This window comes from Protopterus annectens, chromosome 3.part1 (assembly GCF_019279795.1).
Source record: "Protopterus annectens isolate FY-2018-M chromosome 3.part1, PAN1.0, whole genome shotgun sequence".
NCBI lineage: Eukaryota > Metazoa > Chordata > Ceratodontiformes > Protopteridae > Protopterus > Protopterus annectens.
Window position 1 is genome coordinate 645,970,139 of NC_056732.1, and position 72,089 is coordinate 646,042,227.

A 72,089-nucleotide genomic window follows, 5' to 3' on the forward strand; every position below is an offset into this window, starting at 1 on the left:
AGATTGAAATGAGAACATGGATCATTGTAATGAAATTCAGAGACGGACATTAGGGGTCTACAAATGCGTAAAGCTTTGTATTCATCTTTTAGCAGTAATATGACACTAAAAATATACCCTCTACCAAAACAGATGTATAACATCACAAGGTGACCAGCTAGAGTTTGTTTTTGTCTGCTGCTTGGGTCTTCTCGCTTTTTACATAATATTGAATGGAGGTGCCAGAGTCATATGACATAAAAGAGTTAGCCAGTAAGAGAAAGACAGGGATGAAGGTGTGTAGCAGAGAGAGAGAGAGAGTACATGTTTCAGCAGCTGATTACCTGTGTGGCACAAGATAACTTGAACTATGCAGAATCATAAAACCTTTTATTATATTATATCACAACAGCTGCTGAAGATTAACTTAAGAGTGATGATTTAAAATAATGGTGAAAGGGCATGTAAGATAAAAAAAGGTTCTATACACTTAGGATATTTAAAGTTTTTCCTGCAGCTGTGTTTATTCAGAGAACACATATTTAATTCCTGTATATATTTTCCAAATTGTGAACATGGTTGTCTTCCTATAACCCTAGTTCCTTTCCTATATGCAGACTAAAGGAGAATAAATTATTTTCAGACATGAGTCTTCAAGTCTTGGATAGAGTACTACAGGTAAAATGTCACAAGTAACCAGTCATTAAATATAATGATATCTTGTAATAGAAGGTGCCACTGGAAATGAGCCATGAGGCTAAGCTTAATTTATAGGAACATAGCAACATACTAGGCTAGTGATCACAGGGATCAAAGGATACCTAGTCATATACATCCTTAAGCAGACAAAACATAGATGTTCTTGACAACCGTATCAAGCACTTAATAGTACTCACCTTCCAAATGGAGCAGGGCCATACAAGGTAACCCTGGTGCAGATTTGTATCTACCCATCCAGTCATCAAAACTAGTTTTAAAGGTAGCCAAAGAGGCCCTTTGACTGACCTATACTGGTAACTTATTCCATAGGTAAGCAGTATACTGAGTTAGGAGGCTATCCCGTCAGTGAGTCTTCTTTATTTGTTGGTTTTCTAAAGAAACAGGAGGTCAAATAGGACTGAGGCTCTCATGGCTCAAAAGCAAGACGTAGGCCAACTCTCAGAAACCTGGACTACCGAGTATGAAATGAGCTGTGCCTAAGAGGGCATTGTATTCAGTGAGTGGTAGGGTGACTTCTTTTTATCTTGAACTTATTCCCTTGGAAATTAACTGGGCCAAATAGACAAATTCTCAGACTGTGGTAGAAACATGATGATGGAATGAAAGAGAGCTATCGATATAAGCACTTAGGACTTTTCTGACCATATTTGATTGAAGAGTACCATCTATAACATATGCTGTGTGAACAACTTTTCTACCAAATGCAACTATGCTGCACTTTTTTCCCATTTAGTTTGAGACCATTTTTGATGTATCATATTCTGTATGGTCCTGCCCTTGCTGGTGGTGTTTCTTTTTATCAGTGGATGAGCAGGTAACATTGCCCAGTATTCAGTCATCAGTAAATTTGGCCATACACACCTCTGGTATATTAGTTTGAATGTTTGCAAAATAAATGCCAAAAGAAGAGGGCCCAGAACACATCCCTGTGGTATCTCAATAGTTAAATTTTTACTATCAGAGAGAACCAGCAACTTTCACACATTGGGATCTTTTAGAGAGCCAATTTGAAATCTAGCAGATAATGTATCGGTTTACATTAAGCTTGTCTAATTTTTCATTAATAGCAGGGGGAGTAGTGTCAAAAGCCTTTGCCAGATCATTCCAAGAAGTTTGAGCAAAATGGCCACTGTCCATAGCCCCTGTAATCTCTTCAAAAAAACTTACTAGGTTCAGGAGACTGGACCTGCCCTTCTCAAAACCAAACTGACTGAGATCTAGACTGGTTAATTTGCCTACGTCTACAAAAGTTAGTTATGCTATGATACATTTCATGGCTTTGCATATAAGGCTGTTGAGGCTGATGGGTCTAGAATTACTCAAGTCTGTACAATGGCCATCCTTTGGTAGGGTGGTCAAAGTAACTGTTTTACATGCATCATAACTGAACCCTTATAGATAGGCTGAGCCTGAACAGTTTAATGCTTAGATAGGGCATATTTAGCACTGATGAAAATCCAGCCTGGTATGTTGTCCACTTCCACTATTACCTTAGGCTTTTGACAAGGCTTCTAAGATTTTTTCCAAGGTGACTTCAGGGGAAACTAAATTCTCTGGGATAGTTTGCATAACAATGTGGGTATGGGGATAAAGTCAGCACTAACTGGTCTCCCAACAAATCATTCAGTCTGACCCTAATGATATAGCTGTTATTATTATGGATAAACCCAGTGCATTTTGGACATTATTCCTTAATTTTCCTTTGGAATTGTAGCAATCTTACATTCATATTCTGCTTTACATTTTCTAATAGTGCTTTTAAATTCCTTGCTGGCATATCTCAGTGGAGATTTGAGGTAAAGGGAGGATGAATTCTTGCAGCTTTACACAATTTTCTTTAGTTTGTTGTACTGTTTGTTAATACAGGAGTTCCACCAGAGAGATATAGTATTGAATTTACCATTAGAATTACAGAATATGGGTACTAACTTTTCAATGCAGCTGTTGCGGTGCTGTTAAAAGCCAGAGGTGAATGCATCAGCCCTCTCAGTTAGGTCTATTTGCAAGGGATTGTTAGGAATTTTACATAGGTTTTCTGAAAGATGAATTTCCTAAAGATGGTTTCATTTGGTAGTGGGGTTGTACCACTAGGACTTTGAGAGAAGATGACGGATTTCTGGTCAGATTTAATGAAGGATGAGGAGATAATGATGTAGGCTACAGATTAGGGGTAAGTTGGTAAGGATCAGGTCAAAGATATAAGAAACTCTCATGGGTACTTTTTCAGTTTGCTACAGTGCGTTGGTATCAATAAAGTCTATGAAATATTCAGCATAACTATTTTTAGAGGTGTAAGTGTGCCGATCACTGCTTGGGTAACTGAAGTCCCCTAGTAAGAAGGTATGTGGTTTGATGTGTAATATGCCTTAATAGTGCTGAGGTAACATCTGTGATCTTTGGCCAACAATAATGGGATCAAGAACTAGCAATGAAGAAATACTTGTAGTTGGAAATGGTGATTCGGATGTCTAGGAGCTCCAGTTTAGGGTTGTGGGCAATTTATTGTGAAGTAATAATGTTTCTAACAAATAAATATGATCCTCCACAATTACACTATGGTCTGAAGAAGAATTGGTGCTAAACCCTAGTATAAAGAGAGTGCTGTCATTGCGCTGACAGCATGTCTGAGTACCTACACAAATATGAATGTTTTTAAGTTGCAAGAGGGCCTCAAGCTCTGATGTCTTTGCATTTAGACTCCTAGTGTTGAGCAGTGCCACTTTGATGATGTCCAAATTTAAGTCTGAGTTTTCTACATAGGAATACCCAGCAGATTGACTCTGCCTAAAAAAGGCATAATGGAGCAAGAAAGCACTATGTGTGAGTTATGGATCAGTGGCTGTTACCTTGTGTGCTGTTGCCTGGGACATTTTACAGTGAGTTGTAAGAGGCTTTGGCATATTTTTCTTTATTCCTCTGCATATGATATGGGTCATGTAGTGTGCTGTGACTGATGTAGTGTAGAGGTATGATGCTTATGGATATTGGGCTCATGAGAGGGGATTGCTACTGTGTTTCTTAAATATTCAAATTCATTTCAGGTCTCTCTATCAACTGGTAGAAGAAGTGAACAGTCAGTAAGCAAAGACATTTGCTACACTGTCTTAGAACACCTAACACAATCAGACTGACCACAGATGAGAGTCAAAGAATGATGATGAACCACGTTATGTTGCCAGACAGTGAATGACTGTGGCTTGCATGGAACTTGGATGGGGGGTTGGATGGAAACTACTATAGTAGACCATGAGAATTGATGGACAAATTATTCAGAGAGATATTCTAATATTAGTTCAGGTGGAAGCTAATCTAGCAGAATTTATTGAAAAAACAATGATGGATGGTGGTGATTCACCTGTTGGGTAATACTTAGTGGTTGTCATACCACAGCTTCACACAGCTAGGAACTGATATCCCTTTGTTTCTTCTGTCACCAGAATTAAAACAGTAGCACTAATCTCATGATGAGGAGCAGACCATAGGCTCTTTGGTGATCAGTAGTTTCACCCCAGATGTTGAAGAAGACTGTGGACTTGTTGTAGCCTTCTCCTAGTAGATGCCTTCATTAGCAACCAGACTAATCAGGAAAGTCCCACACTCACACACTGCCCAATCATTGATAGCCAGGAATCAATGATCTTCTACTCCTCTCACCAGGATCAAAAAGAGTTGGACTAATCCCAAGCTGGCCTGTAAGAAGTGGTTATCAGGCTTTCCAGGGATCAGTAGTCTCTAGGAAGTCTAGAGAAATCATGTCCATCTGCTCCTTCACTCACCAGGAGCAAAACAGAAGCACTAATCCCAAGACGATTTCTGAGGAGCAGAATGTATGCTCTCACCAGATTGTAGCCTTGCCTGAGATGCTGTCAATTTAAAAAGTAAGTTGGGGAAAAAAGGTCTGAATTCTACAAATTGCAGTGTGCACTAAGTAGTTAGAATAATATGATAGAGGGGGTAACTCAAGCTAGCTTTTTAAGGGGGAGAGAGACAAATTTTAAAAGAACCACATGGACTGGATGGAGGAGGTGTGTACTTGGTAGTTTGGCTCTATAGAATACAGTGGGATGGCAAATAAATCTAAAGTGAATGACTTCATAAAATACACTACTGTGTAATTTATTTTATTTGGTTCATGTACTTAAGTAAAATCCCACAACAAGACCACCTTTTCAGGGGGTCACCTTGGACATTATATACCTAAGTGAAGTGTTAGTAGCCACAGAGCTTACAAGTAATACTTCAGTGAATCACAGCCAGTACTACAGGATAAAGCCAATAAGCATCTCATAGCCTTAACCCTGTACTCTAAACTGCTGGAGTCTGTACATATTTTATTCCAGAATCGGATTATATGCTATTCATTGCGGCTTTACTACATGGCCTAAAATGAAATTGAGTCATACTCAGTCAGAATATCACATCAACAAGCTTAACTATTTAATAAATGAGTCACTGTACTGCATAATGCCTATTTTGCAAAATTAATTGCATAACTGATTTTATTACTCCATTTAAAATCATATGATTAGACAGCCACTTGAATCTATCATGCAAGATGTATCACATTTTTAAAAAGTAAACAACTGCAAGAGAAACCCAGCAAAGTGAGTGTCTTCACTGAGTAATATCTTAAATTTCCTGTAGTACAGACCCATGAAATATATGCAAATGACCCCTAAGAACATACAAGTGTTTCAGATATGTGAGTTGTGAATACTTATGACTATTTACTTTGGCTTTATTGGCCTGAATGGATCAGCAAATATTTAAAAAATAGAAATCCACTAGCTGTGGGTACGCCATATTTTATCCTTTTTTGAGCTTGTCAGTGCACCACAAATCATTTGTTTGGCCATACTTCAGAAGCACAGAGTTTAAAAACAAACATGATGTGCAAAAACATAACGATCTCTGCAAAATACCACAAATAACATCCAAACCCAAAGGTAAAAAGCTCATAACAGACAAGCCACTTATTAAAAATCACAAGAAACACCCATCAAAGCTAGACTAATCAATGCGCAATCTTTAAGACTCCTGTAGGAGTGCCCATGGGATATATGCAAATGACCCTTTTAAGAACATATCATTGTTCCAGTTACATGGATCCTGAAAACCAATGACATTTTATTTTTTAAGTCTTTATGGATACATTCAGGCCAACAAAGCCAAACCCCACCAGCTGCAGACATATCATGTTTTGTGCCTTTCTTCTGAGCTTGTCAGTACAGCATAACTGTATGGCCAAACAAGTTGCATTTATACAAACAGTAATGTGAGTGAAAGACTGAGCAGTGTCAAATGTACCACAGGATTGCCAGTGCAGTAGTAAATAACATGTCTTGCAGGCCATACTTATAGTATCCCAAGGCCCTGTAGGAGAGATTTTCTACACTTCCCTTCACAAGTGTTTCAGAGTATATGGTAATGGAATAGATAGCATACTGGCTTAAGAAACAAGAGTGATAAAAGTGCATAAAAAGACATGTGGTCTGCAGAACCATTGGATAAAACCATGGACAGTACCTATGCACACAAACAGGATCAAGAAATAATGTGGGTGAAGCTAAACTGATAAGATAATCATAGGAAAGAAGTGGTAACAAAAATATAGCAAAATCAAACTGGATGAGTGCAGCTTATGGCATTATCAACAATGGCAGGTAAAACACCAAGTAAGCAAGATGACCACTCAGAGTAGAAATTGTAAAGGGAATGAGTTTCCACAGATGAATGGCAGAAGCATTTTAATGACATATTCTTCTTCTTTCGGCTGCTGCTGTTAGGGGTCGCCACAGCGGATCATCTGCTTTCATTTCTTCCTGTCCTCTGCATCTTGCTCTGTCACACCAACCACCTGCATGTCCTCTCTCACCATATCCATAAACTTTATCTTAGGCCTTCCTCTTTTCCTGTTACCTGGCAGCTTCATCCTTAGCATCTTTTTCCCAATATACTCAGCATCCCTCCTCAGCACATGTCCAAACCAATGTAATCTTGCCTCTCTGGCTTTGTCTCCAAACCTTCAAACCTGGGCTGACCCTCTAATATACTTATTCCTAATCCTGTTAATCCTCATCACACCCAGTGCAAATCTTAACATCTTCAACTATGCCATGTCAAACTCTGACTCCTGCCTTTTTGTCAGTGCCACTGTCTCCAACCCATATAACATAGCTGGTCTCACTACCCTCTTGTAGACCTTCCCTTTCACTCTTACTGGTACTCATCTATCACAAATCACTCCTGACACTCTTCTCCACCCACTCCATCCTGCCAGTACTCCCTTCTTTACCTCTCTTCCACACTCACCATTACTCTGAACTATTGACCCAAGTATTTAAACTCATCCACCTTCACTACCTCTACTCCCTGCATCCTCTCCATTCCTCTAGCCTCCCTCTCATTCACACACACATATTCTGTGTTAGTCCTGCTGACCTTCATTCTTCTTCTCTCTAGAGCAAATCTCCACCTCTCCAGTGTCTCCTCCACCTGTTCCCTACTCTCACTACAGATCACAATTTCATCTGCAACCATCATAGCCCACGGGGACTCCTGTCTGATCTCGTCTGTCAACCTGTCCATCACCATTGCAAATAAGAAAGGGCTCAGAGCTGATCCTTGATGTAATCTCACCTCCACATTAAACGCATCCATCACTCCCAACACAGACCTCACCACTGTCACACTACCCTTGTATACATCCTATACCACATATCCTGTACCACTCTTACATACTTCTCTGCCACTCCCGACTTCCTCATACAACACCACAACTCCTCTCTAGGCACCCTGTCATATGCTTTCTCCAAGTCCACAAAGACACGATGCAACTCCTGACCTTCTCTATATTTCTCAATCAACACTCTCAGAGCAAACATTGCATCTGTAGTGCTCTTTCCTGGTATGAAACCATACTGCTGATCACTAATCATCACGTCCCTTCTTAACCTAGCTTCCACTTCTCTTTCCCATAACTTCATATTGTGACTGATCAGTTTAATCCCTCTGTAGTTACTACAGCTCTGCACATCACCCTTATTCTTAAAAATCGGTACCAAAACACTTTTTCTCCATTCCTCAGGCATCCTCTCACTTTCCAAGATTTCATTAAACAATCTAGTTAAAAACTCCACTGCCATTTCACCTAAACACCTCCATGCTTCCACAGGTATGTCATCTGGACCAACAGCCTTTCCATTCTTCATCCTCTTCATAGCTATCCTTACTTCCTCCTTGCTAATCCACTGCACTTCATGATTCACTATCCGCACATCATCCAACCTTCTCTCCCTCTCATTCTCTTCATTCATCAATCCCTCAATGTACTCTTTCCATCTGCTCAACACACTCTCCTCATTTGTGAGTACATTTCCCTCATTATCTTTTATCAGCCTTACCTGCTGCACATCTTTACTAGCTCGGTCCCTCTGTGTAGCCAATCGGTACAGGTCCTTTTCTCCTTCCTTAGTGTCCAGCCTTTCATACAACTCTTCATATGCCTTATCCTTAGCCTTCACCACCTCTCTCTTTGCCATGCACCTCATCTCCTTATACTCCTGTCGACTTTCTTCATCTCTCTGACTATCCCACTTCTTCTTCGCCAACCTCTTTCTCTGTATACTCTCCTGTACTTCCTCATTCCACCTCCAGGTCTCCTTGTCCTCCTTCCTCTTTCCAGATGTCACACGAAGCACTTTTCTAGCCATCTTTCTTACTAGCTCTGCTGTAGTTAGCCATCTATTTGGTAACTCTTCACTGCCACCCAGTGCCTGTCTTAATTCTTCCTTGAACGCCACCTCACAATTACCTTTTTTCTATTTTCACCATTTAATCCTTGGTGCTGCCCTCATATCTTCCTCCTCTTCTTGATCACCAATGTCATCCTACAAACCACCATCCTATTCTGCAAATACACTTTCCCCAGCCACCACTTTACAGTCTCCAATCTCCTTCAGACTGGCCCTTCTACATAAGATATAATCCACCTGTGTGCATCTTCCTCCACTCTTGTATGTCACCCTGTGCTCTTCCATCTTGTTAAAATACGTATTCACCACAGTCATGTCCATTCTTTTCACAAAATCCACTACCATCTGACCTTCTGCATTCCTTTGTTTACCACCATACCTACCCATCACTTCCTCATCCCATCTGTTCCCTTCACCAACATGCCCATTGAAATATGCTCCGATCATCACTCTCTCACCCTTGGGTACAGTCATCACCACTTCATCCAACTCACTCCAAAATCTTTCTTTCTCATCCATCGCACACCCAACTTGTGGAGCATATGCACTAACAACATTCATCATTACACCAATGACATACTGGATTCTTACAAACTCCCCCCTACAAAACTACCAAACTGGCATCCTTCCTGATGACCTTAGCAATCACTCCCTTACCTATGTCATTAGAGCTAAAACTAATCTAAACTTACCTACCTCTCATAAAACACTATATTCAAAAAAACAATTTAATCCTGAACGGTTTCAAACAGAACTTTCACAATACAACTGGACCCCTCTAAAACATCTCTCACTCAACAATGCCATTGAACATTTCAACTCAGCATTCCTTGCTATCTTAAATCAACATGCCCCAAGTCGTATCATTAGAACAAAGACCAAAACAGAACCCTGGCTAACCTCTAATACTAAACAAAAAATTATATTTCTCTCACTCAACAATGCCATTGAACATTTCAACTCAGCATTCCTTGCTATCTTAAATCAACATGCCCCAAGTCGTATCATTAGAACAAAGACCAAAACAGAACCCTGGCTAACCTCTAATACTAAACAAAAAATTATACTCAGAAATAAATCTTGGAAAAAATGGCATTCCTCCAGAAACCCAACAGATCATCAAACCTTTAAAGAACTCAGAAACAATACCAAAAAAGCTATCCTCTCAGATAAAAAGAATTATTACTTTGAACTTCAGCAATCAACCAAAAAAGAACCAAAAAAGTTCTGGTCTACTATCAATAATCTACTTACCCCAGGCAAAGTAGTTACACCCAACCCACAAAACTTAGACCCTGATAACCCCTCTTTAATAGCCAATAACTTCAATACCTTCTTTACTACTTCCATACAAAGTCTAGCTAACCACTTATCGCCTGATTCTTCCCAACTGCTCTTAAATAACATCAACAACTCCCTTCCTCCCCTTCAACTTCAACCCATACCCACCTCCTACATACAATCTCTTTTACAAAAACTTAAACCCACTACCCCCTCAGCAGATAACCTTCCTGCTGAATTCCTTCAAGTAGCAGCTAAAGTTATTGCCTACCCTGTTTCTATCCTCATAAACAGATCCATAAAAGAAAGTACTTTTCCAGCAATCTGGAAGATATCACACATCATACCCCTACACAAAGGAGGCAAATCCACTGACCTTTCTAACTTTCGTCCTATAGCGCTATTATCTCCACTAGCTAAAATCATGGAAAAATGTATACACAAACAACTACTTAACCATCTTCTTCATAACAACCTACTAGCAAACACTCAACATGGATTTAGACCTTCAAATAGTACTACCACTGCACTACTTTCTTTTACCAACACCATCAACTGTAACCGTAACAACAACAAACTAACCTCTTCTCTTTTCCTAGACCTGTCAAAAGCCTTCGACATGGTCAACCATACACTTCTTCTACACATATTAAAATCCCTTGCCTTGGATTCCTCTTCCTTAACCTGGTTCTCATCTTATCTTGAAAACCGACAACAAGCAGTACTCTGGAAAAATTCTCTATCTGCTTTACTACCTATCTCTTTAGGAGTACCTCAAGGATCTATACTAGGCCCACTCTTATTCTCTATCTTTATTAATGATCTCCAATCATCTATACAAAACACTACGTGTATACAATATGCAGATGATTCTACCATTATTTGCACAGCTTCCACTCAATCTGAACTCCAGTCACTCACACAATCTACCTTTTCTACCGTCGAACAGTGGTTCTCAAAAAGATGTCTTCTCCTCAATCCCAAGAAAACAAAACTACTACTATTCTCACCTACCCACAAATCTTCTCAACTAAACTTCTCTATTACTGCAAGTGATAATTCCCTCATCTCCCCAGACTCTACTACTAAACTGCTTGGTGTTACTATTGATAATAATCTCAACTATGACTATCACATCAATAACACTATAAAAGCAGTTAATAAAAAGATTGGTTCACTGTACAGAATTAAACCCTACCTTACAACAGAAGCACTGACCACCTTAGCACAATCACATCTTATCTCTACCCTACTGTATGCGTCCTCTATTTACACTAATCTCTCTAAAAGCAACCTGAAGAAACTTACTACATCCTACCACAATATAGCTCGTTTTGCCACAGCATCCCAGTATAGAACTCACCACTGTCTAAACTTAAAACACTTACACTGGTTGGAACTTCCTAACAAGCTTATCTATCAACAACTCTTAATAACACATAACAGTCTATATCAACCATCAAAGACACCTGCTCTTAGTAACCTCTTGATACCCTATAATAACTTGAAACAGCTGTGCTCCGCCGAAAAGCTACAAGTCAACACAACTAGAATTACAAATTCTACAGGTAACTGCCTTTTCTCCAACTCAGTAGGCAAAATATGGAATAACCTCCCCTCACACATTACCTCTCTAGGCTCCTTTGATCTTTTTAAAAAACAACTTCTTGTACATCTTAACAACTTCTGGCTCTGCTCTTGTACCAATCCAGACTAATCTACCTTCTACTTTCTACTATCATACTTCCTTATTTCAAAACTGCAATCTTTCTCTGTGATCACAAATGACTTAATGATTGTACTGTTACTACTGTTCTCAAAAAAAAATACAAACAATGTCTTTTACAAGTATGTATATACATATACATATACTAATATGGTTGCAATGACCTGGAGGGAGTGTAGTTTTAAAAAGAATTAATGCCTTTCTCAATACGTAGATAGCACTATGTGTTTTTTATTACTTGATCTAGACTAATATGTAAGCATGGTTGCTCACAGTCTGTGTCACAGGCATTTATTGTAAATGTTTAATTTCTATAACCTTGTTTTAATCTGTGGAGCTTTTCTCCCCGGGCCTCCACTGAAAATGGAAATTATCCAGCTGGACTAGCCCGGTCAACAAATGTAAAATAAATAAATAATAAATAAAAATAATTTCCAGCTTCATAAACATCACTCTATCTGACACTCTTTTCACCTCCAAAACACTCTTAACATACTGTTCATTCAGGATAACCCCTACGCCATTTCTGCTCCCATCCATACCATGATAAAACAATTTGAACCCACCTCCGATACACCTAGCCTTGCTCCCCTTCCATCTGGCCTCTTGCACACACAATATACCAACCTTCCTTCTGTCCAGCATATCACCTAGCTCTCTCACTATACCAGTCATAGTGCCAACATTCAAAGTTCCGACCCTCACTAACACAGTCCTAGCCTTTACCTGCCTTCGGGCATGCCTTCCCTCTCTTCTCCTCCTTCGACCGACAGTAGCCCAATTTCCGCCAGCACCCTGTTGGCCAACAGTACTGGTGGTGGTTGTTGTTAACCCGGGCCTCTACCGATCCGGTATGTATATCCGTTCTGTTGTCCGCATATAGGATTTGGCAAAATTTTACACCGGATGCCCTTCCTGAAGCAACCCTCCCCATTTATCCTGGCTTGGGACCAGTACAAAGAAATGCACTGGCTTGTGCATCCCCAGTGGCTAGGTTATTTTAATGACATATTATATTTATATTAATTATAGATGCAACAGATATATCAAGGAAAACAAAAGAACAAATATTTATCATTGTTAAATGATGTTTTGCATGAGAGCTGAACTGCAGCAAGAGGAGTTAATGATGCAGAGTTATTCAAATTAAAAATTCAGAGGCAGAAATTATGGCATTCTTTAAACACATTTAGAATGTTATGTAAACAGGGTTTGGGTTAGACAGAGTATTTTTCGGACCTTATCCATTTTTTTATATTCTTGCCTAGACAAATGAAGTTTGGCAACAAACTAAGTTGCCCCGGGACATCTTCATGGGGGGGGGGTTAGGTTATTATTAGGGGGAGTTAAGTGGTTTGGGGAGGTGAAAGGGTTAAGGGGAGACAGGGATGGTTGGGAGGAAATGAGATAATGATGGGGAGGGGCTTAAGAGGTTTAGTCTGGTGTAGTTGGGTTAAGCAATCACATTTTGGTGTGAACTTGCTAATTGCAGGTTTATGTCCTTGATGACCAGGGGGGTACACTGGTGTTGAGGTTGGTCTTGGGTTGTAAGGGGTGAGCATGAGGGGGTGCATAAATAAATAAAATAAATTAATAAATAATAAAAATAATAATAATGTATTAAATGTTGTGGGTGGATTTGAAGGGTTAGGCTTTGGAACAACATGGTCCTGTTTGACTTGAAGGGTTAGGTTTCTGGACATACTTCTGTTTGATTTGGGGTCCTGCTTGATTTGAAGGGTCAGGCTCTGGGATGGGGTACTGTTTGCTTTGTTGGTTTTCTGGTAGAGAGTTATCGCTGGGTAGAGCTGTGCAGCTTTGTTGGAGTTTGTAGGGTTTTTTTTTTTTGAGAAGCCAGGGAGTGATGGCTGTACCATCGATGCTTGTTCACGGGCTTTTCAGGACAGTGAGTTATAGCTGTACAGCTTCCTCATTGCTTGTTCATGGGCTTTCAGGCCAGGGAGTGATGGCAGATACAGCTGCAGCAATACTTGTTCACGGGTGGCAGGTAGTGAAGGCCTTTTACAACTGGCTTGACTGATTTATTACAGATCCATGTCTCATTATAGATTTGAGTGCCAGTTAGCTGAGGAACCACTGTTTTGTTTGGGGAAATCATCCCATTCTCTATGATGTCCTGATGATAAGAAGTTGTGAATGATTTTGTAGGATGTTTCACTGTTCCATCATGATTCATGGTTGCATACTAGAATACCTGCCCTGAAAGGAAAATTTTGAGCATGGCTGGTGTCCCAAGGTCGGAGGAAAACCCTGTGCCTTAGGTATCTGAGGTGAAGGCTTTGTTAAAGGTAATCACTTAAAGGTAGTTGGTTTAGGGTCATTGGTGGCTGTGTTGGTGCTGGTGGAACTGAGAATATTGAGGTGGGAGCAGTCTGTCACTGTGGTTGTGGCGGTTGGTAATGGCGTGAATCCCCCTCCCTCCCCCTCAGTCTTAGTCACTGTTCTACACTCTGGCATAGTGGTAGGAAGGTGCAGAACCATTTTGTGGGCTTACCGCTCTCTGGGATCCCTAGCTTGCACATGCGTTGTTGTGGCTCTAGCGGTTGGTGAGTCTTAATTCAGACATGCCAGCTTGAGAATTTTGCCAGGAAATTTGTCGGTAGATGTAAATGGAGGGTAGAAAAGTAATGCAAGAGAAGGGCCAGTACCAATTCAGGAAAGGCAGTGTAATAATGAATGATCGAGGTGATGTGGCATAAGTTGATACTGTAATAGTTACGGAGGAATGATATAACAAGTCCTAAACCGAAGCAGTTACACTGGGCTTCTGTGTGCAGGCTGTAAACTGCGATCTGGATATTAGGAAAGTAAGACGTTAGATGTTGAAGTTCTACAATATGAAGACATAAGTTATATCAACAGGGAGTTGCAGGTCTACATAGCTTCCCAGGGCTGCAATCTGAAAATAGCTTCCGTCACACTCGCAACATTTTACAGTTGCTTAAAGTAGGCAAATGTCACGGCATCACAAAACTGGTCATGCATGCAGGCATTTGGTGTGATGTGTGTTCGTCTGTTTGTTATAGACTGTTAGCTGTACTAATGAATGTGTCAATTTTTAAATATAAATTAGGTTGGAAACAAACTGGACAAAGAGTTTAGTGTTGTATTGTCTATACATTTGATGTGACAGTTGTAACAGAACCTAAGGAGTGAATGAAAGAAGCCATGCAGGTTACACTTAGTTTTAGGAAAAGCTAGGTAATGTAAAAAGTTATGATTATTGCATATAGATTGGTTATCTTTAGACATTTTAAACCAATTTTAAACCCAACAATATGTGAATTGTAAACCTAAAATGTACGGTTGGAAAACTAGGAACAACATCTTAAATGAGTACATTGGTTTATGTTTAGCATGACTTCTTGAGAAAAATTATACACTTCTAATAATAGCAGTCTTGCTGACTGGTAAAAAGATGCCACGGAGTATTCTTTCAGTCTATATATGGTAGGTGTTTACAGTGAAGAAGACAAGTGGTAAGCAGATATAACATTTGCAGGTTTTAAGGTTGGGTATTACACTAGTAAGGAGAAGCACATATATTTATAAATGGTTCAAATTCTCTTAACCACATGTTCACCAATGTTATTTATAAACCTGTGGTTTCTGGCTAATTGCTGTAAATCAGTGAAGACTGCAGTTTAAGAGTACTGACAGAGTTCCTGAATTTATATCCTTTAGATAGCATAGCATATGTTGCATTAGCATGGACTATCAAATTACCAAAGTTGTACTGCCGATACTTAAAATTCTTCCTAATTGCATCCCTCTATTGGGTGGGCTGCCACTTGCATTTATGGTCTTCTCTAGATTGCTTGTTCCAAAAGGCTGGGAAGTGTGTTTTGTTTGGAACTTGGCAGGGTGATGTCCTGGTGCTTTTAGGGTGAAGACAGTTGGTGCTGGTGCCTTTAGGGTGTAGGGGATTGTTCATGGGGTGGTCTGCTTCATGTACAGAAGATCTTGTCGTACTGGTGTTGGGCCAGGGTCAGACATTGCAGAAGGGTCTTTGCTTGGTAGTTTACAAAATGTCTTGGGCAGTAGAACTCAGCTACTAAAGTTATGGTTGCAGAGGATTTACATTTTTCTTTTCTTTACAGGTAACCCTATTTCACTGACCACTCATTATAGTCATATCGGACTTGGTGCATAGTAGGGGGACGGGTGATTAAGAGTTAAGTTGCAGGCAAGGTGAAGTTGTGTTATTTGTTTTGCCAGTGGATTCGGGGGTGGCCACGAGGGGTGGAGTTACCACAGTATGAATTCAGGGCAGGCTTTGATACATAATAGTGCATATAGGCCCTACCAATTGTCTTTTCCTTATGTGCTGTTGGAGTTGCTGGACATTGGAGGAAGACATTGAGGTTACAGGTAACAACATTATTAAGGCTCGTTTAGGTGAATAAGAGTTGTACAGTCTGGGTTACTGTGACGATAGATGCTTGAGGTAAGTTAGGAACAAGGTAATTAGGGGATTAGTTATATTAAGGGGATTTTGGAGTTGAACATAGGTGAGACAGAGTGTAATAGCAGAAGGGGGTTGAGTAACGGTTAGTCAAGTGAGCTTTGGGGCAAGGGTGTGGGTCTTGTAACCTGTCACTTACCACTTTTGTGGATATTGTTAGGTCACTTCAGGTGTGGGGTTTAGTTGCAACATATTTAATTGGTGGTTAAATTTATAATGGGTGTTTGATAGGTTCATTGGAAGCATAGCTTCAGTTATGGCTGTTTTGTCATAAATGTGTGGGACAGTAGTACAATCCTTCCCGGGTTGGCCAGATAGGTTGTTTCTGAAGATGTCTTGATATGTGCGTAATGTATTTTAGATGACTTACATGTCTTTTCTTTCTTGCAGTTGGGGTTTTTTGGAATGCTACGGCTATATTTTGGAATAGGTGGGTATAAGGTGGAGCCTTCTCTTTACATATTAGAGGATTTACTTGTGTCCATTTCTTTGTAGATGGTGGTGTGACGAGTACCAGTTGGGTTACTATGCAGTGAGTTCACAGATGATGGAAGCAGTGGCGAGTGAGGAGGTTGCACATGGGGTGCACAAGTGGGCAACAGTTACTGACTGAAATTGCTGGAGGGCAGAAGGCATCATGCAGTGGCTTCAAAGGGGATCTGAAAGGTAATGTTTTTTTTTATAGTTCGGATGTTTTGCAACCTGAATGGGGTTCAAAGTGGGTCTGAGTAATCACCTTATTAAGGCATATTAGAGCTCTTGGTTCAATAAGTGGGAGATGAATACTGTATTGTTATAGGGGACAAGTAAGGAAGAGGTAGGTAGGGGAGGCTAAAGGGGTAATGGGTGGGGATGGTTATGGGGAGTGTAGGGATCCCACGGGAAGAGTAGTCATGACATTCATAGGAGTGCACGGCTTATTAGGCTAAACCCCTATGGCTCTTGCAAGCCAGTGAAGTCCAACCCTTGCTTTCTTAAGAACCTTGGGGCGGTTATATTTACTTATTCAGTGATTGAACCGTATTTAGGGGAGGACCAATGAGGTGTTTGATGGGATGCTGGAGTTTGTTTTTAATGGGTGATGTCTTTGGGGTGATAAAATTGTCCCTTGAGTAGGTAGTGGTTAATGTTACATAACAGGTTAAGGTTTTACAGAATACCACAGGGATCATTTCACATGATGTTTGGGTCAATTTTGTGAGTAGAGTTTTAAAAAGCATGGTAGGTAGGTGGTTAGTGGGGTAGTTTTAAAACTAGAGGCATTGTTACAGAGGAGTTAGAAGGTTTAAAGTAAGCTTGCTTGCAGGATAAGGCTGCAGTAGGACAGGTCTTAATTGCCCACTAATAGTATAAGTAATATAAGGAAAGAGCTCTCCAGGGGAAAGGCCAGGGCCAAACAGGGGTTAAGAATAGTTTGGTAATGAGTGAATTGGGGGTGTTTATGGCTGGGTATGTAGAGCATTTCATTGCTGAGCATAGGTGGGTTTTCGGGGTGCTGGTTTTCTGCCAGCTAAGGTAGGACATTAAGGTTGAGTTAGACTGTTCCCTACGGTATTGGATTTGTTGCACATATAGAACTGGGTAGTGGGTGGGCTAAGGTGATATGCTACGGTTAACAGGGTCTTGGGTGTAAGACTTGCCACTAGTTTGATTGGGTGCCGTCTTGAGTTCAAGGGGTTATAGTCTGTGGTTTTGTTGTGGTTATAGGCTGGCAAAACGTTCAGGTTGAGCCATGATTTCAGGGTTGAAGGCAGCGGGCTAAAAGGGTATGTTCTTTCGGTGTGTGTGTGTTCTGGTGTTACAACGGGGTCACGGTCATCCTACTTTAGTTTCATTGGGTGAGTTTCAGTGGTGGCATGGCAAAGGGGTTTATGACAGGATTCTAAGGTGCTTTACAGATGATGGGTACACCAAATGATGTTTGGCTTGACCCTTCCCTTTATGGGAAGTGGAGTGAACAATTTTGGGTCAAAGGGAGGGGTCAGGCTGGTTGGTGGAGAAGAGGGATAGGCTTGCCCTCATTTTTTCCCCCTCTGATGTCTGGATGTTCATTTCAAGGATCTGGGGAAAGGAAATGAGTAGTTGGAGGAAGCTTGCTGAATAGATAAGCAAGCTGAGGTAAGGATGGTGGTTACTGGTGAAGGTAATTCAATGGATGGTGTATGAAGTGAGATGGGACGCTGCTTCATAAGTAAAGTAAGTGAGTAGAGGTATGGACGCTGCTTACTGGGGCAGGATGAGTAGGTACACTGCCCTGATTAACATTACAAGGATGTTATGCTGTATTTAGAATCAATTATACCATGAATAGTAATTAATAAAGTTGGTGATCAAAGCTATGTTATGGAAATTTAATAAAGGTCTACAAATGTAATTTGGTGTGATGTATGTTATTGAAGGGGACTGGGGCAAATGAAGTTTGGCAACAAACTAAGTTGTCCCGGGACATCTTCATGGGAGGGGGGTAGGTTAATATTAGGGGAAGTTAAGTGGTTTGGAGAGGAGAAAGGGTTAAGGGGAGGCAGGGATGGTTGGGAGGAAATGAGATAATGATGGGGAGGGGCTTAAGAGGTTTAGTCTAGTGTAGTTGGATTAAGCAATCACATTTTGGAGTGAACTTGCTACCCACCCACCCCCTCTTTTCATTGGTGGGGAGTAGGGTTATTTATTAGTGGGGGTAGGTGGAGAAGAGGGATATGCTTGCTCTCTTCTGTTCCCCCTCTGATGTCTGGATGTTCATGTCAAAGATCTGGGGAAAGGAAATGAGTAGTTGGAGGAAGCTTGCTGAATAGATAAGCAAGCTGAGGTAAGGATGGTGCTTATTTGGTGGAAGGTAATTCAATGGATGGTGCATGAAGTGAGTTGGGATGCTGCTTCATAAGTAAAGTAAGCGAGCAGGAGTATGGATCCTGCTTGTTAGGCAGGGTGAGTAGGTACGCTGCCCTGATTAACATTACAAGGATGTTATGCTATATAGAGAATCAATTATAATATGAATAGTAATTAATAAAGTTGGTGATCAAAGCTATGTTATAGAAATTTAATAAAGGTTGTCAAATGTCATTTGGTGTGATGTGTGTTATTGAATGGGACCAGGACAAGTTTTTAATTGTTTGAATAGTAAGAGTAGAATATATCATAGAATAGAGCATTATATTATACTTTAATGTGATTGGTTAACCCTCAGGAACATCATGCCAATAATTCTGCTTAGAAAAGGAGCTTGTGGCTCTAAGAGCCCCACTAGATGGTCAGTGTTCCAGAGAAGGATATCAATGTACAACTAAAGCCCAAGTAAATGGGTAAATCTCCTAATATGGCATAAAATCCAAGCAATGACACTGAAAGCATCTTCAGGAACGGTTATTTTCAGTTCTCCCGTTAACCATAACTATTAGCACAGTTACAGAGATGGAGTGCAAAGGAACAGAAATTAGCCAAATAACTGCAGAAGTTACAAGGACCTGCCTTTCCCTTTCTCCACACTAGGCAAGGATCTTAGAAAGTTGCAACAAACAAGCAGAGAAAAATAATCATACATAACACAAGTAACTACAGCAACAGTTATACAATGTGATATGTGTCTGTGGGACTGAGCAGAATGCCCCTTTGGCATTGTACCTTAACTGAGCACTTGCAGCAGTTGGAATGACCTCAAAGGTTCCTCACCAGGAGAATCCAGGATATGAATATGATCTCCTACACAGGCACTTACAGTGGAGAGTATTAGAACACACTCACAGGTTCATAGGATTATACAAATCTAATGATCTCCAGGGATTTTGTAAGCCAAGCCATGCAACCCAACACAGTTTTGTCCCTGAGTTCCCTGGACACCTATATGGTGGATATGTTAATAAAGAGGTAGCTAAGGGTCATGTGGGAATCCTATGAACCTATGAGTGTGTTCTAATGCTCTCCACTATAAGTGTCTTAAAACAATGAAGTGAGCTAAATGAAGTCAGCTAAACTACAGATTATGTTATTTATGTATTTCCTAATCTGATCACAATAAAATATCTGAGGTGTGCACAGTCAATAAATTTCTAGATACATCTGATTTGTTTGTGTGAGGAACTGTCACTTTATGCCTTTGCATGTGTGTGTGTGTACGTGCATTTCAGTTTCTCTAGATGTGCATGAGAGTGCCTCTTTCTACCCCTGTAGCATTGGGCATCACAACACCTCTTGGTGTTCCATTTTTTTCTCATAACACCCACCCTGTTGAACATTACTGTCTGCTTAAAACCCAATTAAAACGCAAAAATAGCTGATGTAAACTTCACTTCCTCATTGTATCAAATCATACATCTGTAAAGATTCTTAACAAATCCTAACTTCTCCACAAGTTACTAGACTGAGTATTACTGTTTAACACTTATCAAAAGAAATGTTAAAGAATTACATTTGACAACCAGTTTCTTAGCTGTCAGAAGAGCTGTCAAACTGTAGCACTTCAAAAGTTGAAAAAAAAAATAACAAAACGTTATAAGCTGAAAGGTCCATTAATAAAATTCATTTTTTCTTTACTGTGTCTTACTTCTGATTAATGATTATTACTTCATAATATGGCTGCCTTGCCAATATCTTTTCACTCTCATAAAATAAAAATCAGGATGGTACAAGCTCCATACCAGACAAAAAAGTATAGGAAGTTGGCATAATGGTTCCAGTACTGTTCTGCCAAAACTGTGCTCAGACTGATTAAATACAGAAAGTCACATTTAGCACTGTAATATTTATAGGACTTGAACAGTAACTTTCTGCTTTATAGTTTGTTTGAAAGACACACACACACACACACACACACACACACACACACACACACACACACACACAAACTCACACGCACGCACACAACCACACAGGCATAAAGATGCACAGAACACACACACAATGATACTTTCATGCAGATCTGCAAGCAGATACTTGGATTCACTATTATCTAGCAGTCACTAAAGAGATAAACCTTGTGAACTGTTGTGTCATAAATTATCAACAAAAGGTTTTGTGTTTCAAACATAAAAAATGCTTAAAAAATTTAAAAAAGAAAACAATATAAATTAATAGATAAGCCATCTTTTGTAAAGAAAATGAGTCTTCCAGAGAGGGAATTACAGGAAGATATTGAGCCTTTCATGGGGAGTGTATTAAATCCTTTGGCTTCAGGCCTCTCAGCACCCATCAGTGACACTTTATTCCTTATAATGCACATTACATCAGTTAATATTTCTTACATAATCCACATTGGAACACTGTGACTACTCTGTTAAGACATTGTTACTAGAAGCATTTCTGCACTCTGGACGAACAACACCTTCACATTTAAATGTTGTTTTGCAGTTCACTCCCACCACATTCACAACTTTCAAACTGCACACATCGAAAATAGGTACAAAGACCCTTGAAAACTCGATACATCCAGATTAAAATCCAGACATCTAATTAGCATAACATTCAAATACCAAATATCACATAACTTTTCCCATTTCCAGTAGGACTGTAGGATACTACACAGAAATACATTTAAAAAGCAGAGTGAGAAAAATTATGGAAAAATATAAGCACACCGTCAACAAAACAATGTAAAAATCTGATCAAAACTCTAGCACACAAAGTCATTTATGTATAATGTGTGTCCTTTTTTTCCTGAGATTATTGTTGTCACTAGTACATTGTTTGTGTAGTGTAGTTTTCTGTCAAGTAATGAAAGGCATTAAGAAAATTGTGTGAAGGGGTAAATCAAGCCTAAAAAAAGGGATATACTCCCAGAAAAAAAATCACTACATGCAGGGTTAAATCACACCTAAAACAGGAACCTAGTAAAATAGGGACAGTTGAGAGGTATATAATTTTATTGCTTAAACCAACTACCATATGTATGAGCTGACCTGCATTTACATATACCTATTAGTTAAAGCTGTCATTTTATTAGAAATAAAAAAAACATTTTCCTGCATAAAAATAATTGCTAAAACATTCAAAATGAACCAATTAATTACATATTTTTGGAGGAATCAACCTAGTAATGCCATAGCAAAAAGTATCAACCAACTCTGTCAACAGAATATAATTCTGGGGTGTGCCTCCACAATGCTGTAGGGGCACGATTTCACAGCAAATGTTTATTTTATCTCCTTAATTATTATCTACTATTTAGGCATTTATTTAGTCTCATACTTAAGTTACATATAACCTAAAATGCCAGCAATAAAACAACTGCCTTACCACTGGCTGTCATTGTAGCTGCAGAAAGTAATTTTTCATTATTTTGCAGAAGGATCATATTGATAGTGGGGATAACTGAACTCTGACCACTAGCTCAAAACAGATAATTTAATGGGGCTACACATCAGGATGCCTGGCTGATCACTAGATTACAACTGGTATTGAATAAATGCAAGTTTAGAAGAAGGCACTAGTAAACCATACTCTGTACTCCTTGGTATGGTAATGTATTGGCTTATTCATGCACAGAAAAGTCAACATGCGTACATACACAAACACACAGATTGTGAATATTTCAGGAGCTTGTTTATTTATTTGTATTTGTTTTCCAGGGTAGAATACTGATCTCCATGGACCCTTTTTAGATTCTGCCCAGAAGTGGTATGTGGTAAAGTGACTAGCTCTGAGTCACACAGTTAGACAATGGAGGCTAAGGGACTTTGAGTATGTCAGATGAATAAGAAGATATTTTCATCCCAGGCTGTGCTTCAGAAGATTAGCCAACTTCCATACTAGCAGCTGAAAAATAACTTAATCTCAGAGGCAGGGAAAATGCTTTCACATGTCAGGGTCATTCAGATGGAAAAAAAGTAGCCATGACCCTGTACAATTTTCTCTTCTTTAGATATCCAAGGACAATAGGTAAGCAGGAAGTTGCTATTCACCAGTAACCCATGCTGTGTCTAAAGCTATTCCCCGCAAATCCACTTTATTTAAGCTTTGCATCCCTGGCAATTTTGTAACGTCAGTAGCCTGTATAAGCTGGCTCCATCAATGTATATGTAAGAAAGCAGCAGAAGTTTGTTTTTGGAGCTGAGAAACATGCTTATTAAACAGTTATGTGAATGAACAGAACAATACAATACAGCTAAGTAAAGCAATACCATTTGTACAGCAATTCCATTCTGCATGGTACACTACAGGTGATACAAAGCAAGACCACAGACCAATGTAAATGAAACAGTACAACACAGCTGGTTATATTAGCTACATTTAGTAACATTCTACAAGGTACATTTCTTACCTAATTTCTTAAAAATAGGAAATGATGTTTCTTATAAACTCCTTAAAAGAAAGTATGGCATTCTGAGGTCTGCTCACATTTTCCATACATACATTAAAAGCAAGGGAAAAAGCAGGCCCTTAGATATGTTACATCAATTAGATATGTCACATCAATTAGATATGTTACATCAATTAGATATGTCACATCATGCAAACACATCCACTTGCTACTCACATGAATGCTTCACATATGGTTTTGAAACTTATTGGGAGACGCACAGCTGAAGTGTAAAATGTGTCTGCTCTTAACTGTATAACAACAGTGATTAACTTAACAAATACAGCAAAAGTAAACAATTCTTCAAAGAAATCTTTCTAGTCTGGGCACTGAGGAATGAGCTCTGACTACAGTAATTTAAAACATAAATTAACATTTCTCAAGTGTTTATTCAAACAACTAATTTTGGGTGAGTACACATATAAGACAGTATGAGACAGCATATAAATCTTCTCATTTGGCTATGGAAATTCATGGTCTTTTTCTGTAATCACTCAGCTGCTGTATCTGAGAACAACATTTCACAGTTAAACCGTACGATTTGCAAAATGAGACAGTAATACAAAACTATGTGGTTGCAGCAAAACTGCTACTTACAAAGATGCCAAACTTAAATTTCTAAAATGAAGCAGGTAGCTGAATAGTCTGCAACATGTATACCATTTTCCTGAACAGAGTATGAACATCCTTTCTTCTTTTTCCACACACAACATTATTTAAGAACTGCAGTTTTTTTAAGGCCAACTAATTAAATGCATGCCAGCTGGGAGTGAAGTTCTAAATAAAGCTACATGCAACAATCTAATAAACTATGTATCTGCTAAAGTACTAATTTAACCTGCTTCCACAATGTTTTTGGTTTTCTAGATACACAAAATCTAGATCTAGTAGAACTGCGGTGATGGTGCTGCAGTAGCGTTGTCGCCTCATAGCAAGATGTTGTCCCGTTTGATTCTCAGCTAGAGCGTCTTCTGTGTGGAGGCATACGTGAATGGGGCATGCCTTCGTTGAAGGTTGTGCATCAGGGCTGGTAACCCGGTACGTAAAAATCCACTACCAATCATTAGCGGACCGGAGTTCCGCTGTGATGACCCCTAACCAGGAAAAGCCGAAAGACATAAACAAACAAAGATACACAAAATCTAGTAAGCATTTAACTGCTAATTTATACTGACAGTTATTCAAGAAAAGACTGAGCTTTTCAAAAATTTTGTGAAATACAGCAACTGTTCATTCAAGAATTTCTTTCACCATTTGTTTAAAACAGCAGTAGAGATCAGATGATGTAGCCAGTGGCCCAAATAGTCATCAAAAATGCAAGAATATTAAATTGAGTCAATTAAAGTTATTTTCTTAATCTGTGAAGCACGTACTGACTTTCTCTCTGCATCTTGGATAATATAATGCTTCATTTTAAAAGATAAGCGCTTTTCAGCATGCTCAGATATTGCTAGAACTCTTGCCAAGAAAACTGCTTGTTAAAAGGAATAAAATAGTATTGATATGGCAAGAGCAGACTGCACTGTCCAACTAATGTGCTCAATGTTCCTGACATCCTAAATTAATTCTGCTTCCATGTCATCCTAGGTAATTTAGATGCAAGACATAGTGAATACATTTTTATGATTCAAATCTATTGTGAACTGATAGAAGAATGGCTACAACATAAATATTTTATTAGACAATATTATAAGTCTAGGAGTGAATACATTTAAATTGGAACATTCTATATTGATTAAGTCAATAAACAAAGACTCCTAGCTTTCCATTTCGATGAAAACAGTACTTTTCTTACTGCAAACCTTTCAAACACAATCCTTTGGAAGACCATGCCAGTGTCATAATTAGTGTTAGTATTGGAAAGTTATGATGGGTCTGGTGAAAAATACAGAGACTGGAGATGTCAACAATATAAATACAAGTTTATAAAAATAAAATAAGATATACATATATTATCATTCACATGGGGTATGGGAGTATCAAGTTGCCATTTTAATGTCAAAGTTCATTTTTTTTCCTCTACCCAGACACAAATGACTGCAGGATATTTTGCAGAGATCCTAGAAAGCATGTGTTGTTAGCAAATGGCCAGGATCCACCACAAAATTTAATACAAACTCTCTCTATCGCCTCGGCAAACGCCTTCCAAGGAGAATACAAACAGAAAAAAACACCACACATTTATACAATAGAATTAATCAACCTATTTTCAATTAAACAATTAAAACAGCTAAATAAATATAGAATTAAATAAATAATTAAATAAAAACTCTCCAATTACATTCTACGTTAATGCCACTAGGGGCTAAAGTGCCATATTTCAATATAAAAACTGTTTCTTTATACAAACGTTTTTTCTTTATATTAGTACCATATTGAGCTATAGAAACATTCAGCTTTTGCCCCTATGTATGCTAACATCATGATGGGACTTGTTGAAATGGAAGTTTTGTACCAGAAAGAATTTTTCAAAAAATATGTGGTGAAATATTGTTGATATATTGATGATTTAATTTTTATATGTAAGAGAGGTAGGGAAGAAGTTAGTATTTTCATACACGCCCTCCAAGAAAATAGATTTTCATTGAAGTTTGATGGTTTTCAACTCGGTAATAAGGTTAACTTCTTAGATATAAATCTTGAAGGAGGTGGAAATGGGAGAATTATTACTAAGGTATTTCGTAAATTTGAGGATGGTTTACACTTCTTAGATGGAACTAGCTATCATCCTCCACATTTATTAAAATCTTTACCATATGGAGAATTAATGAGAGTAAAGAGATTATGTAATAACACTAATGAGGTAAATAGTTAGAAAAAAGTCTCAGTTATTTATAAAGAGGGGTTATAATGCTGAGGAAGTGTTACTCTCTTTAGATAAAGTTAATAAGAACATTATATATAAGCCTAGTAATAATTGTAATAAACATCAAGGTAGATTTAAGAAAGAATTAAATCATCTGAGAAAGATCTATGCTGTTATGACTTATGATTTATTGGCAGAAGAAGTTAAGCAGATTATTCAACTTTATTGGACTTCCCTGTTTAAATATAGGGACATAGTAGACATAGTAGATGTTTTTGAAAAAAAAATTAACTTTTTCCTTTAGATGGGGCAAGAATCTAAAGGATATGCTAGTCCATGCTAGATTTTTTACTCCTACAGCATGCTTGGATATAAATTTGAGCTTAGCAGGTACATATCCCTGTGGTAGATGTATATCATATCAATATGTGAGTAAAACATTTCAATGTATTAATGGACAGAATTTTCAGTGCAAAGGTATGTTTTCATGTAATACTGAAAGTATTGTATTTGCACTCAAATGCCCATGTGGAATGTTCTATGTGGGGGAAAGTAAAAGGGTTTTTAAAACTAGGTTACAGGAACATGTTAGGGATATTAGGAATGAAAAATTAGAAAGTCCACTTGCAATGCATTTTAAAAAGTATCATAACAGTAACCCACGGGGTATGCTAGGTACTGTTTTAGAACATGTTTCTATTGCTCAATGTTTGTGTCTTTCAGCTTTTCCCGGTTAGGGGTCGTCACAGCACAACTCCGGTCCGCTAATGATTGGCAGTTGATTTTTACGTACCGGCTTGCCAGGCCTGATGCACAACCTTCAACGAAGGTATGCCCATTCACGCATGTCTCCATGCAGATGATGCTGTAGCTGAGAATCGAACCGGACAGCGTCTTACTGTGAGGCGACAACACTACCGCAGCATAACACAATTTATATTAACATGCATTCTTTGATGGATTTGAAGTCCATACCTCTCACCTGTTCCTGATTTTCAGGGACACCCATGATTTTGACTCCAATTTTAGCTATGCCTCCCTTAATCCCTCCTAAAATTGGGCACTTTTGGAGAAAAGGTGGTGAATTACACTTAATAAACAATGACAATAAACAGAGTTATTGACTATTGTTGTTGTGTCTTTTCGGCTTATAAAGAAAAAAACTTTTGTATAAAGAAACAGTTTTTATATTGAAATATGGCACTTAAGCCCCTAGTGGCATTAACATAGAATGTAATTGGAGAGTTTTTATTTAATTAATTATTTAATTATATAATTTAGATGTTTTTATTGTTTAACTGAAAATAGGTTGATTAATTCTATCGTATAAATGTGTGGTGTTTTTTTCGGCTTATATTCTCCTTGGAAGGCGTTTGCTGAGGCGCTAGAGAGTTTGTATTAAATTTTGTGGTAGATTCTGGTTCCTGGTCGTTTGCTTTCATCTGATTTATATATTTTTTTGTTTTATTTGTTGTTCTTCAAAGCATGTGTTGTTCTTGGAATCCCCACCAAGAGAATACATTTTCTCAAAAGCTGCTATTAACGCCAACTAAACAAATTTTATACAAACATCTCAGATATAACAGTGTATTTGTGTGGAGAAACATTATGGTGAGCAAAGCTAAAATAATGTACATTAGTGGAACAAGCCTTGACATTTATTGTAGATATACTTTTATTAAAACAACAAATGAGAGGTGTATAAATAAACACATTCTGACTAGAAGCATTAAGAGCTACAAAGGTTTTATTTTACAGAAAGACAAGCATCCTGTTTATTAGTAAAAACTTATTGAAAATATAAAATTAACGTACAACATTTATGGTTGGTAACTATACTTCACTATTCCATTTCCTAAAGTTAATATATCACAGAATTTCTGAAGTAATGCAGAAGTCAAACAGAAAAATCACTTCAATTCTTGCTAAAGAAAAGCTGTGGACAAAAGTTTCATAACAAGAATAATATGCGACAATATGTAGACTAATGCATTGTATTTCTTCTGAGAATGTCTGTTACCATATATTTGGAAACAGACTAGAACAAATCATGTTTAGAAATGATGCAGTTCTTCTTTGATGTGATTACTGAAATGACATGGGAATAATAAGTCCATGCAGTATATCAGACTAGGTCAGCGCATATGTGGTTTGATGAAGGGAGACTCCATTCATCCTTTTAAACCATTCTGCATTCTCTTTGCTGCTATCACATCAGATTTATACAATCTGAGACTCTTCCGTCTGCTCAGTACTTTATGCAATTTCACAATGATTCATAATGGAGTTTATCCAAAATAATATAGAGGACCTAATTCTGTTTGCTATGAATGACTTTTCCAAGGAAAGATCTTGCTTTCTAAATCCCTTTCCTTGGAAGAGGTAACAGCACTTGATCCTGTTAAAATGTTTGACACTGCTCCACATAAGTTAATGGTTGACAAATTGAATAATAATCCACATGTAAGATGTTTTGTTTAGCTAGTGTTTTTATTCAATTACTTAAGTCACAGTGTGGCAGTTTCCTGTTTATCATGATGGGGATTACCACTGTTGACACAAAGGGCTCTGTACTGGGGTAACTTTATTTTGCATTTGCTGAAGATTGCAAATAAAATAACTCAGTTGCTAAAACAGAAGATGCTAAGGTGCTTCTCCAAGGTGGTTAACAAAACAAAACAAAAAACATACCTTCTGCAATAGTAATGATATCACCTTTAATGACAGTAACTATAGTATCATCAAACTTGGCAAAAATGACAATTTTATGATGTGAAAATAAAGTAAAACCATAAAAATAACACAGTAAAGATCTGTGGATAATGATAAAGCAGCAATGTAAGCATCCCCTTGTATATATTTATGGAAGTCAGAAAATATATTCTAAAGCTCATCAAATTCTAAATGCATGTCTTCTCACACTTGAGAGTTAACTGTACTTTATGTTGTAATGGTCTGAACCTTTACTGACTATAGTTCTGTATTTTGGAGCATTTGTATCTAAAGCTACATGAAAGATACATTATACATCTTTCTAAAAATACCAGATTATCTCTTTCTTGTCTATAAGGCCATATCTGATTTGTAGTTATTTAAAAATCTATACCTGGAACACACAACTGTAAGACTGGACATAACGATATCAACCTAATACTAAAAATAAATATCAGCAATAGAAAAAAGACAGATACCTTAGACATCACTATCCAAAATTATGGAATAAAATTCTTCTGACAATTCTTCTTACAGTTAGTGTTATTTGCTCAATAGGTAGCCTGCTCAATTCAACACCAAGTAACTGGATTTATATTCAAGTACTGACATAACGTGCAACATAATGAGGGTTTTATTCATCTTTTGGATTATATGTTATGCTGAGATCATATCTGCTAATGGTAAGTCAGGTGGCTGTGAAAGATCTCACAGCACTTATTAGAAAGAGTAGGGGAACTTCATTTAAAAGCTATCACAAATACAATCAGCTTAAGACATTACAAAAATGTCCTCACTGTTTAACAAAAAAAAGAGAGAGAGAGAAAAGAACCCTTAAAATTAAGCAATGATTTATACCATGATACAAAAATGAAATTTTTATATTAATTGTAAGTTTATTACTTTTAACCACAAAGTGTGGTAGTGTGTATCACATCCTCTAATTTTCATATATTAGACAATATTTTAGAACTTATTTCTATCTACATATTCCATTAATAAGTAAACACGCTTTCCAACTATTCCTCTCCCTATTATAATGATAATAATAATAATGTGCCATATTTAATTCACATATATTAAATTTGTCCACCTTCAGTATTTTCTTCACTTTCATACATCAGATAAAACAGATATCCTACTCATTCTTGAAACATAGCTCCTTGTCAATTTCTTACTTCCTCTAAGTTACATTTCATTTAACATGCCTTTCTTCTGGTGTTTTGTAAATGATTCCTCCTTTAATTTATAGTTCGGGTGCAATTAACTGTTGGTAGGACACATATTCAAGTCATTGCCAGCTACAGGACTCTGACTATTTGCATCTACTTGAGTCTATCACGATACATCCGAACTCCGGGTTTTGGGTGACTTTAACTATCCATCCATTGACTGGGTAAATACTTGCGCTCAAACTCATTTGCCCAAAAGGTTCCTCAACTTCATTAACTCCATTGCCATGGTCCAGCTAGCTGACACCCTCATAAGGGGTGCCAACATCCTGGATCTGGTGCTTACTAATATGGTTGACCACTGTAGCACCCCCGACTATGAGGTCCTGTTGGTGAGATCTGACCACAAATTGGTCTCATTCAAAGTAACTATCAAACCTGACCCCCCTCCCCCCAAGCAGCAACTAAAATAAAAAAAACTTCTCCAAATCAGATTATAACCTTTTACAGGATGGTATAAATAGCTTCATTGCACCTCCTCCCTCAGATGGAATTTACAAATATGTCGAGCTCTACACCAATGCTTTATACAGACACCTGTATACCTACAATGACTCAGCTGTACCTGATAGGACCAAAACAAGCTTCTCAAGAAAGAGCAAACCTTCCTGGTGAACAACTGCCATTGACAGGCTTTACAATAACAGGAAGAAATTGCTGTCTAAGAGTAAGAGGGAGTGAGCCCTCCTAAACTGGAAATACTCTCTCCTCAGCTTAAACAAGCAAATAAGATTTTTTGTGAAGTCCTCCATAGCAAACTATGGGTCCAAATTAGATTCCTCAACAAAGGATAACCACAAGGCATTCTATAGTTACATCCATAACCTAAAAGGAAAGGCCCAGATCTGTGCTGAACTGGCAGTTAATGATACCACAAATACTGAGCCTGTGGACATAGCTAACCTGTTGGCTGACAGGTTTTCTGAAACTTTCATTCACCTGTTCCCACCACATGTACCCCATGACATCCCTACCACCTGTCCCCTACCTTGCATCTCTAAAGAGTAGGTCATAAGCGCCCTCTCTAAGGCCAAAAACACAGCATCTATGGGATATGATAACATCCCAAGTTGCATCCTACATGGGCTGCATCATGAATTAGCAGCACTAGTGGGTACTCTTTTCAATCATAGTCTAAGCACTGGCTTTGTACCAGCTAAATAGAAAACAGTGACCATTATTCCCTTACACAAAGGCAGTGCCTTGCACTGACCCTATGAACTATAGACCTATTAGCTTGACTAGCCTTATCTGCAAGGCCATGGAATGAATCACCACCATGGACCTTAGAAACAAAGATATAGGTAATCTTCAAACACTTGACCCTACTCAGTTTGGATTTTTCAAAGGGCGATCATGCCTGTTAAACCTGGTATACTTCTTTGAGACTGTTACCAAGGCCCTGGACAAAGGGAAATCTGTGCATACAGCCTACCTGGACTTAGACAAGGCATTTGACACTATCCCCTACTCAGGCATCATTGACAAACTCACCCAACTAGGCATCAACTCCTATATCATTAGATGGTTGCTAATTGGCTCACTGGTAGAACCCATATAGGCAAAATAGGGGAATCCACCTCCAACAGTAGACCTATAACAGGTGGTGTTCCACAGAGATCAGTCATGGGACCTCTACTGTTTGGAATCTATTTCTCTGATGTACAAGCAAAAACTTAAGGTCTGTGGCTGACAAAGTTTGCTGATGACTGTAAACTGGGAGCAGTCATAGGTTCATAGGTATGTACTAGGGTAAAGGCCCTGGAGCCTTTACAAGCCTAGCCCATAGAAGTGCTCTGGCATCATGCAACTGGATGTTAGTTCCCAGTATCTCTATGAAGTAGAGCCACTGAAATGATCCATGGGGTGAACCTTCTATTACCCTTCCACTCATCAAGATTTCTCTTGAAGAGGGACAGTGAGGTGCTCTGCTTGACATGTATGGGAAGTCTGTTCCAGAGCATGGGCAGTCTCTGGGTGAGGAACCTGTCCCTCCAGCATGTTCTGTTGATCGTGGTAATGAGGTTGAGGTCTCTGGAGTGTGTGGTGCAGAGGGATTGAGAGTTCTTTAGATATAGCATTTCTAACAGAGCTGCATCAGACATGGCTTTGTAAGTTAAGCATAGATCACCTCTAAGTAGGCAATATGAGACAGAGAATAGCTGGAGTCTTTGGAGTCTATCCGTGTAGGACATGTTTTTAATGCCTAAGATCCTCTTCATGAGGTACTTCTGTGGCCCCTCCAGCTGTTGCAGGTGTCTAGTAAGGTACATGCCAAATGGGGCATTATACTCAATGACTGGCCTAATGAGGGAAGAGTAGAGAGAGAGAGATGATGACCTCTTTCTTCCTGAATGCAAAACTCTTGGTAATGAGATGTGCCACATAGAAGAACTTTCTGACCACAGTGACAATGTGGTGGTCGAAGGACAGGTTGCTGTCCACCTACATCCCCAGATCTCTTATAACGCCTTCAGTGTTCAGTGGGTTCCCATCAATGTGGTAATTAGTGGGAAATGAGTTTTTCCCAAAGGGGAAGATGACGCATTTTTTGGCATTAAGCTTAAGACCATGGTTTTGACACCAGTCATTGGTCTCAGTGAGGCCTTTCTGTAGGATGTATGCATCACTTGGGGAGTTAATAATGGCTCCCAGCTTGCAGTCATCGTCAAACGTGGTCACCCAGAGTCCCTTTGTGTTGGCCTGGACTTCTGAAAAGTAGATGCTGAACAGAAGAGGAACCAGGACCAATCCCCGTGGGACTCCACTCATGACTGGTCGGCATTCTGACAGAGTCTGTTACTTTCAGACTGTGTGTTCTATCTGTGAGCCAATTTGCAACCCACTTAGTGATATAGGTGTTGATGTCTATTTTGGTGAGTTTATCAATAATTCCTGAGTGAGAAATTGTATCAAAGGCCTTGGCTAGATCAAGGTAGGGCATATGCACTGCCTTACCTTTATCCACAGCCCTGGTAATTGACTCAAAGAAGTCAACCAGGTTGAGCAGGCATTATCTCCCTTTCACAAAGCCAAATTGCATGGGGTCTAGAATTTGGAGATTTCCTATATCTTTGTTAATCAGGTCCATGATGATGCACTCCATAGCTTTAAATATCAGACTCGTCAGGCTAATGGGACAATAATTCCCAGGGTCTGTAGCCACTCCCCCTTTATGGAGATGGATTACTGTAGCAGTGCTCCATTCAGTAGGGACAAAACCTGAGGTGAGGCTGTGACTGAACAGGGCACACAGATATGTTGCCAGTTCACTTTGTATTTCATGTAGAATACAGCCAGGGATACTATCGGGTCCCATGGAAGCTGTATTCTCGGCCTTGGACAATGATGTTTTAACCTGTGCTGCAGTAATACTGAGTTCTTGGCATTCTTCCAGTATTGTGATTGGTCCTTTAGAGGGGGAGAGAGAGGTGAAGTTGGCACTGAATCTGTCGGCCAGTATGTTGACAATATCTGTTGGCTCAGTATAGGAGGTACCATTGTGCAGTATCTCAGAGCAAATCTGGTTATTGCTGTGGAGTTTCTTCATATAACTATAGAAGGTTTTGTGATTGTTTTAAGTGTCTGACACAATTCTGCCTTCATAGTTGGCTTTGGAGGATTTGATGAGGAATCTCAACTTTTTCTTGAAGCTAATAAGGGAGTTTTTCCAGCCTTGGGATTTCACCTTTTTCTGCAACAGTTTCTTCCTTCTGTTGTAGTATTTATTAATGGCAGGGGATCACCAGATTGGCTTCCTTTTTTAGAGGAGAATGTCTTTGTTCTGTTGGGTATGGCTAGTTCCATGCATTTATGCACATGTTTGTACAGTGCATTGGTGTATGATTGGGCAGTCAAGCAGTTATTTTTCATTGTCATGTGTGCGTAAAGTTAACCACTTCTGTTTTAAGGAGCCCAAAATCAGCTTTGAAGAAGTTTTGTAAGGTGGCTACCTTTGCAGGGGTGTGTGGGTGAGATATGGATTTCCATGGTGATAAGTTTATGGTCGGATCTGACCAGGCAGGGTTTGACTATTGGTGTAGAGCAATGATCACCCATGCTAGTAATAACCAGGTCAAGGATGTTGCTTCCTTTAGTGGGGGTCAGAATGATCTGGTCCAGGGTATTTAAATTGATGATATTCAGAAAGCGTTGGGCCAGTGTATTGGTGTTTGAGTATTTTTCCCAGTTGATAGAATCTCCAAATGATGTCAACATCCTACAAGAGGGTCTTAAACAAATGATTGTTGCCAAAATCATGGCCTTAAACTCAATTTAATAAAATGTATCATCATCCCTTTGGGTAAGGGCAATGTTCCTGCTAACTACCACATCAATAGCAACACTTTAAGTATGTACTCAGTGGTGAGAGACCTGAGCAGAAAGGTTGACAGCAACCTTACCTTTAACCACCCTGTCTCCACAGTGGTAAAATGGGCATTCTATACTGCTCATATCAAAAGTAAAGGCTATGCCTCCAGAAAAAAGGAAGTTATAACCTCCCTGTATTCTTCCCTTATTAGGCCAATAATTGAGTACAACGCCCATTTGGTATGTACCTTTCCAAGCACCTGCAGCAATTGGAGAAACCACAAAGGTTCCTCACAGTGAAAATTAAAGGTCTTCAGCATTTCTCTTATGGGGATCATCTGAAATCACTGTCACTTTATTCTATTTCATACAGACTACTCAGAGGAGATTTCTGCTTTGCATACAAGGCAATATCTGACCCTGTTTTTTCTGGAAATGCTGCATATCCACAAGTTAAATGGTACATGGATTACTTGCTATAAAGACCTTAAACTTGGTATGTGACATTAATAAAACCTGCTGTAGGAACAGATTTGTCTCCTAAAGGTGATCACACCTTTGAAACAGACTCCCACTTCATGTCAAACAGAATATGTCTTTGGCCCTCTTCAAATGCAATCTGGGTGGCTGGATGGGTGACCATAAATTCACCCCAGGGGTTCTACCTGTATCTCTCTTGGACAGGGGCAATAGAATCGTAGAAATAAGGGTAAGAACTTGACTAGTCTTGTAAGGTCCCTAAGGCCGTTAGCCTAGTAACTTCCTATGAATGTATGATATGATAAATGGTAATGCTTACAATAAATGAAAATAATCTGGAAAGAAAGGTGGAGGGCATAGTATTGCAATGTTTAACACCATTAAAGGCCCACTCATTATAAAATGTTTTAACTGAGTAATGGTATGGCTGTCAAGTACAAAGAAGATAATAAAAATAATACTCACTGTTAAGAGGATTAAACACACCTAGAAAACGGATTACATGAGTATTCTACCATCAGCACTTGCACTGTTACCACTTCATCCTCAGCACAGCATGAATGATGCCTGCTATTTCTGATGACAAAAGTGGGCATGTTTGACAGAATAAATTGGACAGGAATGAAAAATGAAACATGTTTGATTTTTATTGTGAACATCAGATTAATTCAAAGAACTCATGGTAAATGCAGGTTTAGAGATCTATGATGCATACATTTTCCATTCCTGCCCAAGGTATGATTTCATTGTAAATTTTAGTTTAGAGATTATAATACATACACTTGAAAAATCCAATCAGTCAACTAGGCAAATGATACTTTTCAGTAAATTCTCATTTCAGCAGATCTAGAGTCCATAAGCAAAATATTTTCAGGAAAAAAGTAAAAATGCAGAGTTCATACGTGATGCCATTTGAAATCACTGAACATGTCTGTGTATTTAGGAATATCTGATGAACCCTGACAGTAAACAATGCACCACACAGCATACCCACACATAATGCATGCATCAATTACACACTATGCATTTTTATAAGAAAAGAAAGTCTAATCTGAATGCCGTCATTCATAGTTTTGGACTAAACACCACCTCTTTACCTGCTCAGCCATATACCATACATGAGCCTACGGCACTGGGGTCACTTACTACTGCTCCCAGCTGGCCATTATTAAACATAGTAAGACCTGGACTGGGAGCTGCAATGACATCATTAGTTATTTCACCAGCAGAAAGGCAAATGATATACCATACATGAGCCTACGGCACTGGGGTCACTTACTACCGCTCCCAGCTGGCCATTATTAAACATAGTGAGACCTGGACTGGGAGCTGCAATGACATCATTAGTTATTTCACCAGCAGAAAGGCAAATGATCATGTTGTGCATAGCGTAACATACAGTAATCATCGTGCATACAGTAGCAGTGTCCTATTGAAGGGCAACCCCAGACTCATGCATACAGGCATCTGAAATGGGCTTTTAGCAAGCCAACTCTCAATTACAAAATGAGCCTGTGACAGGGCTCTATTGCAATTATCTTCTACATCTCCAGTCAGATTTCTCACAGGAAACAAACCATGGTTCCAGTGGATAACTTGTATCACCTGAAAAACAGGAAAAAAAAATAGAAGAGGGGAGACACTACAAAAGAAATTAGGTTTAGTATTAAGCAATACATTTAACTAAGAATAACGAATTAGATGATAAGAGTTATAATTTCCACTTACCAACAAGATGACCATGGTGCATCCTACCATGCAGGAAGAGTGGTAATGTGAGCTAGTATGTCAGATATGGGAATCATGGACTCCCCCTATAAACTTGATGGGGCCCTAATGGCAACATCAGAGCAATCTTTCAGACCAAGTACCTCAGAGAAATGTGCCACCCCATAAAAGGCATTCATAGTCTACCCTCAGTCCTAAAATGACACCAGTCCACACATGCTAAAAATATATCTAAGAACTGATGAAATATCCTTGAGACAGAAGTCTGGGAAATACCCAACAAGTCCCCAGTCTGTCTCTGTTGGGTCCCTGTGGCAAGTATATTCAGCGGTATACATACTTAGTATTCACAGGGATAGGAAGTCTATGCATCCACCATCACTCTGTTGGCCATACATGCTCATTAAAGCCCTTACAATACCCTTGTCAACTCTATACCTATTAAGGATTTCCTGATTATCAGAAGTAAAATGAGCAATTCTTTATATTCTCACCTTCTTGGCTGGTGAGTGCCACTGGGTGCAAGTGGTTTTGGCTGAGCCAAGACAAGCAGCTCTTAATGAGACATAGTTAAGCTTAGCAATGAGAGAAAGAAAAAGCATGTTTCCCATTGGAACATAAATAGAAATGTGTGATCCCCCCTTTCATATCATATGCAGATGGGGAGAAATGCATCAAAGCATGACTTGAATAGCAAATAGGCAGGAAGAACATTATTAGTATAAAAACTTTTGCATCATTTCTCTTTACCATCTTATTATTTCTTCATTTGCATATGCTTATTCAAGGCAATCTTACATTAGCATAAATGGCCTGTGTTACTCCTGACAGAGCTGGTCTTACACATTAAGAGTGTCAATTGCCATAATGCATTTGCATAATCAGTATGAATATCACCAACACATTCCTTCCATGGTTTTGTTCCTTTTATCAGCATAGTTAGAAACAAAAGTCTGTCAGCTCATATGGTTTGAATATAATATCACAAGAGTTTCTTTCCTCTAGATATATATATATATATATATATATATATATATATATATATATATATATATACACACACACATATCTTATAGATATGTATAGAGAAAGAGGTTTATCTATCTATCTATATATATATATATATATATATATATATATATATATATATATCTGTATATATATATATATATATATATATATATATATATATATATCTATGTGGTGGCTCTTATGTTCTCCATAGTAAACCCTTGAAAATTAATAATACCATCCTGCACAAAGCAACTACTAAATTTAGACTTTTAGAGATGTTATTTTTAATTCACACCATGGTCTTTTAAGGGCAGAAAAATCTTACTTTTGTAAGGTGTCAGAGCTAGCTGCAGTTACTGCAGTATATTCCTTGCCTGCTAATTTGTATAGTATTTCATCTTTACCAGGCAAAAGCTCATCACATGTAGAATATACTGTGCTGTCACGGTTTTTTCCACCTCTCACCAGTGTCATTTAAAGTCACAGAAATGCTCAACTTTTGTGTTGACTTTTAATACAAAATCTCTACTTTCTGAAAAGTTTTCCAACATATTCTTCTGCTCAGCACCTCTCTAACTGCATGAGATATTTGCAACAAAACCTCTGCTGGTGAACCATTTTCAAAGTTGCTACCAAAATACTTTATGATTAAAATCATTTCAGGATTCTGTTGAAACTTTGTATTCTTTTTATGTCTTTTCAAAACCTTGTGTGTGTGTGTGTGTGCGTATATATCTATATATATATATATATATATATATATATATATATATATATATATATATATATATACATACACACACACACACACACATATTATATATATACTTTCACAAACATATATATATATATATAAATATATATATAGACACAAATACTTTCTTACTTGCAATGGTGATGGACAGGTTGAAAGACGAGATCAGACAGGAGTCCCCATGGACTATGATGTTTGCAGATGACATTGTGATCTGTAGTGAGAGTAGGGAACAGGTGGCGGAGACCCTGGAGAGGTGGAGATATGCTCTAGAGGGAAGAGGAATGACGGTCAGTAGGACTAAGACAGAATATATGTGTGTGAATGAGAGGGAGGATAGAGGAATGGTGAGGATGCAAGGAGTAGATGTGGCGAAGGTGGATGAGTTTAAATATTTGGGGACAATAGTTCAGAGTAAGGGGTGGGTGTGGAAGAGAGGTGAAGAAGAGAGTACAGGCAGGATGGAGTGGGTGGAGAAGAGTGTCAGGAGTGATTTGTGACAGACTAGTACCAGTAAGAGTGAAAAGGAAGGTCGACAAGAGGGTAGTGAGTCCAGCTATGTTATATGGGTTGGAGACAGTGGCATTGACAAAAAGGCAGGAGTTTGAGCTGGATGTGGCAGAGTTAAAGATGTTAAGATTTGCACTGGGTGTGGCGAGGGTGGACAGGATTAGGAATAAGTATATTAGAGGGTCAGCCCAGGTTGGAAGGTTTGGAGACAAAGCCAGAGAGGCAAGACTATGTTGGTTTGGACATGTGCTGGAGGAGGGATGCTGAGTATATTGGGAAAAAGATGCTAAGGATGAAGTTACCAGGTAACAGGAAAAGAGGAAGGCCTAAGATAAGGGTTATGGATGTGGTGAGAGAGGACATGCAGTTGGTTGGTGTGACAGAGCAGGATGCAAAGGACAGGAAGAAATGGAAACAGGTGATCCGCTGTGGCGACCTCTAATGGGAACAGCCGAAAGAAGGTGATGATATAGATACAAATACTCTCACATTGCAGACACACACCCACATAACATACAGTATTATACATGCATATACATACACACACACAAACATACATATATAGATGTACATATATGTGTGTCTGTGTGTATGTATATGAGTGTTTAAGGTTCAGTGACTTTTGTAAATAGATGGATAGATAGATAAAAGTACAATGATTTTGGTTGGCTTCACATTAAATTGGCAGGTTTCTGAGCTGTAATTATTGTGTGGGCCTGTGCTAGTGAGACGTGTTTTGCCAATTATAGCACAGTTTTGGTGATTACCTTCTGGCTGCAGTTATACAACTGTAGAATTAATATACACTAGTAATTGGAGTGTGGGGGCAAAGCATCCACATGGGAGAAATTATTAAAGCCACAGATTCCACTAAGCAGTTAACAGATCAATGGTCCAGTCATTCACAGCTGCAGAAGTGCTACAAAGCATGATGAAATATGCAATGTCAGACTTAAATCAGATGGTCCATACCAAAGAGTAAAAAGGCCACACAGACAAGCAATTCATTAAAAGCTACAAGAAAGACCCAGCCAAGGTAGTGTCTTCATGTGTAATATATGTTTCCTTTAGGGACAGCCCATGGAATATATGCAGATTACCCGTTATGAAAAAAAGTAGAAAGTCATAGGCATTCAAAAACACGTAGTTAAAACTCATATATGAGTAATTTGCATATATTTATTCCATTCACCTCCATTGATGGAGGTTAAAAGTTTTACACAGTGAAGATGCTAGCTTGGCTGGCCCTTTATTGCACTTTTTTACTTACACCAGATTAAGGATACCACTGCTAGCCATGAAGAAAAGTTGTGGCAGAAAGAGACACCATCATTTTAAAGAACGGAGATCTAATGGATTCATGTAACATCAATTATGTACACCCAATTTCTATCCAAGAAATCCAGATTTGGTCTCATAAACAAGAATTTAAGGTAGTTGACAGTTGAAGGAGATGATCACATTGGGTTTATAAAAGAGGAACTACAGCTAGTGTTGGCATCAGACAAACTCCTGTTTGCAGAAAAGGCGCACAGTGTACACTCAGAGTCCAAGATGACATCCTCTCTCATCATTTCACTATAAACTGCATGAGTTTTAGTGACAACGATAACATTTCTTGAAAGAACATTGAGCCAGCACTGAAGACGTGGGCATATTCTAAGAGCTGTCCAGGAGTAATGCCTTTCATACTATATCTTAGACGTGCAGAGAGCACAGGTCTAGAAAGCAAGCTCAGATTCCAACTATGCCGTTCCTTAGTATGAGGTCACAAGTTTTCATGCAAAGTACTACAGCTGAAGTGAAACTTTTTTTTACAGAATTGAAATCTCCTTTTGTAGTCTGCCCACCCTTCAGTAGCAAGGGAATCTGCAATGTCTACTGATCAGACTGGCTCTGATAAAAATGAGAGAGGCAGGCCTATAAGATCAGCACCATCTAAGTTATATGATGTGAAAACTGGAAGGAGTTTGCATTGCATTAAACTCCATGCTTGGAATACTTCCTTGGGGTCAAGTTGCAGGCAAAATTGCTTTAGTGTTGGGGATCTGGTTTATAATAGCTTTGGTCCCTTATCTGCTCAAGTCACCTGTTATGAAGAATTTTAGACTTTATTATGCCCCATAATACTGCATGTTACTGCACAAACAGAAGTCACCACAAGTACAAACATATGATAGGGAACACCAGCTTTTGGCTACCACTGAATCAATAGACACCACATGTAAACTAATGTGTATGATACCCCCCCCCTTTTTTGCTTTTCATTTGGGGTGTTTTAGGTGGTGCATTCTTGTTAGACTTAAAGGCACTTTATTATTTTTGAAAGATGAGTTTGGCATGGATTTTAGGTATTGCATGCTTTATAGATTACCTGCTGTCCAAGCTATTTATGAATAGTCTGTGTATATTTCTACATGAATATGTTACTATCTGATCAACTACTAAAAATCTTTAAGGAGTAAAATGCTTTTAGTGCTTGAACACTTTATGCATGACTTCAGTGATGTGCTCCTATATTTGGACATTTCTCTGTGAGATCTGAATGAGTATAAAGCAACACACATTCAATACAAAGTTGGTTCTTTAAAATTTTAACCTTTGACCTTTTCCCTTTTGATAGGAACATATGTTTGTTTGCTAGGATAGTGAACATGGTTTAACAAAAAAGATTAGATAGAAATCAAGTTTACTCTTTAGTTGTGAAGTTATACTTTAATGGGGATGTTCTTCATTAAATGCTTCTTCTTCTTCTTCTTTTGGCTGCTCCTTTTAGGGGTCAACACAGCGGATAATGTTTCCATTTCTTCCTGTCCTCTGTATCGTGCACTGTCACACCAACTACCTGCATGTCCTCTCTCACCACATCCATAAACCTTATATTAGGCCTTCCTCTTTTCCTGTTACCTGGCAGCTTCATCCTTAGCATCTTTTTCCCAATATACTCTGCATCTCTCCTCAGCACGTCCAAACCAATGTAATCTTGCCTCTCTGGCTTTGTCTCTAGACCTTCCAACCTGGGCTGACCCTTTAATATATGTATTCCTAATCCTGCCTACCCTCATCACAACCAGAGTAAATCTTAACATCTTTAACTCTGCCACGTCCAGCACTGACTCCTGCCTTTTTGTCAATGTCACTGTCTCCAACCTATATAACATAGCTGGTCTCACAATCCTCTTGTAGACCTTCCCTTTCACTCTTACTGGTACTTCTTTGTCACAAATCACTCCTGACACTCTTCTCCACCCACTCCATTCTGCCTGTACTCTCTTCTTCACCTCTCTTCCACACTCGCCATTATTCTGAACTGTTGATCCCAAGTATTTAAACTCATCCACCTTTGCCACCTCTACTCCCTGCATCCTCACCATTTCTCTATCCTCCTTCTCATTCACACACATATATTCTGTGTTAGTCCTGCTGACCTTCATTCCTCTTCTCTCTAGAGCATATCTCCACTTCTCCAGGGTCTCCTCCACCTGTTCCTTACTCTCACTGCAGATCACAATGTCATCTGCAAATACCATATCCCACGGGGACTCCTGTCTGATCTCGTCTGTTAATCTGTCCATCACCACTGCAAATAAAAAAGGGCTCAGAGCTGATCCTTGATATAATCCCACCTCTATCTTAAATGCATCCATCATTCCCACCGCAGACCTCTCCACTGTCACACTACCCTCGTACATATCCTGTACCACTCTTACATACTTCTGTGACACTCCTGACTTCAATACTACAGCTCCTCTCTAGGCACCCTGTCATATGCTTTCTCTAAGTCCAGAAAGACACAATGCAACTCCTTCTGACCTTCTCTGTACTTCTCCATCAACACCCTTGGAGCAAACATTGCATCTGTAGTGCTCTTTCCTGGCATGAAACCATACTGCTGATCACAAATCATCACCTCACTTATTAACCTAGCTTCCACTACTCTTTCCCATAACTTCATGCTATGACTGATCAATTTAATCCCTCTGTAGTTACTACAGCTCTGCACATAACCCTTATTCTTAAAAATTGGAACCAAAACACTTTTTCTCCATTCCTCAGACATCCTCTCACTTTACAAGATTTCATTAAATAATCTGGTTAAGAACTCCACTGCCATTTCACCTAAACACCTCCATGCTTCCACAGGTATGTCACCTGGACCAACAGCCTTTCCATTCTTCATCCTCTTCATAGCTATCCTTACTTCCTCCTTGCTAATCCACTGCACTTCATGAGTCACTATCCGCACATCAAAAATAAAAGGTGAAACAGTAATGAAAGGTAATATGTGCACTTGCTTTGAGAATCATTCAGAAAGTGTTTTACATATGTAATTGATACTATGGAACCGTACAACTGCTATGCACTTGGGTCAGTAGCAAGATGGCATGTTTTTAAATGCAGCTATAACCATTATATATTTTTTCTTTCTCTACTCGTTGACTGAATATCATACGTGTTTCCATGAGGGGCCTGAGCTGTGTTATTACTGCCTCTCTGAAACATATTCAGTGACAGTACCTTTACTTCTTCTTGTTTTCATGGAATGCCTGAGTATAACTAGACAAAGATAATTACCTTTAATAACAATTAAATATGTCATTTATGCATTCACTTTTCTTATAAACAGTAGACATAGCTGAGGTTACTACTACCTGGGCATCAGTATTGCAGAGGATGTTAGTTCATTTTATTTTTGGAAAATTGAGGCTTGCCATTCAGTTTTCCTTCATGGAATGTGAAGGAAATTTTTGCTTCAGTTAATGTTAGGGCCATCACACAGCAGATTAATACATCGGGAGCAAGCATTTTATTATTACAAGAAACTTACATGAAAAATAAAGAGGGAAATGCATTCCTTAGTAAACATAATGGTTGTGGGTACCCATATGTGCCAATTCCGTGAGTAGAGGCATTGGAAAATAGATTTAAAAAACAAGACAATGATTTGTGTGCAGGAGTACATCTGCCTTCCTCATATAAGCTAAATTGTTTTAATACAAACAGGACAGAGTCAGCTTTTAACTAGGACCTTCCACACATTCAACCCATCATTGTCAATGCCTCAAAAATCTTTCTTGGTTGGAGCTAACTCACGTTATGGAATATAACCAATTAATAATGGTTCACAAAATAATTCACAATCCTGACAACGTACCGTCCCTAAAAATATTCTGCAACCCTACTCTAACATTCGTAGTCTTCGATCATCTAATAAAGAGTTACTCCAAGTAACCCAAGTATCCAATACAACAGGCAACTCTCTTTACTCTAACTTTGTTGCTAAAAATTGGACTACCCTTCCACATAGTATTAGCTCCATGAGTATCTTAATTCAAAATATCTCTCAAAAGACACGTATCTGAATCCTGACTTTGTACATGGAACACTCCAGGTTAATTATTAACTTAGCACTACTTATACAATTTGGCTGTACATACTAACTCTTTTTAACATAACCCTTCTAACAACACTACTTCTCTATAAGTAGTTACATTCCTAGCTGCAATTCTCATCACGGAAGTATTACTAACTATACACTACTTTGCCTAAGTGATTCTCCCTACTTAATTTCCTAACTAATGTTATGTTCCTCCACATATATAAGCTCAACCATATATTTGTGTATATTCAAGTGTTTAAAGTCTTGTTCTATTTGATACTATGTATATATTTTAGTTTTTACATTTTCATCCTGTAAATGTGTTAACACTCATTTTTTTGTCTATTATTTGATGTGATGAGCTTGTATGTAAGCTTAAGCTGGAGCTTTTCTCCCCGGGCCTCCAGTGAAAATGGGCAGTGTCCCAATCAGGCCAGTCTGGTAAACAAATGTTAAACAAATGTAAAATAAATAAATAAACGTCCGTGGCCCAGACATCTACAGAGTATTTTTATAATACTCGAGGAGACAAGAAATATGCATTATTTAATTTTGTTAGGTGGTGATTTTAATGTCATACTAGAACTATTATTGGAAAAAAACATGAAGGAAAGGTCAGAGTGATTAAGGTAATTGCTTCCTTGAAACAAAGTCTGAAATAATTTGGCTTATTAGACATATGGAGAGCGTTGCCGCTTCACAGCTAGAGGTTCTCCGGTTCGATTCTCGGCTGGGGTGCCTTCTGTGCGGAGTCTGCATGTCCTCCCTGTGGTCGCGTGGGTTTCCTCTGGGTGCTCCAGTTTCCTCCCACATCCCAAAGACATGCTGTAGGTGGATTGGACACACTAAATTGGCCCTTGGTGTGAGAGTGTGTACATGTGTGTGCCTTCTGTGGAAGGTTGGGCGTCGGGCTGGCAACTCAACGCCGTAAAATTCCACTGCAATCATGAGCGGACAGGTGATCCGCTGTGGCGACCCCTAATCGGGAAAAGCCGAAAGAAGAAGAAGACGTAGAAGACATATGGAGAGAAGTTCAGCCAGTGTGTGTGTGTGTGTGTGTGTGTGTGTGTGTGTGTGTGTGTGTGATGGGGGGGCTACACAATAGCTGTTAGCTACACTTAAAAGATGAAGCTAAGTTAGTTAAGTTAAGAAACTGGATCACTGAACTCTGACAAGTGTGTAATAGGGAAACCAATCAAAAAATATCTAGTAGTATTCAGAAAAGAGAGAGATGGTTCAGCACGAGTTAGAAATGTGAGATAAAGAAATACCAATGCTGACAATCAAATATAAGTCTGAGAGATGCTCGGATAACCTACTGTTTTTGGCAGTAAGAGATATACACTTCTGCATCAGTGAGTTGAGGACCTAAGGAAGAATATGCCATATGAAGAATGATGGATCCTCCACTCTTGCTGTGAACCTGGCTGCCAGGATTTGATTAGCTGCCTTGCCACTGGAGAAGTGAGGCAGACAGGGAGGCGGGTGAAGGAGCATGGATTGCTCTTATTATGACACTGGCTGTCAGGGCTTGATTAGCGGCTCTGCCACTGGAGGAGCTAGGCAGGGATGGGTGGGGATGAAGAAGCATAGACTGTTTATTGTTGCAGATGTGAGGAGAGTAGCAGAAGCACATGTGGAGGTGTTATTTATCCAGTGAAGGCCAAGTAAACTACTTTCCATGCTGGGGGGGGGTGGTGCTGCTTGCTGGCATCATCCTTTGTGGAAGGTGAGAACAGCCCACTGGACTTTCCCTAAGGATGCCCTGCTTGTGGATACAAAGGGTGAAACAGGAGCTAAGTAGAAACTGAAAGGATCTCTAAGTTATAGCTCCTTCTAGCTGATCGTCAACCCCAGTGATGGGGAATGAACTGGCCAGTTTGCCAAGAGGGGATGATGATCAAAAGGCAGTAGTAGCACAGATTAAAAAAAACTCAAATGCTTCCCCTAGGTGCAAATGCTGCTTGGTCAAGTCCTTCTGGAGAACAGAACATATGGTCTTCTATACATTGCAGTTTGACCAGGGATATGAGCATCCTCAGCTCTGGCAAACACAAAGGTGAAACAATTCACTATTCAGTAGCTCTGGAACACTAGAAAGCATTAGTAGTGTTGCTCTAGGCCAATGGAATTGCATTTTCAAATATACTAGCACATGTTACATTAGAGAAAGAGGGAACCAGCTATTATTTCACTTAAAAATTCTCAAGGTAATACAATTATGATCTTTTCTTAATAAAATATGACAAAATAATAAAACTTTTGCAGTTACTTTTAAACCACCTCTATATACCAAAGAACATTGTCATCTACCCTGGTTAAAAATAAACTATCAAAGAAAAGGCCATTTGGAAGGTGTTTTTCGGGTGGATAAATCTTAGTAGCCATCAGTTTTCTAATTATGGGTATGTTATTTGTATTAAGAAGGGCACTCAAGACAACTGCAAAAGACTGAAGGTATAGATAGAAGCAACAGTTCTTTTTCTGGTGATAGGAAATGCATTTAATATAATCAAGCTATACCCTACTGGCTCTGTATGTTTAAGATTAGTAATCAAAGTGTTTGTGTCTATGATTTTTAAATTTGTTCTTAATCTCTGGAAGACTGGGAAAATTATTTTTTAAACATTCACATAAATTTACTTCTTGCAGTTTTAGAAAGATTGATTAGATTCAAGTCAATGAACATTGGAACGTTTTTCAGTGTTAGTTGTATTGACTTTGATTTATATATCTTATGGTAAATATGCTGTTTGTTATATCCCCCCTCCCATTTGCATCTTTTTAATACAACAAGAACATGATTAAAAACATATAAGCTGCTGGTCTTCATGAAGTTTGACGACTGTTGCTGGTGCTGCAAGCTTGACAGCTGAACGTATAGACCCATGAATCTGTCATCACGGCTGGTGGTTTGGCAAGTGAATATGCCCCATTCTTCCTGTCAAAGAAATATTGTTAGTGCAGAATATGAAAGGTTTACCATAAGGGATACAGATATGCCACATTAGCAGCCACTGTGGAAAACATTGTTAAAACAAGACATCTTTGTACTAAGGGCTCATCACATGTACTGCCTGTAGGACTAGTAGCAAAGTTAAAAATGGAACGGGAGGATGAATGCAAGGCTGTGGAAGCAGGATGAGTAGCTTCAGAATGGACATTGCTATGGGATACTTTGCTATATTTCTCTGAATATTTCTAAGGATTCATATTTTGCATCAGAGGAAGGACATGTTAAAGGAGACATGGAAGAGATCAGTGCAGGGACATTGTGTTTCACAGTCTGTGATGTTTGAAAATAAAAATGCCACTGTTTTCTGACTAGGATCATAAAAGATATGCAGGCTGTACGTAAGCCTTATAAACTAAAGTATATGATTATACATAGGTGTGTGTGTGTGTGTGTGTGTGTGTGTGTGTGTGTGTGTGTGTGTGTATGTATGAGTAACAAAGAGACTGAAGACTATAGCTATCGTCTTATGGGAAATAAGGCAAAGATGCACAGGATGTTAAATGTAAAGCAACTTTTGAACCAGCAACTGTAATTGCTCTGATCTTTGTTTAGAAGATCTGCATCTTATTCCTAGGCCAGGAAGTGAATGATGTGTATAAAAAGTTATCAAACAACTCTGTCACAGAAATAACTAAGCAAGAGCAGTAACAAAACATAGTAGGCAAATGTGAAACTCTCAATATCATGAATAAACGACGAACAGGCAGGCAGTTGCTCAACTTCACATGTAGTAAAACGATACTCAGAAATATATATAAAGCACTTCTTTTACTACTATAAGCAGGTAAGCGCTTTCACAAAGAGCTTCATCAGACCGTTAAAATAGGAATAGTCACAAAAATGTTTAAATAAAGTACAACAGCCAATAGAATGTAACCAATTAACCTGTCCTCCATGATTTAAAGGCAAACTCATCAATTCTGCTAATATACATATACACTTATACAATGTGCTATTAAAAAATTATCATACATTTTTCCTACAAAATCAGACTTATATATAATATAAATGGGGTGCATTATGAAAGCAGCATAAAAATAAAATGGTAAATATACAAATAATAAATATAAAATGATAAATATAAGATGCATGAAACCGATGTCTCATTATTTCAACTACCATTTTGATTAACACCAGTTGCTGTCAATAAATTAGCCTGTAATGTAGGTATAGTTTCACCAGGGAGGTTAGTAGCAGCCAAGCTGACAGCCTCAGTATCAAGCCATTCCCCACTTATAACCTCTGAAACCATATTAACACTTGCGCTAAAGGCAGCCTTTCATTCCACCCTAGTGCGCACAACTTCATTGTTTCTTCCAGTAATGATATTATCTACCCTCGGCCACATAAAAATGTGGCCGTTCTGGAAGTCTTTCATATCTCTTTCAATTTTGTCCCTTTTCTGCTGGAGGAGTCACCTCTCATACACAATGACTTCATCCAGCATTCCCTCTAATGCACGGTCCACATGTGTATTAGGGAAATCAGTATACAATTTTATTTGTTGTGCTTTTATAGATTCATGCAAATTTTCTTCCTCTGGTTTAAAATAATTAATAAGCAATGTCATATAGTCCGTGCTTACCTCTAAATTAACTTTCTGCCAACCAATAAGCAAGTCCAGGTGCTGTGTACCATAATTTGGCATTTTAACACTCGTGGACCTCGGGGCACAATGCGTTGGTGTAGACATAACCCAAGTGCTGGCGTTGTGTTTGTAATCATTTCAATTTGAGAAAATCCTTCTCCATATACTCAGTGGCTTGTTTCAAAGCTTCTGAATCCATCATTGTCGTCATCTCTGTTCCACCGGATGTGACATCAAATGCCATTAGGGGGTTGGTTTCTGACCTGATACAGGCCAATAGCCTGTCTGGAATTCTGTGTTTATATATACATATTTTTGTATATATAATAATATATATTTTATGCATTTTTTCATCTTGCATTAGTATTTCAGTGATGTTTGATATTTGTCATCACATTTTTATATTGTGCACCACTATCTTTAGGTATACTCACAGGATATACATTTTTCTAGATATGTTTAGAGTATGTTTATGCTTGTCTATATGCATCTTTTATTTATCATTTTATATTTATTATTTTTATATTTATGGTTTTATTTTTATGCTGCTTTCATAATGAACCCCATTTTTTATTCTATATAAGTTTGATTTTGTAGGAGAACTGTATGATGATTTTTTAATAGCACATTGTATAAGCGTATATGTATATTAGCAGAATTGATGAGTTTGCCTTTAAATCATGGAGGACAGATTAATTGGTTACATTCTATTGGCTGTTGTACTTTATTTAAACATTTTTGTGACTATTCCTATTTTAATGGTCTGATGAAGCTCTTTGTGAAAGTGCTTACCTGCTTATAGTAATAAAAGAAGTGTTTTATATATATATTTCTGAGTATCGTTTTACTACATGTGAAGTTGAGCAACTGCCTGTCTCTTCGTGGTTTATTCATGCTACTGATTGTTTTTTACTTATTCAGTCGTTTGAATATAGCCACGTTTATCTGCGCTATATGGTGTCTACTGTTATGTTTTGTACTTAAATGTGAAACTCTGCTTAATTGCACTGCTTGTTTCTGTAGGAAAAAGATTTAAACTACAGGCTAAATGAACAAAGATGAGGAGGAAAAGGAAGAACAACTCTTTTTGCAGTTATCACTACCAGTTTTCTGGAAATTCCGGTATTATAACCTAGTATTCAGTAAATCTTGGGTTAAGACTTGCCAGCAAAAATGTAGGTGCAAGCAGATGTTTTTTTGTACCTTGCAAACTATTTTCTCAAATGAATTATTTTTGTTTCTCCATGCAACTTCATACTTTCTGAATTTTTAACAGTTAACTGTACTACTTAACTAATTTTCATAACAATGCACTTTGATTTATTTTGTTTATAAACACTGTGGCCTGTCATCTATTTACTTACTTGTTAATTGATAAGAGGGCATTTATTGTTGAATGATAACAAGCTTTTAGCATCCATCTCAATCTGGCTCGGCAGATCTGTGATACACTAACATTTTTTAATAATTATTTAGTTTGTTAGAAAGAGTAAAACAGTAAATGGAAGATCCTTAACTTGTTAATAGAAGGTAATTGCAATTTACTACCCTGGACATGGCCAAAAGGCTGCAGTGTTAGAAAATATTACCAGCCTTACCTGGAAGTTAGTGTGTGCGTGGGTAAGAGTTTATTGAAAGTACAACTGTATGGGTAAGTGAGAATAGGAAGGCACTGAAATCCAAGGAGTATACTGAGTTCTTGAGAGTTAAGCCAAAACCTCTCCTCTGTGAAGTGCTCAGTGTGAAGTCTGTTATTCTCTGTGCACTTTCTGTATGATCTTGTGGCTACACTGTAATTATTAATTCATATTTGTATGCATTTTTATACTTTAACCTGTTTTGTCTCAGTGGTGTGATTTGGTAGACCATACCCCTGGTAATTATTTGATTTAAGAATTTAAGAATTTTACATTAAAGATAATTTATTCAGATCCATCCACTGTAGCCACTGACCAAAGTCATATTTTCACAGACAGGGAAGTTTTGCATCAGCAGCTCTGACATGGTATAGTGTGGAACAGACTGATGTCCTTCAAGAATGCAACTGCAGTCATAACATATGGGTTGTCCTGCCTCAGTCAGCCCTCGGTCGGCCGGATTCCAAAGTCTGGGTCCGACGTCGGCTGATGTCGCATTTCTCTCCAACGTCAGAGCGGCTGGAGTATATAAGCATCAGCTGACGCCATTTTCTTCAGTCTTTCTTGCCGCGCGGTGCCCGAAGCAGAAGCAGTTCGCAAGTGCCGGTCGGTCAGCTCCTGTATTCTTCGAATCCGAAGTCATCAAAAAAGCTAAGTACCCCATTGGGGACCTTTCCTTGCCTCAGCCGATGTCAGAAATTACTGAAAAAGTTAACAATTGTCTGTCTTGTGGTAAACAAATACCTCATAAGGATTTCCACTCTTACTGGCTTCCTTGCCTTGGCCCAGACCATGACGTCTCGGCCTGTGTCGCCTGTGCTCGCTTCAATAAGCACACTCTCAGGCGCCGGGCGGAGTTCGCTGAAGACTTTTTCGGTGAAAAATTTGCTTATACAATGCCGTCGGAACTTCCGACATCGCAAACTCCCAAGAAACAAAAAGACCGGGAGCGACATCCTCGGCCCGCGTCTACCACCGACTCCACGCCAAAACCTACCGTTAGTGCTCCGGTTCCCCCTGAGATGGTTATTCCACCGCTCCGAACCGAAGACACCGCATTACCGACGACTCCGATACCGGATACCACTCCGACACCAGTTATAGATTTTCCTCCGGATACTGAAACCGAGGAAATGCCCGAGACCATGGCTGTAGATAAGGTCACTCCCGCATGTGGAGCTGCTAGGCCTCCTATGGCCATGTCTATTAAGGCCTACACTCGTGCTAAGGCAGCCAGCAAGACCAAACACCTTGCTGCTAAAGCCTTACCTCAGCCTACTCCTGAGACACAAATCTTGACTATGGCCGCAGACTTAATTTCCATGATTAGAGGTTCACAGGCCCATCCTGAGAGAGGATCCCAGCCTCCTTCTGATAAGAGGCCCCGGGTTGAACCCTCTGAGCCTATCCCTTCAGATGAAGATTCTGAGGACTCTGTCCACTCCGATGGCCAGGAAGAGCTCTTCCAGACCTATGATTACTCGGATGCAGAGGATTCCATCCCCTCGGCCTCCCCTCCTGAGGATATTTCTTTTGGGGAAGTTCTGCATACCATGAGGGAACATTTCATGTGGCAAGGCCAGGAATATTCTGATTCCAGAAAGCGCCTCCGAACCTTCCTTAAAAAGCCCCAGCACAGGCCCTTAGCTATTCCTCCTGTGCTTGACGTTTTGGATGATCTATATTTTGACTCCAGTGTTACCCCTGATTCTCTTCCTCCTGCTCCAGCCAAGCCAGACAGATATTACAGGGTCCCAGAAACACATTCCCATTTATTCAGGGCCCATGCTGTTGATTTAGAAACTATTTCTCAGGGACCTAAAGGTGTTTCAGCTTCCACCTCTAAAAATCCCTTGCCTTCCAACAGGGAAGCTATGTCATTAGAGAGATGGGGGAAAAAGGTCTACACCTCCACTACTTTATCTATGAGAGCTCTAAATTGCCTCTTTCATATGTTACAATATCAGGATTTCCTGTTAGATGATTTACAGAAAACATTGACCTCTACTGATCCTTTAGACAGGAAGTCTTTGCAGGAAGCTGTACATAATTCTCAGCAAGTCAGCAATCACTTTCTGCAGTGTGGATATGATGCATTGGAAACTTCATGTAGGGCAGCTATGACAGGGGCAGCCATTCGTAGACATGCATGGTTAAAAGAACAACCTCTACCAGATCATGTTAAGGCAAAACTTCTGGATGCACCCTTGGAAAAGAACAAGCTTTTTGGTGCTAATGCTAAAGATGTGTTAAAGTCCATCGGGGAAAAAGCAAAATCAGTTCAGACGGTCAAAGATTTCCTCCAGGTTCAGCCCCCCAGATTCAGCAGGAATTGGCCTTCAAAAAACTGGTCCTTTCCTAATCCTGAAAAATTTCAAAGGGGTAAAAACAGGCATGGCCGAGGAAGAGGACAATACAGAGGTCCTTACAGGGGACAACAATGGCATCCAGCAAACCAAAGAAATGACACAGGGGTCTCCCCTGCCCCACAGGCACAATCTCAATGACTTTCCTCTACGTCCGCTGACCAAGGAGCAAATAGAAGCTTCCTTGGGCTGGAAATTATCTCTGTTTTCAGACAATTGGCACAGATTGACAAAGGACAAATGGATTTTGGACATTATAGATCAAGGTTACAGGTTCCATTTTCATACCTTACCAAGAAAACAAGGCATGCCAAACCTACCACAAAACCAGAGGGCAGAGGCTATCAAGCAAATTTCTCTGCTTGCTCAGATCAAAGCAATAGAAAGAGTTCCACAACAAGAACAAGGCCAGGGGTTTTACTCAAGACTGTTCCTTGTTCCAAGAAAAGAAACTCAATGGAGACCAATACTGGATTTGTCCGCATTAAACACTTTTCTCATAGTACCAAAGTTCAAAATGCTGACTCTACAGCAACTCCTTCCCATGCTGGGCAAGGGGTCTTGGCTGATTACTCTGGACCTCAAGGAGGCATACCTGCATGTCCCTATCAGACACAGCTGCAGAAGATACCTCAGATTTCTTGCAGGGCCAGAGCATTATCAATTCTCAGCATTGCCATTTAGCTTATCTACTGCACCCAGAGTATTCACAAAATGCCTGGCTTCAGTAATTGCTCATTGCAGGCTCCAGGGGATCCAAATTTACCCGTACCTGGACGACTGCCTCATACAAGCGGACGACAAATTGATGCTGACAAAAAACTTGAACTATGTCATACAATTACTTCAAGCTCTGGGATACACAGTCAACTTCCAAAAGTCAAGACTTCAAACATTCCAGCAAATAACCTTCTTAGGAGCCAATCTAGACACAGCCTCTCAAATGGCTTACCTGACAGAAGACAAGCAAGAGAAGTTAACTAATTATTTCAAAGGTTTGGCAAAACTCACCCAGATGACTGCAAGGAGATTCCTACAGGCCCTGGGTTACATGGCATCCTGCATTCTCCTGGTTCCATTAGCAAGACTACACATGAGAAAGCTTCAATGGTACCTAAAAAGCCTATGGTCTCAGCACAGCAACAACTTAGAGGCAACCATACCGCTCATTCCATGCCTACAAAAGGAATTCCTATGGTGGGCCTCGGTAAGCCAGGCAAACACAGATATGTCATTCAAAAAACCTCAGATAACACAAACCATGACCACAGATGCCTCAGACCTTGGATGGGGGGCGCACATGGAAGGTAGATGTATACAAGGACAATGGTCTCCAAAGGAAGCACATCTGCATATAAACCAAAAGGAAATGCTGGCAGTAATGCATGCCATAGAGGCCTTTCGACAACAACTTCAGCAAGGTCATTTATTGATAAGGACAGACAACACCACTGTGATGTGGTATATAAACAAGCAAGGGGGCACCCATTCTTACCCCCTTTGCAGACTGACAATGAATCTTTGGGAAAAATCACTGAGCCTAAACATACAGTTACAATCCCAGTTTGTTCCAGGCAAAGACAATGTACTGGTGGACAGCCTAAGCAGGAATTTCATAGATCCACACGAGTGGAGGTTACATCCGAAGATCTTCACACAACTCACCTCGACATGGGGCAGGCCAGAAGTAGACCTATTTGCCTCTCACCTCAACCATCATCTACAAAAATTCTGTTCAAGGACATACCATCCACAAGCTTGGAAAATAGATGCTTTTTCATTCAACTGGAACTGCCTAAAAATCTATGCATTCCCACCTCTGCCACTGATGACCACAGTTTTACTAAAGATCAAAGCAGAGAGACCCAAGGGGATCCTAATAGCTCCAGACTGGCCAAGACAACACTGGTACCCACTACTATGGAGCATATGTCACAACAAGAAGTGGGCCCTTCCACAATGGCCCCTACTTTTGACTCAACACAACTTCAAAACAGTGCATCCAAACCTTCAGACACTGCAGCTAACAGCCTGGGAGATTCCATGAATAGCCTCAATCTATCTCTCTCCAAGGAAGTTCAGCAAATTTTAACAGAAGCTCGAAGACCATCCACCAGAAAGATTTACTTAGCAAAATGGAAGAGATTCAGCATTTGGAATACCAGCAAGGGACATGATGCATCATTATTGAACATCCCACTCATCCTGGAATACTTGGCAGATATGCTACAGAATGGACTCTCATATTCTTCCATAAAGATACATGCTTCAGCTATTTCAGCTAGATATAATACCGATCCGCCTGTGTTTTCACATCCTTTGCTAAGACAATTCCTCAGGGGAATCAAGAACATTAAGCCACCAAGAAAGGCTCCAATGCCAGCTTGGGACCTCAACTTTGTCCTAGAAAAACTGACTCTACCTCCGTTTGAGCCAGCAGCTTCAGTGGACTTACAATTTCTCTCATGGAAGACAGCTTTCCTGTTGGCAATTACCTCAGCAAGAAGGGTTTCGGAACTACAGGCCCTAATGGCAATACCACCGTTCATAATCTTTCACAGAGCCAGGGTCTCCTTAAGAACCAACCCTACTTTTATGCCAAAGGTGGTATCTAGGGTTTCTTTAAATCAAGCTATTCATCTGCCTGCTTTCTTCCCCAATCCTGAGAACAAAGGGGAAAGACTGTTACATACCTTGGACATTCACAGACAACTTCGCTACTACCTGGACAGAACCAAGACCAGTAGGAAGTCTGATCAACTTTGTAGCTTACGCACCTGGAGTACAAGGAAAAGCAATTTCAAAACAGACTATTTCAAAATGGATTGGACATTGCATCAGATTTTGTTATTCCTTCCATGGGAAGAATGTTCCAGCCAATGTCAGACCACACTCCACCAGAGCTACAGCCACCTCTACAGCATTCTTAAGAGGGGTGCCTACAAAGGACATTCTAGAAGCTGCTACATGGAGCTCCATGCATACATTCTCCAAACACTACAATCTCCTTCTATACTCCAGATCCAGAGCAGGCTTTGCTTCGGCAGTCCTACAGGGTTTGATTGCCACACCATCTCTTTCCTAGAGCATTCCTCCTCCCCCAGCTAAGCTATGGTACTCTACCCATATGTTATGACTGCAGTTGCATTCTTGAAGGACATAGTACAGTTTTGTACCTACCATAAATGTAGATGTCCGATAGATATGCAACTGCAGTCGGATTTTCCCTCCCTCCATACCCCTCTATGCCTTGGGTCCACTCCTATCCCTGTTTCTCTTAGCTGGGGATATCTGTTATGGTGTATCTGTTTATTGTTTACTTATTTGTCTGGAATCCTGTTTTTGTCTTCCAATTTGATTACAGCCTTCCTTGGAGGGCACCTGGCATCTGGGGCAAGAAACACTGAAGAAAATGGCGTCGGCTGATGCTTATATACTCCAGCCGCTCTGACGTCGGAGAGAAATGCGACATCAGCCGACGTCGGACCCAGACTTTGGAATCCAGCTGACCGAGGGCTGCCTGAGGCAGGACAACCAATATGTTATGACTGCAGTTGCATATCTATCGGACATCTACATTTATGGTAGGTACAAAACTGTACTTTTCCAGTGCCTGACAGTTTGACTTGGAGTGCAGTTTCCTCTAGCCAAAATGCAACATGCAGCTATCGAGGATATTAAATTCAACTGTGGTCTTGTATTAGGACAGCTTTACTCCAAGTTTTATCAGAACCTATTTAAATAGCAGAAATTGCAGAGAAACAGTACTATAATTTGAAAAGGAAATATTAATTCAAATACTTTTGCTATGCCCAATGATATAGAGGTACAAAAAGAAACAAATGTTTATGGTTGGGTTTCTGAACATAATCAACTTGTTGCATGTTTGAAACATGGATATCAAGCAATTCACTGAGAGCAGACTGACATAAAGCTCAAGAGGCTAACTCTGACAGCCATGTAGAAAAACTTAACTAGTTATGAATGGAAAAACGTAATTATATTTATTTATAGTATAAGAGGCTTCAGTGGTAATAGTTACAGAAAAAAGTGTAGGAGTACAAGGTGTCTTGCAGCTCTGAAACAATTTTCTCTGCTACAGAGACAGCAGATAGACATTAAATGTAATTCTGACAATCTAAGAGTGTTAAAAGCTGTTAATCATTTCAGTGTTTTTTTTTCTAACAGCAAGAAGCATTCTATAGCATTTTTTAGCTCTTATTTATTATTTCTTGACAGATCCTGTAGTTAGCACCTGGTATAGTTTCTAGCACACCACAACACAAAACTGAAGAGCACAAAAAAAAAAAAAAAAAAAAAGTACTTTTGCTACAGCCAGTAAAATATCATGCAGAGTACCAAGATCTTCAGCCTTGACCACTTAGACAGTTTCATCATTTACTTTTAAATGCTGGTACACGTGGAGTGCAAAAACACTTCAGCATTGACAGCAATTACAGTATCAACATTCAGAAGCTGAATACTGGCACTGACAATTGCACCCCTGATACCTTGTGGTATAGATATGCAGGACATCAGTGCTTTGCAAAGAAAGCAATGGAGAAAGGAAGATCTCCGTTGCTTCTTTTTTTTTTAAATGTTTGAAATCCAGAGAGTTCAGAGATACGAGAGAGACAGGGCAGAAATACAACGAAAATCAGGTGCGTTTCTTTAGTTTTGTATAACATACATGATTTTCACTGCATTTCTGTCCTCTCTCTTTCATACCTCTAAACTGCCTGAGTTTCAAACTTTGTACTTCTCAACCCCATAGCTCAAGACATCTGGAAAACCGTAACATATATTAATAGAAGAAAGTCCGGGTTACCAGACTTCTTTCTAATGGTATATGCTTGATTTTACAACAGGCATGCTGGTTGGACTGACCAATCAGCGTGAACGTTTTTTAATGTTAATGACCAGTCATTGTATAATTTCTATTCTGTTGCGGCTCAGTAATTGCAGTGTCATGGAATGTCTTGCAGATGTTTTATGCATGTGCATGCCTATACATCTCAGGATACTTGCAATGTATGGACAGTAAATCTGTTTCAATTCAGTTATTGATCCTTTTTTATGAGACAGAGACTTATGGTGGCTGTTTATGTGAGAATGCTGTGGCTTTATGCCATTGTCTTTCTTTCCTTTTTTATTTTAAGGCCATTTATGCACTTGTGTGGAGTAGTCAAAATGTATTTGCTTTATTTTGTTTTTTACGGCATTTATTGTGTATGTGTGGAGGGAAATATATTTTTACCCTACATTGTTGAGTTTAATTTCTTCACTTAGTAATGTGAAGTAAATATAAGCTGTGATTTTCTTTTTCTTATCTACAGTGGGACTGTTTTTGTGATTTTGGAGCTGGACTTTTTCACAAGGGTAATGCTTGCCTTGAAATGAACACATAATGGTAAACAAGTAATCACTGTTCAAGGTTTTAAATACTAATTACCTTTCATGGCATAATTTATAATAATTTACATTGCCCAAGGTCCAGCTGGTTTAAAATTATTATAATCAAACTTAGCAGTCAAACAGACTTGTCGACACTAGGTTTCATTCCAATGCTGACTGTATGTATACATTTATAAGACTACTGCAAAATAAAACTAATGTTGAGTGTAATGGCAATCAGGTCAAAGTATTTCTTGAAAATAGTGAGTGCTGTCATCTACATTATCATGTCTTTGAGGCACCAAGATTCAAGTCTTGTGAGACTTGTATGTTTTTGAAACACTTTGCATTCCACTTTGCAGCTTTCTGCAATGCATTTAAATGTTGCCAAATTTAAGGTGTATCAAAATACCATATGTATGCATTCTCTGTGTTTTCTCTCAGCTTTTATAACACATTTGCATAGCATATTTTTGTGTGCAGCTTTCTATTTTACAAACTCTTACAGGAAACTACAAAGTTAATTATGAATAGAAATAGCAGTGTGTCTCTGTTTACAGACTTAATATCTCTCTCCATTTGGTGTGCTAGTATTCAATTGGAGATGAGATGAGAGTTATTATTGAAATGCAGCTTTGTAAACCAGTGTTCAAGAGTCTTGTGATGCAATAACAAGCATCATGCACTTTTGTACAGTAGCCTTCAGAATGTATTATCTACGTAATATCATGTAAACATGGATCAAGAGTGGAATACAAATGTCTTGAAATTAGAAATGTGAAGGGCTATTATAAAATATCTGATTTTTGCTTATATTTTTGTTTGCTGTTTTATCACAAGCAGCATGAGAAATGTCAGAGTTTAGACCAGCTTGATTTGTGCTTAGACTCTTGTGTACTGGCTTGATTGTGTTTTTCTTTTTTTTATCCATCTGTCTCTTTGTCCTTGCTTGCTGACCATCAGCTCCGCTTTTATCTAGGTCTGTCATCTGTGCAGCTATGAGGATACTCATTCCCTGCTTCTATCAGGTACAGCACTTTCCACCACCATTGCAACGCACACCACTAACCTTCCCCTGGGAAGTACAGATGATAGCTGCTAATACTTAACCCAGCCCAGCTGGCTGTTCCTGCACACATGCCACTATGCAATCTTGGGTCATCTGAATGCAGTCAGAGCATCAATATTCTGTACCATGGAGTCACCTGTCAATAGGTCCATCAGCTTATCAGCTTAACAATAACTGTGGGCTTATAAGCATGACTGCAGCAGACTTGCAGTTACAACATCTGACTGTATAAAAAGCAGGCTGTAAATCAGAAAACAGTGATGTGTAGCACTGATGCTGCAAAATTATACTATTAACATACTGTCTTTTGTGATGTGTGGCTTTTGATGGATGTTGTAATATGGATGAAACAAGCTAAAATGTTCAGAACCTGTTTGTGCACATTCATATGTGAATGTTTTCTCATATTTGTGTGTGTGTGTGTGTGTGTGTGTGTGTGTGTGTGTGTGTGTGTGTGTGCGCGCGCGCGCACATTTTAGAGTAGTGTTGCCATATTTTGTATTTATACTACATCAGATAGAGCTTACAATGAAAGGTAACCCTTTGTTTTATACATACCAGAGCTTTTAAAATGCCCAGGTACCTTTGATGAATTTCAAATCAAATTAAAAATTTTAAATGTAAATGATGACTATGAAGAATATAATTAAAGCGCACTCATACTGCATATGTGTACATTTATTACAAATTAATAGCAAGATGTGATTATCCAGATGTTGAATATTTCATGCATATCTGAATGGTGTTTCTATATAGTACATCAATTTATTTGGGGGTTGGAGTTCATGTCATGAATTTCAAAAAAAAAAAAAAATATCCAAAGTTCCCATTTCACCATAAAGGATATTAAGAACAGATGTTTTGGGGGACAAGGTTCCTACATTCCTGCTTCTTAAATGTAACTATCATTGAGATCCTGCAAACATCTGAAAAGGAGAAGTGAAAAAAAACATCTGAACTTAGCATTTTTAATAAAAAAATGTAAATTCATATTTTTCTTAGTGCACACACAATTCAATGAAAAGCCACACTGCACTGTATGCAGACCATAATTTCTTAAATGCCTTGGTCTATTTAAAATCTTTAATATCTTAGTGCACACACAATTCAATGAAAAGCCACACTGCACTGTATGCAGACCATAATTTCTTAAATGCCTTGGTCTATTTAAAATCTTTAATATTCAGATTGCAATGCAGAATCAGGCTAATTAATGTGAAATGTATGCTCTAAATAAGGAGCAAACTGTTCTTAATGATGGGTTATATCACATATGTCTATGGGGCTGCTACTTCTTTGGTATATTTTTAAAGTGGTGAAGCATTTTTGTATGAGAGGAGTACACAAGACCTCTGTGCCTGTAGTTTGAGGGATGATTCTGAGATGGTTGGACTATTGAAGAGTATGCAATATTTGATTATTTAATACTAGATATAGACAAAAGGAGACACAGAAACACATACTCTTGTCTGATTTTCTACATATGTAATATTTTGCATAAACTCTGTTTAGGTGCATTTCTCTCCTTTTATTGTTCAAAGAATGCAGAAGAGGAAAGTGTTTGCAGGACAATGTTTTGGAATATGGAGGAGGAAATGGTGACTGATGCTGTCATGACACTGGAGCATGGTGTAGTACTGGAATACTGCTGGAAGATGGGGCTCTACTAGGAGACAGCTACTATATCTGCTGCTGGGAGATGGGGCTCTACTAGGAGAAACCTGACAACTGCTATACCTACTGCTGGGAGATGGGGCTGTACTAGGAGACAACTGCTATACCTACTGCTGGGAGATGAGCTCTACTAGGAGACAGCTGCTATACCTACTGCTGGGAGTTGGGGCTCTACTAGGAGACAACTGCTATACCTACTGTTGGGAGATGGGCTCTACTAGGAGACAGCTGCATACCTACTACTGGGAGATGAGCCCTACTAGGAAACAGCTGCTATACCTACTGCTGGGAGATGGGGTCTACCAGGAGACAGCTGCTATACCTACAGCTGGGAGATGGGCTCTACCAGGAGACAGCTGCTATACCTACAGCTGGGAGATGGGTTCCACTAAGAGACACCTGCTGTACCTACAGTTGGGAGATGAGGATCTACTAGGGGACAGCTGCTATAACTACTGCTGGGAGATGGGGCTCTACAAGGTGACAGCTTCAAATACTTACTGCTGGAAAATGGGGTTCTACTAGGAGGCAGTTGCTATACCTACTGCTGGAAGATGGGGCTGTACTTGGTTATTGGTGCCACCATGAAGGCAGAAGATTGCATCGTATTGGGTCACTGCTGCAACCATGATGCCAAAGATGGTGCTCTACTGGGTACTGCTGCCAGCATGATGCCAAAGGATAGTGCTGTTACTGCCGCCACCATGATGCCAAATGATGGTGATGCACTGAGTTACTGTTGCCACCATGGTGCCAAATGACAGTGCCACACTGGGTATTGCTGCCACCATGATGCCAGATGATGGTGCTGTACTGAGTACTGCTTCCACCATTAAGCTGGAGGATGGGGCTGTACTAGGTCACTACTGTCACCATACTGCTGCAAGATCAGGCATAACTGTATGGCTGCAATAAAACATGATGCCAGATGATGGTGCTGTACTGAATACTGCTGCCAACATGATGCCAGATAGTGCTATACTGGGTACTGCTGCCAACATGATGCCAGATAGTGCTATACTGGGTACTGCTGCCAACATGATGCCAGATGATAGTGCTGTACTGGGTACTGCTGCCAACATGATGCCAGATGATAGTGCTGTACTGGGTACTGCTGCCAACATGATGCCAGATGATAGTGCTGTACTGGGTACTGCTGCCAACATGATGCCAGATGATAGTGCTGTACTGGGTACTGCTGCCAACATGATGCCAGATGATAGTGCTGTACTGGGTACTGCTGCCAACATGATGCCAGATGATAGTGCTGTACTGGGTACTGCTGCCAACATGATGCCAGATGATAGTGCTGTACTGGGTACTGCTGCCAACATGATGCCAGATGATAGTGCTGTACTGGGTACTGCTGCCAACATGATGCCAGATGATAGTGCTGTACTGGGTACTGCTGCCAACATGATGCCAGATGATAGTGCTGTACTGTGTACTGCTGCCAACATGATACCAGATGATAGTGCTGTACTGGGTTACTGCTGCCAACATGATGCCAAATGATGGTGCTGTACTAGGTACTGCTGCCAACATGATGCCAAATGATGGTGCTGTGCTAGGTACTGCTGCCAACATGATGCCATATGATGGTGCTGTACTGGGTACTGCTGCCAACATGATGCTGGAGGGTGGGGCCTTATGGGGTACTGCTGTCACCATGATGGCAGATGGGGCTTGCAGAGGGGTACTGCTGCCACCATGGTATCAGATGATGGTGCTCTACTGGGTACTGCTGCCACCATGTTAGATGATGCTGTACTGGGTATTGCTGCCACCCTGATGCCAGATGATGGAGGTTGCACTGGGTTACTGCTGCCACAATGATGTCAGGTGATTATGCTCTACTGGGTACTGCTGCCACCATGCCAGATTATGGTGCTATACTTATTATTGCTGCCACCCTGATGTCAGATGATTGAGGTTGCACTGGGTTACTGCTGCCACAATGATGTCAGATGATTGTGCTCTACTGGGCACTGCTGCCATCATGATGCCAAATAATGGTGTTGCACATGGTACTGCTGCCACCATGATGTCAGATGATGGTGCCATACTTGGTACTGCTTCCACCATGATGCTGGAGGATGGGGATATATTAGGTCACTACTGTCACCAAACCATTGCAGGATTGGGCTGTACTGAGTGACTGCTGTCACCATGATGACAGAGGATGGGGCCATACTGAGTACTGCTGCCACAATAATGACAGATGATGGGGTTGCAGTGGGATACTGCTGCCACCATAATGTCAGATGATTGTACTCTACTGGGTAATGCTGCCACCATGATGCCAAAGGATAGAGTTGTAGTGGTTACTGCTGCCACCATGATGCTGGAGGATGGGGCTGTACTGGGTACTGGTGCCACCATGATGCTGGAGGATGGGGCTGTACTGGGTACTGGTGCCACCATGATGCTGGAGGATGGTGCTGTACTGGGTACTGGTGCCAACATGATGCCTGATGATGTTGCTGTACTGGGTACTGATGCCAACATGATGCCAGATGAAGGTGCTGTACTGGGTTCTGATGCCAGATGATGCTGTACTAGGTACTGATGCCAACATGATGCCAAATGATGATGCTGTACTGGAGGATGGGGCTGTACTAGGTCTCTACCATCACCATACGGTTGCAGAATCAAACTGTACTGTGTGAATGCTGTCACCATGATGACAGAGGATGGGTCTGTTATGGCTTATTGTTACCACTATGTTGCCAGCAGATGAGACTGCACTGGATTACTTCTGCCACCATGATGTCAGATTATGAGGGTTGCAGTGGGTTACTGCTCATACCCTGATGCCAGATGATGAGCGCTGCAGTGGATACTGCTGCCATCATGATGCCAGATGATGAGGGCTGCAGTGGATACTGCTGCCACCATGATGCCAGATGACGAGGGCTGCAGTGGATACTGCTGCCACCATGATGCCAGATGACGAGGGCTGCAGTGGATACTGCTGCCACCATGATGCCAGATGACGAGGGCTGCAGTGGATACTGCTGCCACCATGATGCCAGATGATGAGGGCTGCAGAGGATACTGCTGCCACCATGATGCCAGATGATGAGGGCTGCAGTGGATACTGCTGCCACCATGATGCCAGATGATGAGGGCTGCAGTGGATACTGCTGCCACCATGATGCCAGATGATGAGGGCTGCAGTGGGTACTGCTGCCACCATGATGCCAGATGATGAGGGCTACAGTGGGTACTGCTGCCATCATAATGCCAGATGATGGTGTTGTACTGGGTATTGCTGTCACCCTGATGCCAGTTGATGGGGATACACTGGGTTACTGCTGTCACAATCATGTCAGATGATGGTGCTCTACTGAGTACAGCTGCCACCATGATGCTAGATGATGGTGCTCTACCTGGTACTGCTGCCACCATGATGCTAGATGATGGTGCTCTACCTGGTACTGCTGCCACTATGATGCTAGATGATTGTGTTGTACCTGGTACTGCTGCCACCATGATGCCAGATGAAGGTGCTGTACTGGGTACTGCTTCCATCATGATGCTGGAGGATGGGGCTGTACTCGGTCACTACTGTCACTGTACTGTTGCAGGATCAGTCTGTACTGTGTGACTGCTGTCACCATAGTCATAGAGGAAGGGGCTGTTATGGCTTATTGTTACCACCATGTTGCCAGTGGATGGGAATGCACTTGCTTACTGCTGCCACCATGATGTCAGATGATGGGGGTTGCACTAGGTTACTGCTGTCACCATGATGTCAGATGATGGGGGTTGCACTAGGTTACTGCTGTCACCATGATGTCAGATGATGGGGGTTGCACTAGGTTACTGCTGTCACCATGATGTCAGATGATGGGGGTTGCACTAGGTTACTGCTGTCACCATGATGTCAGATGATGGGGGTTGCACTAGGTTACTGCTGTCACCATGATGTCAGATGATGGGGGTTGCACTAGATTACTGCTGTCACCATGATGTCAGATGATGGGGGTTGCACTAGGTTACTGCTGTTACCATGATGTCAGATGATGGGGGTTGCACTAGGTTACTGCTGTTACCATGATGTCAGATGATGGGGGTTGCACTAGGTTACTGCTGTCACCATGATGTCAGATGCATGCTGCTGTACTGGGTACTGCTGCCACCATGATGCCAGATGATGGTGCTGATCTGGGAATTGCTGAAATCATGGCGCCAGATGGGGGATGCAGTAGGTTACTGCTGCCACAATGATGTCAGATGATGGTGCTCCACTGGGTAGTGCTGCCACCATGATCCCAGATGATGGTGCTGTACTGGGTACTGCTGCCACCATGTTGCTGGAGGATGGGACTGTACTTGGTCACTACTGTCAACATACTGTTGCAGGATTGGGCTGTACTGCATTGACTGCTCTCACCATGATGACAGAGGATGGGGCTGTTCTGGCTTATTGTTACCACTGTGTTGCCAGTGGATGGTACTGCACTGGGTTACTGCTGCCAACATGATGTCAGATGATGGTGCTGTACTGGGTACTGCACCAACATGATGTCAGATGATGGTGCTGTACTGGGTACTGCACCACGATGATGCCAGATGATGGTGCTGTACTGGATACTGCTGCCACCATGATGCCAGATGATGCTGTACTGGGTATTGCTCCCACCCTGATGCCAGATGATAGAGATTGCACTGGGTTACTGCTGCCACAATGATGTCAGATGATTATGCTGTACTGGGTACTGCTGCCACAATGATGCCAGATGATGGTGCTGTACTTGGTATTGCTGCCACCCTGATGCCAGATGATGATGGTTGCGCTGGATTACTGCTGCCACAATGATATTAGATAATTGTGCTCTACTGGGTACTGCTGCCCACATGATGCCAGATGATGGCGCTGTACCTGGTACTGCTGCCACCATGATGTCAGATGATGGTGCCATACTTAGTACTGCTGCCACCATGGTGCTGGAGGATGGGATATACTAGGTCACAACACTCACCAAACTGTTGCAGGATCAGGCTGTACTGTGTGACTGCTGTCACCATGATGACAAAGGATGGGGCCATACTGGGTACTTCTGCCACAATAGCAACAGATGATGGGGTTGCAGTGGGTTCCTGCTGCCACCAGGATGTCAGATGATGATGCTGTACTGGGCACTGCTGCCACCATGATGCCAGATAATGCTGTACTGGGCACTGCTGCCACCATGATGCCAGATAATGCTGTACTGGGTACTGCTGCCACCATGATGACAGATGATGGGGGTTGCAGTGGGTTACTGCTGCCACCATGATGTCAGACAATGGTACTCTACTGGGTCATGCTGCCATCATTATTAAAAAGATAGAGCTGTAGTGGTTACTGCTGCCACCATGATGCTGGAGGATGGGGCTGTACTGGGTACTGGTGCCAGCATGATGCCAGATGATGGTGCTGTACTGGGTACTGGTGCCACCATGTTGCTGGAGGATGGTACCATACTAGGTCACTACTGTCACCATACTGTTGCAGGATTGGGCTGTAATGCCTGACTGCTCTCACCATGATGACAGAGGATGGGGCTGTTCTGGCTTATTGTTATCACTGTGCTGCCAGTGGATGGTACTGCACTGGGTTACTTCTGCCACCATGATGTCAGATGATGGTGCTGTACTGGGTACTGCACCAACATGATGTCAGATGATGCTGCTGTACTGGGTACTGCACCAACATGATGTCAGATGATGCTGCTGTACTGGGTACTGCACCACGATGATGCCAGATGATGATGCTGTACTGGGTATTGCTGCCACCCTGATGCCAGATGATAGAGGTTGCACTGGGTTACTGCTGCCACAATGATGTCAGATGATTATGCTCTACTGGGTACTGCTGCCACCATGATGCCAGATGATGGTGGTGTACTTAGTATTGCTGCCACCATGATGCCAGATGATGGTGCTGTACTTGGTATTGCTGCCACCTTGATGCCAGATGATGGAGGTTGCACTAGGTTACTGCTGCCACAATGTTAGATGATTGTGCTCTACTGGGTACTGCTGCCACCATGATGCCAGATGATGGTGCTGTACCTGGTACTGCTACCACCATGATGTCAGATGATGGTGCCGTACTTGGTACAGCTTCACCATGATGCTGGAGGATGGGGATATGCTAGGTCACTACTGTCACCAAACCATTGCAGGATCGGGCTGTACTGTGTGACTGTCGTCAACATGATGACAGAGGTTGGAGCCATACTGGGTACTACTGCCACAATAGTGACATAAAATGGGGTTGCAGTGGGTTCCTGCTGCCACCATGATGCCAGATAAAGCTGTACTGGGTCCTGCTGCCTCCATGATGCCAAATGATGGGGGTTGCAGTGGGTTTCTGCTGCCACCATGATGTCAGACAATGGTGCTATACTGGATAATGCTGCCACCATGATGCCAAATGATAGAGCTGTAGTGGTTACTGCTGCTACCATGATGCTGCAGGATGGGGCTGTACTGGGTACTGGTGCCACCATGATGCTGGAGGATGGTGCTGTACTGGGTACTGGTGCCACCATGATGCTGGAGGATGGTGCTGTACTGGGTACTGGAGCCACCATGATGCCGGAGGATGGTGCTGTACTGGGTACTGGTGCCACCATGATGCCAGATGATGGTGCTGTACTTGGTATTGCTGCCACCCTGATGCCAGATGATGATGGTTGCGCTGGATTACTGCTGCCACAATGATATTAGATAATTGTGCTCTACTGGGTACTGCTGCCCACATGACGCCAGATGATGGCGCTGTACCTGGTACTGCTGCCACCATGATGTCAGATGATGGTGCCATACTTAGTACTGCTGCCACCATGGTGCTGGAGGATGGGATATACTAGGTCACAACACTCACCAAACTGTTGCAGGATCAGGCTGTACTGTGTGACTGCTGTCACCATGATGACAAAGGATGGGGCCATACTGGGTACTTCTGCCACAATAGCAACAGATGATGGTGTTGCAGTGGGTTCCTGCTGCCACCAGGATGTCAGATGATGATGCTGTACTGGGCACTGCTGCCACCATGATGCCAGATAATGCTGTACTGGGCACTGCTGCCACCATGATGCCAGATAATGCTGTACTGGGTACTGCTGCCACCATGATGACAGATGATGGGGGTTGCAGTGGGTTACTGCTGCCACCATGATGTCAGACAATGGTACTCTACTGGGTCATGCTGCCATCATTATCCAAAGGATAGAGCTGTAGTGGTTACTGCTGCCACCATGATGCTGGAGGATGGGGATGTACTGGGTACTGGTGCCAGCATGATGCCAGATGATGGTGCTGTACTGGGTACTGGTGCCACCATGTTGCTGGAGGATGGTACCATACTAGGTCACTACTGTCACCATACTGTTGCAGGATTGGGCTGTAATGCCTGACTGCTCTCACCATGATGACAGAGGATGGGGCTGTTCTGGCTTATTGTTATCACTGTGCTGCCAGTGGATGGTACTGCACTGGGTTACTTCTGCCACCATGATGTCAGATGATGGTGCTGTACTGGGTACTGCACCAACATGATGTCAGATGATGCTGCTGTACTGGGTACTGCACCAACATGATGTCAGATGATGCTGCTGTACTGGGTACTGCACCACGATGATGCCAGATGATGATGCTGTACTGGGTATTGCTGCCACCCTGATGCCAGATGATAGAGGTTGCACTGGGTTACTGCTGCCACAATGATGTCAGATGATTATGCTCTACTGGGTACTGCTGCCACCATGATGCCAGATGATGGTGGTGTACTTAGTATTGCTGCCACCATGATGCCAGATGATGGTGCTGTACTTGGTATTGCTGCCACCTTGATGCCAGATGATGGAGGTTGCACTAGGTTACTGCTGCCACAATGTTAGATGATTGTGCTCTACTGGGTACTGCTGCCACCATGATGCCAGATGATGGTGCTGTACCTGGTACTGCTACCACCATGATGTCAGATGATGGTGCCGTACTTGGTACAGCTTCACCATGATGCTGGAGGATGGGGATATGCTAGGTCACTACTGTCACCAAACCATTGCAGGATCGGGCTGTACTGTGTGACTGTCGTCAACATGATGACAGAGGTTGGAGCCATACTGGGTACTACTGCCACAATAGTGACATAAAATGGGGTTGCAGTGGGTTCCTGCTGCCACCATGATGCCAGATAAAGCTGTACTGGGTCCTGCTGCCTCCATGATGCCAGATGATGGGGGTTGCAGTGGGTTTCTGCTGCCACCATGATGTCAGACAATGGTGCTATACTGGATAATGCTGCCACCATGATGCCAAATGATAGAGCTGTAGTGGTTACTGCTGCTACCATGATGCTGCAGGATGGGGCTGTACTGGGTACTGGTGCCACCATGATGCTGGAGGATGGTGCTGTACTGGGTACTGGTGCCACCATGATGCTGGAGGATGGTGCTGTACTGGGTACTGGAGCCACCATGATGCCGGAGGATGGTGCTGTACTGGGTACTGGTGCCACCATGATGCCAGATGATGGTGCTGTACTGGGTACTGGTGCCACCATGATGCCGGATGATGGTGCTGTACTGGGTACTGGTGCCACCATGATGCCAGATGATGCTATACTGGAGGATGGGGCTGTACTAGGTCTCTACTGTCACCATACTTTTGCAGGATCAGGCTGTACTGTGGGAATGCTGTCACCATGATGACAGAGGATGGGGAGGTTATGACTTATTGTTACCACCATATTGCCAGAGGATGGGACTGCACTGGGTTACTGCTGCCACCATGATGTCAGATTATGAGGGTTGCAGTGGGTTACTGCTGATACCCTGTTGCCAGATGATGAGGGCTACAGTGGATACCGCTGCCACTATAATGCCAGATGATGTGGGCTGCAGTGGGTACTACTGCTACCATGATGCCAGATGATGGTGCTGTACTGGGTATTGCTGCCACCCTGATGCCAGTTGATGGGGTTGCACTGGGTTACTGCTGCCACAATGATGTCAGATGATGGTGCACTACTGCGTACTGCTGCCACAATGATGTCAGATGATGGTGCACTACTGCGTACTGCTGCCACAATGATGTCAGATGATGGTGCTCTACTGCTTACTGCTGCCACAATGATGTCAGATGATGGTGATCTACTGCGTACTGCTGCCACCATGACGCTAGATGACGGTGCTCTACCTGGTACTGCTGCCACCATGATGCCAGATGAAGGTGCTGTACTGGGTACTGCTTCCACCATGATGCTGGAGGATGGGGCTGTACTCAGTCACTACTGTCACCATACAGCTGCAGGATTGGTCTGTACTGTGTGACTGTTGTCACCATGATGACAGATGAAGGGGCTGTTATGGCTTATTGTTACCACCATGTTGCCAGCGGATGGGAATGCACTTGGGTACTGCTGCCACCATGATGTCAGATGATGGGGGTTATAGTCCATTACTGCTGCCACCATGATGTCAGATGATGGGGGTTGCACTAGGCTACTGCTTTCACCATGATGTCAGATGATGGGTGTTTCACTAGGTTACTGCTGTCACCATGATGTCAGATGATGGGGGTTGCACTAGGTTACTGCTGTTACCATGATGTCAGATGATGGGGGTTGCACTAGGTTACTGCTGTCACCATGTCGTCAGATGCATGATGCTGTACTGGGTACTGCTGCCACCATGATGCCAGATGATTGTGCTCTACTGGATATTGCTGAAATCATGATGCCAAATGAGGGTTGCAGTAGGTTATTGCTTCCACAATGATGTCAGATGATGGTGCTCTACTGGGTATTGCTGCCACCATGTTGCTGGAGGATGGGACTGTACTAGGTCACTACTGTCACCATACTGTTCCAGGACTGGGCTGTACTGCATGACTGCTCTCACCATGATGACAGAGGATGGGGCTGTTCTGGCTTATGGTTACCACTGTGTTGCCAGTGGATGTAACTGCACTGGGCTACTGCTGCCACCATGAATTCAGATGATGGTGCTGTACTGGGTACTGCACGAGGATGATGCCAGATGATGGTGCTGTACTGGGTTCTGCTGCCACCATTATGCCAGATGATGGGGTTGCAGTGGGTAAGTGCTGCCACCATGATGTCAGAGAATGGTGCTCTACTCAATACTGCTGCCACCATGATGCTGGAGGATGGGGGCCATACTGGGTACTGCCTTCAGAGGATGGGGCTGTACTAGGTCACTACTGTCACCAAACTTTTGCAGGATTGGGCTGTACTGTTTTGACTGCTGTCAGCATGATGCCAGATGATGGGGTTTCCAGTGAGTTACTGCTGCCACCATGATGTCAGATGGTGCTTATTGGGTACTGCTGGCACCATGATGCCAGACGATGGGGGTTGCAGTGGGTTACTGCTGCCACCATGATGTCAAACAATGGTACTCTACTGGGTAATGCTGCCACCATGATGCCAAAGGATGGAGCTGTAGTGTTTATAGCTACCACCATGATGCCAGATGATGGAAGTTGCAGTTGGTTACTGTTGCCACCAAGATGCCAAAATACGGGGGTTGCAGTTGGTTACTGTTGCACCATGATGCCAAAATATGGGGGTTGCAGTTGGTTACTGTTGCCATCATGATGCCAAAATATGGGGGTTGCAGTTGGTTACTGTTGCCACCATGATGCCAGAATATGTGGGTTGCAGTGGGTGACTGCTGCCACCAAGATGCCAGATGATGGTGCTGTGCTGGATACTGCTGCCACCAAGATGCCAGATGATGGTGCTGTGCTAGATACTGCTGTCACCAAGATGCCAGATGATGGTGCTGTACTGGATAATGCTGCCACCATGATGCCAGATGATGGTGCTGTACTGGATAATGCTGCCTCCAGGATGCCAGATGATGGGGGTTGCACTGTGTTTCTGCTCCCACAATGATGTCAGATGATGGTGCTCTACTGGGTATTGCTGCCACCATGTTGCTGGAGGATGGGACCGTACTAGGTCACTACTGTCACCATACTGTTCCAGGACTGGGCTGTACTGCATGACTGCTCTCACCATGATGACAGAGGATGGGGCTGTTCTGGCTTATTGTTACCACTGTGTTGCCAGTGGATGGTACTGCACTGTGCTACTGCTGCCACCATGAATTCAGATGATGGTGCTGTACTGGGTACTGCACGAGGATGATGCCA